At 39.1% G+C, this 65,942-nt stretch overlaps 1 protein-coding gene across 1 annotated transcript; it reads right to left on the bottom strand.

Annotated features, from left to right (window-relative positions):
- Nucleotides 1–5,530: 5,530 nt before the first annotated feature.
- Nucleotides 5,531–57,771, bottom strand: Nt5c (5' nucleotidase C). Its single transcript, XM_067154522.2, has 10 exons — nt 57,565–57,771; nt 52,831–53,006; nt 50,914–51,141; nt 39,114–39,248; nt 34,973–35,130; nt 30,275–30,461; nt 25,678–25,818; nt 20,435–20,586; nt 15,496–15,704; nt 5,531–5,708 (listed from the first exon to the last, which is right to left on the bottom strand). The coding sequence occupies exons 1-9, from the start codon at nt 57,734–57,736 to the stop codon at nt 15,500–15,502; spliced, it is 1,554 nt and encodes a 517-aa protein (XP_067010623.1). The 5' UTR covers nt 57,737–57,771; the 3' UTR covers nt 5,531–5,708; nt 15,496–15,499.
- Between the last annotated feature and the right edge of the window lie 8,171 nt (nt 57,772–65,942).

A 65,942-nucleotide genomic window follows, 5' to 3' on the forward strand; every position in this document is an offset into this window, starting at 1 on the left:
CAATACTACGGTAATAAAGTACACTGTAACAGCTTGTTAGAGTGATATCCCGTTCTAAATGAATACCACAAAAGTCTGATGGGGTAGCTACTGCTATACCGGTCAAAATGACCGCCCGGTAAAAGTAGGTACATGACCTCATAGCGCTAACTAGAAAGGAGTTACGGGATTTTGAAGCTATGTGCCGAAAACTACACTATATATCGTTAAAAGCCACCGAAGGGTTTGTATGTTCTAACCGTATAACGAGAGTGATAGAGAAAACAAAACTGAAAACGGTCATTTTGACCGCTGCGGTAAACCTAGTGTTAAACAAACTTAGCATAGTATACAGTGCCAAAAGAATTGTGCGCCAGCTGACTACATTGTTGGGGGGGAAGTGAACGGTGTTTGTAGTTCTGCAATTTTGTAGTTCTAAAATTTAGTAGTTTTTTCATTTTTAAATGTTCTTTTAAGTGATATGGATAGTTGGAGGCCAGCTTTTTAATTTTTTTTTAAGTTTTGAAGAAATATGAAAAAATAAAAAACTCTCCGATTTGGTCAGTAGATTTTGGAAAATTATATATATATTTTTTTGCAAGAATTTACTTTTTGCATTTAGTATCTCTTACAGTATGTATTTACAAATAAAACATTTTAAAAAATATTCAATTTGGACTATAAATAAGCGAAATTTTAGTAAAATTCTACAATAAAGAAAAGGGCCTGGGATTTCTTGCACATACTTTGCATGACAATGGTTTTATCCATTGTTATTCCCACCTTTCCTGTACGAATTCCTCTTGGCCTATGTCAGCATGTCTTCCTTTCTGTTAGCCAGTGAAATAACACTATTGTTTGCTAGTGCCACAAGCGAACGTCGCTGTCTGCTATGGCAGCATGCCTATTTTCATGGTTTTCTGCACACCTTCCATTTAATATGATACCCTTTGTTTTTTGTCTTCCATTTCTTCATTAACTCAAATTCATACGTCACAGTGAAGGTTCTATTATCAACAATGCCTACAACCTTACAGTATTGGCAGCAAAATAAAAGGTAATCTGAACAGATCTGAAGTACACACAGAAACAGAAAATTAAGCATAACTATCAAGTTTAAACATCAATCTAGAGCGGCATAGATTCTAACAAATACTCCGAGACTAAATTTGGCTAACATGTGTGCACATTAGATTTGAGTAAATATGGTATAATAAAAGTAATGTTACGGTATTGGTATGTCCCACTACCTACTTGTACTGTTTTGGGGGATGCTGGGGTGCCAGAAATTTTGACCTGTAGGAGTTTACATGTCAATAAACCAACCAATATGAGACTAGTGTCAGAATATCCCTGTAATAAGTCTGCTGATCAGAGCAAGAAGAATAGTTCCCCAACATGTTTCAGAAATTCCATGAAAGATTCAGTTTCTCCCCCATTTCTGACTAGGAATGTCATCCTGTCAGCCCTGAAAGGCTCTCTTTTAATTACAAAACACCATCTCTAGAGCAAAGGACATAATGAGTGTAATATACTGCATCCTTACGGGCAGCCTCTTCATGAAGGAAGCGTTCAAACATTACAGAACAAGATGTTATATATGGTACAGTAATTTACTGATGAAAGGCTACTTTATCATACAAGCCGAGATGTAACCTTTTTTTTTTTTTTTTTTTTTACAATCAGGCAAAAAAACATGTAGAAATACACCTGTACAGTAGATGTGTTGATATCTTCATAAGCAAAAATTTCCTCAGACTCTTTTTCCATTCAGTAAAATTACAAACTTCTGCCTACTATGTAATTTTGTTTACTCTTGGATTATCTTCTTTGTTTAAAAAAAAAAACAGTCTCAACACTACTACTTAGTTCACTAACATCCTTTGTTGTTTGAAAAAATTAATCAAGATTGCAAGTAGCATGACTGTTAACAGAATGAACACACAGATAAGGGCATGGCCATTTCAGATGAGTGCACAACACTTACAGACACGGTGTGGAGCGGGGTCAAAAGTAATTCATACAGTAGTTCTCTGTGACAATAAATATTTAAAATGGAAAACTTAGAAAGCACAGGGTTGGAACGTGCCAAAGGAGAGTCAGTTACAGGAAATCTCAATTTCTTTCCTATGCTGAGAAGGAATGAATTAACATTTGTGCATTACATAAGCGTATCAACATCTACATTTGATTATATCCTCAGTAAAGTCCATGGTGCTTTGGAGAAACGAACAACAAACCAAAAGAAACCTATCTGCACAGGGGAGAGGCTACCTCTCTTGTGATGATATTTGTGTTTTGACTGTCAAAGCACTTCTGTTACGAATAATTCTATGTCCATGTTGCCGTGTCCAGTCACTTCCACAAAATAAACTAGATCGTTCCAAAGCGAACCACACTGTGCAGCTGTCTGTGTGTTCATATCGTAATCTTGCCATCATAACCCACAGTTGCTATTTAACGTCTTAGTATAAGCAGTAAAAATATTTTTAACACTGCAATAAACAACAGCAGAATAAATTGGAAACAACAGGTACAGAATATGTTAAGACTAGATATGGTATTTCTGTTTGTTCCCATTATGCCAGGGTTTTTATTCGATGTCCAGCATCTAAGAGATTAGCAATCCAGCACCAACAAGCTTCATGAATTTTATTTTAAATTTTCAATCTAGAATGAAACGTTCACAGGAGCGATGCTGTCAGAACTCAAAACCTGAATCTTCCCAGTTTCTTGGACAGATGTGATGACCGAGATAGCTGTGTTGCAACTCCATCACTAGTTAGGTAAGTGAGGCACTTAAGCGGAGGAATCTTCAGGCCTCCATCATTTCAATTAATTCTTTATTCCTTTTTCTTTTTTTAAAGGAGTACTCCATCGATATGATGTGAAAGAGGGACCTGTTAGAGGTAGTAACATCATCATTTATAGCCATTGCATGACCAAAAATAGTGAAAATATAAAACTTAGAGAAAGTTATAACAACAGTTTTAAGTAATGTTAGCAGAAAAGAAGGAAAAATATATATATAAAATAAGATACAGTAAAACCTCGTTAATTTGAAGTCGTTGGGACTCAAAAATCGGACTTCGAATTACGTGATTTCGAATTAACCGCCAATTTGCAATTCAGAAGTACCAACCCTTGCTGCGTTACGAAATATTCTAAGGCCCATTACTGCATGCAGTTAACCTTGCTTCACAGTTTATACCTTTCAAATGCCATGAAAAAACTATTTCCAAAATGTATCCAAGAAGGTGCATTTACAGTATTCAAATAATGCACTCGGATATCTCACTGGTAAACATAACCTCACGAAACGAAAGAAAGAAAAAAAAGCACGATTCAAAGACAAGGAGAAACCTATGGTGGCTCCCATGTGCAAGTGCTTTACTAATTGGATTACTATAGTGTATGCATTTTAGATGCCTTGTATTTACACAGAAAGTACCCGATGCCCTTAAAATCGAACTTTCCTATGACTCTATCCTTGTACGATTTCCCGCCATGGCACTTCTCTCGTACTTCAGAAATGTAAACACTTACCGCGTCACAAAGTATTCTAAGACCCATTAATACATGCAATCACTTCGATTCACAGTTTAAACCTTTCAAATGCCATGGAAAAAACTATTTCCGAAATGTATCCAACAAGGTGCATTTACAATGTTCAAATAATGCACTTGGATAAATCACTGACAAACATAACCTCATGCAACGAAAGAAAAAAAAATCGCACAATTCAAAGACGAGGATAAATTATGCCAGTTCCCCTGTGCAAATGCATTATTTTTTTTGGATTTCTGTACTGTTTGCATTTTTAGATGCTTTGTACTGGCATGGAAAGTGCCCGACGCCCTTAAAACATTGTAGCTTATCGAACTTTCCTATGACGAGGGGATAAAGTATCTCACTTCCATGTGCATTGCAACGCACTACTATGACCCCCATCCCTCACCGTTGTACGATTTCCCAGCTGGTAATTTCTCCTTTAAAACCATAAGACCGTTTGGGCTCGCATGAAAATAAAGCAATGCAGTTTCACCGGCAATGACAATATTGTTCAGTGCCTACGAATTTATTCTATGAGCCACGTTTTTTCGTCAACTGTCAGCATCGCCAATGTTCGCGGATTCTGTTTTCCCGCACACTGCCTGTTGTGTGATATTACGGTGTTCCTTAAAAGGTTGAATACAAAAGAATTCCGAATTCATTCAACTTAGCAATCATGAAGCGCACTGTAGAACCACCCAAGTGAGTGTAAGTGCGGAAAGCTACCCCTCCACGTTCCGGAACGCGGGTTCTATTATGACGCGGAACAGATAAATTTCGAGTTGAAATTACTCTGTAACATACTATTGTTTTTAAATGTAAAGGCAATTTCGAATTAAAAGTCTGAATTTCGGTAATGGGGCCGACATTGTACTTCGAATTACGAATTATCCATATTTCGAATTAAACAACTGAAATAACATGCAAAACTATATCTCATGTTTCCAGGAACGAGAGCTTCTTCGAATTAGGCGGGATTTTGAATTAACCGATTTCGAATTATCGAGGTTCTACTGTAATATGTTTGCTTTGTCAAATCTGGATTGCATCCTAAAATCAATCCTGAATACAAATACTCCTTTCCATCAGGAAACTTTATATGTCTAAATGTATACTCCTTATTAGTTATATCAGCATTATTTATATCCCATACTTTAGGAACTGTAAGTTTTGTGATGTTGATATGTACCATTACATGAAATTATCTAAGTTGAGCTTTGTATAGGCCTAGATATTAAAATTCTACCTGAAACTAATGTTATAATTTTCTCTCTCTAATTTCTGTATTCGCACTATTTTTGTTTAAGTAATGGCCATGAATGATGATGATGACGCTGTTTGGATCATCAGTACATGAACTAGTTTGATGCAGCTGTCTATGCCACCCTATACTGTGCTAATATTTTCTTCAAAACCTAACTGAACAAGTCCTGGGTGTCTTTAGATGTGTTCTGTCATTCCCTCCCTTCTTCTGGCCAAATATTGCCTCTCACCAACACGATTCAGCATCTCTTTATTTGTGATCCATTCTGCCCATCTGACCTTCAGCCTCTTCTGCAACTCCACATTTCAAAAGCTTTCATTCTACTTCTATCTGCACTCGTTCACATTTCACTTCCATATTCAAAAGTTTTCAAAAACACCTATTTAATATGCATACCTAAATGTGTGATGTGAGCAAATTTATTTTCTTAACAAAGACCTCCCCTTGTTTGTGCTTGTCTCAATTTCATGTCAGAAATATAAACACCTGACTCCCAATCATGCGACAAAAATTTTTGCACGCCGAGTGAGTTCCTACTGGCAATAGCTGGCAATAGTAGATAGTGCCAGGAAGCCAGGAACTCGGGTAATTTCTCCAAAAACTGGAAACTGAATATTTGTGCCTGAGGTAGTCTTATCATACAGCACTATCTTGTTAGTCTGAACTGCTAATCTCATTTTTTCTTCAGTTTCACCTCTACTATGATATTAACAACAACAAACACTGAAAAAAAAGAAAAAAAAAGCTATCTACACTGGACAAGGTTAATGAGCAAGTAACAACATACACCTTGCCAATTAAATCCACAGTAAACAAACAATATGGCAAATATAAATTACTTCCTAACATCAGCATTGAATATCCTCTTCTATGAGGCATCACAGATCCACGTTTCCATCAGCAAAATCAGCACCTGCAAACGAGCAATGTAGTAACAGTAATCCAGGCATAAACAAGGATACAAATTTCAAGTTACGAACATGAACATCAAAAGGAACACACAATAGGATAAACACAATCACAATCAGTGTGGAAGGATGCAGTAGCAAAAAAAGGAGACAAGGTTAAATATGAAAATGCAAAACGACAAGCACAATCTCCACATCTTCATACACTGCTATCTTGAAGTAGATGGGCTTTCTCTTTCAGTTGCGGCGATTAGCGGCGACGAGGGGCACTTGCCCCCCCCCCACTTTCTGGAGAAAATATTACATTTTTATTTGATTTTAGCCGGCTGAAACAAGAAATTATTTTTTAAAAGGAATTTGTACAAGCCCTGTTGTCCTATCAGTTAATTCTTTTCTTTATTTTGTAACAAAATTATTAGCGGACATACGTATAAAATACCATTCGTCCCAGCTAACAAGTAGTGGAGACTTTGCATGTGTTGTGATGAATGGTAGCAGGGGTGTGTGTATATATATATAGGGTTTTTTTTTTTTTGCCAAGGTCATGGACACTGAGGTATGATTCACCTGCTCACCATGCATATTCGACAGTCTGGCAGTCTCTTTAATGTCTGTTAGTTTTCTAGTGTGTAGTCAAATCTATATATTAAATTTTTTTATGAAAACTAAAGTCAGTCAGTCCAGCCATTCTATCTGGTCAATTTCCTTCTTTTAACTGAAAGGTATTCATGCACAGATCTGTCATCAGGTTCTATAAATCACTTAACTTCCGCCTTCCTCAAATTATTTGATTTTTTCAATTTTTTGTCTCTTTGAAGCAATCATATCTTTGGTTCTGATTGAGGTACTGAGTTCATTTTGGCCTAAGAACACTCAGTGGATCAAGCTCTTTCAATTCAGCTCTTAACTATTCAAATTGGTTGATTCTGAGGAATGTTATGAGTGTGCATTCAATTTGACGTCTCATTTCTTCAACATTTTTTTCTCATTAAAGCAATCATATCTTTCGTTCTAATTGAGGTACGCAGTTCGTTTTGGTCTAAAAACACTCAGTGCATCAAGTGCTTTCTTTTGAGGTAATAACTACTTAGATTGGTAGATTCTGAGAAAAGTTATGAATAGTGTTGTTCCAAGAACATTTAATTCAATTTCTTTGTGTGATGTATTTGCAAGTGTTTTGTTGACATAATATTACATTCTATTACCACAGCAGATCATATGGTTTATTTCATTAACTCAAAACTTTGTACATACATCCGTGAGGATAGTAACGAACAACACCATACTTTGTACATTGCGGGCGGAGCCAGCGGGAAACTGCTATTACTAAATGATTTTAATTGTATAATCACGCCGTACTTCTATTTAATTGTAATACATGTGTAATATTCCTTTGATGAAAGTTTTATTGTATAGTACTGAATCAAAATCTCAAAAAACTATTATTACCACACTTAAATTGGTAAACGTCAACCTTTACCTCTCTGTTGAAATTTGCACAGAGAGCATCAAAAATCTTAACATTTTGTAGCTTTCGATTTTCAGTTTTGATTTATATAAACCCCCCCGGCCGCTATATCTCACAAACCCGGGTACTTTTGGTTGTCTGTATAATTTTTCTTTTTGCATACATTTCTTCTCAACCCCCGACAAACTAGTTTCTGCTTCCCAGCTTCATCAGGAGGGCGGGCTTCAACTGTCACTGTGGCCCATCTCGACAGATCTTGATATGAGAAGTGTAGGATGAGAAGAAACCAGATACACACAGGAAAAGAATAATGATGAATACAGGGGGTAATGTAGCAACTATAGGGGAATCACCCTCATTTCACATGTACCAAAGATCTTTGAGAGGATATCAGAGGAAAGACTGAGGATGAAAGTAGAAAAGGAAATGGAGGAAGAGCAATATGGATTTAGAAGAGAGTGTTCAACTTTTGATTTAATTTTTGCATTAAGGAACATGATGGAGAAAAGATGGGAGTTCTGTTTCTTCTTCTTGTACCATATCCTCATGGGATGTTTTCTGTCATTAGGGCGATCTAGTTCTTGTTCTCAGCAACTCAGAAAAGACTGGGGGTAATGTGCCCATACCATTCTCGTAGATTCTGTTGTATGTCCGGCGCTCCCGTCTCGCTCCACCAGCCAGCTGCACGCGCGCCTGTGTATCATTCTGCTAGCTTCGACGCGCAGCCCTCAGTGCGCGTGCCTGACCATCGAGTGTACTATAAATAGGAGCTCCCTGTCTGCTCACTTGCCCACTTGCCCTGGTGTCCAGCTCCAGAATACACCCTACGTCGAGCACGGAGGCTACTCCTCTTGAAAATGTGCTTCGACCAGGTGGACTGAATTTCTGGCAGTACGAGGTTTCACCTCTGGTCACCGCTCCCTTACCTGTTTCCGCTGCCTATGTTCCGTAATTCTTTTACAAGCCATTTTCATTCCCTAAGTTATGCAAGCTCCCTTAGTTTCGCTAGGTGGAATTTCTTCAATCAATTGAACTTGCCTTTTAGGAATTCAGGCACTTCAACAAACAAGGACTCTCAAAGACATTTATGTTAGTGTGCCAGATAGTTCTCGACTATCAACGTGTCAATTCACAAAGACTATCTTTTCAAGATAGAAGTGTATATAAAGACTGTAAACCTGTACATATTGTATAAAGACAGACTTTTCTCAAGATTCAATATTCCTTTTTGCTTCAAAATAAATTTCAGTTATTTGTGTAAATATCATAAAGTGAAGCAATAAAAGTTGTGTTTTGTAAACTTCAACCTTGGTTACAACACAACTCTATGGCGACGAGGTAAAAACGCAGCAACTCTACAATTCTTCGACCCTAGTTGCCAACTCTATGGCGACGAGGTAAAAAGCAACACCCTACAATTCTTCGACCCCAGTTGCCAACTCTATGCCGACGAGGTAAAAAAAAAAGCAACAAACTACACGTCATCGACCCCAATCGCCAACTCTATAGCAACGAGGTAAACACGACACTGCAATTCAAAAGGCCCAGTTGTCAACTCTACGGCGACGTGCTAAACAACACCGACACTCCAGCCAGTTCTGACACACAGCTTACCTTACTCATTCTTGCACGCATCTCGCAATGGCTACTGCGGAACAACTCGCTACGGTCTTCCAAGCCTTACAGCAGCAACAACAACAGTTTATGCAACAACAACAGGCAGCATTACTTCAGGCTATTCAAGCTATTTCTGTCTCTACACAGCCATCAGCTATTCCTCCGTTCTCTGCTTTTGATCCAGCTAAGGAAGAATGGTCAGTTTATTTAGCCCGTTTACAACAGCATTTCATCTGCCATTCTGTCACAGATGATCAACGCCGCCGCGCACTATTTCTTAGTTCGGTTGGCAATGCTACGTGTGAATTATTACGTAAATTAAGTCCGGAAGAACACTTATCTGAGGTGCCCTTCACGCAGCTCTTGGCCCGTCTCACGGAACACTATGCCAAAGCTCCTCACATAGTGGCTGCTCGCTATAAATTTTTTCAGAGCAGAAAGCAACCCCATCAGACCCATACTGAATGGATAACTGAATTGCGTGGTCTAGCTAAACCCTGCCAGTTCATCTGCTCCAAGGACGGTTGTGGTTCATCCTACACTGATTCTCTCATTCGGGACATGATAATTTTACATACTCCTGAAGACAAAATACGTTTTGACGCTGTCAAGCAGAGTAACCCTTCTTTAGAAGACGTCCAGCGTATTGCTACGGTTTATGAGCTTACTACCAAGACTGCCGCAGCCATAGCTTCTCCACACGAAGTTGCACAAGTCTCGCCTCAGGCCCGCAAGTCCTCTTCTACAGTGAACCGTACGGATAAGGCGCTCTCCACCAAGCATTCTCGCCAGGTTCCCTCTCGTAATGCTACACGGAAGCCCAATTCTAAAAGCACCTCGAAACTCCTGCCTTCCTGCCGAGGTTGTTTCAAGCATCATGAACGTCGTGACTGTCGTTTTTTCAAAGCTACTTGTGAACGATGTCATAAACTTGGACACATTAAGACTGTCTGTCACAGTTCGCTCCGCCCTGCTAAGACTACTGCAGCACGCCGGAAGCATATACAGCCCCGCCAAGACATGGAAGTTGATCAGATCAATCTTATTCTTCCCACAAAGGATTCTCACAAAATCATCATTCCTCTCTCATTCTCTGATCGATCTGTCGATTTTCAATTAGACACAGGATCACCTGTCTCTATTATTAACCTGACTACCTACCACGACTTAGGTTCACCTTCATGCTCTCCAGCTGACATCCAGCTCGTGACATTTAACAAGAAGAAAATTGACATCAAAGGTCACATCAAACTTCAGGCTAGTTATAAAGGAATTCAGAAGGCCATTCCTCTTCTCGTAGTTAACAACTACACTGCATCAAACATTATGGGCATGGATCTATTTAACTTATTTGGTTTCCAGATACATGACAACATTAACGTCGTATCTACATTGCATCCTACTTCTGACGTTACCGCTCTCCTAGCGCAGTTTCCTGAAGTCTTCGACTCTCAGCTCGGAACAGCCAAAGACTATACAGCTCACATACAGCTGAAATCCGGAGCTAAGCCTCGCTTCCTCAAATCACGTCCAGTACCCCTAGCACTTCAAGACCAGGTCACGAAAGAATTAGAAAGATGGATACACACTGGAATTGTTGTACCAGTTACTTCGAGTCAATGGGCTACTCCACTCGTGGTAATCAAGAAACCTGATGGTAATGTTCGACTTTGTGGCGATTTTCGATCTACAGTCAACGCACAACTCGACACAGATATCTTTCCTATTCCACGTCCAGAAGACTTATTCCGTCGTCTCTCTGGTGGACAATTCTTCTCTCGAGTTGATCTTAAAGAAGCATATCTCCAGCTACTTTTAGACGAAGAATCTAAGAAATTTCTCACACTCAACACTCCTCTCGGACTGCTCCAGCTCCAGCGGCTCCCATTCGGTGTTTCATCCTCAGCGGCTATTTTTCAGCGCTATTTGGCTCAACTCACCGCCTCCATTCCCGGTTGTGCTAACTACCTGGATGATATTATTGTTACTGGAAAAGATCATCAGGAACATCTAACCAATCTACGCCTCCTTCTCCAGAAATTGAAAGACAATGGCCTACGAGCGAATCTCGCTAAATGTACCTTCTTTCAACCTCAAGTTCACTACCTAGGACATATACTTGATAAGAATGGAATTCGTCCTAGTACACAGAATGTCTCAGCGATAGTAAACATGCCAGCACCTCAGAACCTCAAGCAGCTTCAGTCCTTCATAGGCAAAGCGAACTATTATAATAAGTTCATTCCACGCTTCGCTACAGTGGCAGCTCCATTAAACGCTCTACGTAAAAAAGGTGTTAAGTTTCAGTGGACTCCGCAATGCCAACAGGCATGGAAAACAATCAACAACGCCTTAATTCAAGCAATACAACTCACTCATTTTCAGCCCGACAAGATCATCACGCTAGCTACTGACGCTTCAGACTACGGTGTCGGTGCCGTTCTCTCCCAGAAGGATCGTCATGGACAAGAACGCCCCATCGCCTTCGCTTCGAAAACACTTAATGACCATCAACGTCGATACTCACAGATAGAGAAAGAAGCTTTAGCCATCATCTTTGGTATTCGCCGTTTCAATGAATATCTCTATGGCAACCATTTCCTGATCATTACCGATCATAAGCCTCTCGTACACTTATTCCATCCTGGTAATAAGATCCCAGAGAATTCCCTCAGAAAGCTTCAAAGATGGTCCATGTTCCTTTCTGATTATTCCTATCAGATTGTATATCGAGCCACATCCCAGCATTGTAATGCTGATGCCCTCTCCCGCTTACCCGTTGGTCCTGATACTGCCTTCGATTCTCAAGAATCTGAATGTCTTCAGTTGGACATAGAACTTGAAGATACTGTATCCAGTTTTCCTATTGATGCTACCTGCATAGCTAAAGCTACGGATAAGGACAGTACACTTGCTACTGTACGTACTTACATCCGCAACGGTTGGCCTCTTCAGAGCACACTTTCTGCCCACCTGGCACCTTATCATCGTATGCAGCATCGTCTCACGACTCGTGCCGGAGTTGTATTACTAGAAGCAGGCACCATCTTCCGAGTGGTTATCCCACTTAGCCTACAGAAACAAGTTCTCGAATTATTACACCAAAGCCATTGGGGTATCTCCAGAACAAAGCAACTCGCCCGTCAACACTGCTACTGGCCCGGTATTGATGCCGCCATCGAAAAGCTAATACGTCATTGTGAGCAATGTCAAACGAATCAGAACGCCCCGTCTTCTGATCTTGCTTCATGGCCTCCTGCTACTACTCCATGGGAACGAGTTCACATCGATTTCGCAGGTCCTTTCCTCAATTCCATGTGGTTAATAGTCATCGATTCACTGTCAAACTTTCCATATGTAGTGGATATGCATTCGACTACTACAACCGAAGCTACCATTCGTGCTCTCCAGAAAATCTTTACTACAGAAGGTTTACCGCAAGTACTCATTTCAGACAACGGACCTCAATTTACAGCTACTGCTTTTCAGAACTTTTGTACACATAATGGCATTCGTCATATCCTAGCACCACCTTTTCACCCTCAATCTAATGGTGAAGCTGAACGCTTCGTACAAACATTTAAAAGAAGTATGAAGAAAGCTGTCTCTTCAGGCTTAAATAAAGACCAAGCCTTGCTCCAACTCTTAAACAATTACAGAACCCTACCCGGCGCTGATAATATCACTCCTGCACAAAAGCTCCATGGACGACCTCACAGAACTTTACTTTCTCTGTTACAGCCTCTTCCGGCCCAGCATAAGACCTCACCAACGAAGTTCTCCCTCAACGACAAGGTCTACACCAGGACATTCAAATCCAATCCACTCTGGATACCTGGAGTCATCTGCAGATCTTTGGGTCATCGTCTATACGAGATACAGACTACGGAGAAACGTATCTGCCGCCATCAAGATCAGATACGTCTGCGCTACCGCCCCTGTCCAGCTATTGATGCTATTGCTAAACCAGATAAATCTATTGCTGAACGCGCTTTAGATCATTTAATAACAATGGGTTCCTTTCAGGACGAGACAGCGCCACTCCGCCCAGTTCCAGCTCCGGACAATACAACAGAGAAATCAGCAGCTCCGCCCCAGCATCGCAGTCGCCGCCAGCGCCGCCGCCGTTTCACGCCGTACCGGCGTATTTAGGAGGGGAGGGTGTTGTATGTCCGGCGCTCCCGTCTCGCTCCACCAGCCAGCTGCACGCGCGCCTGTGTATCATTCTGCTAGCTTCGACGCGCAGCCCTCAGTGCGCGTGCCTGACCATCGAGTGTACTATAAATAGGAGCTCCCTGTCTGCTCACTTGCCCACTTGCCCTGGTGTCCAGCTCCAGAATACACCCTACGTCGAGCACGGAGGCTACTCCTCTTGAAAATGTGCTTCGACCAGGTGGACTGAATTTCTGGCAGTACGAGGTTTCACCTCTGGTCACCGCTCCCTTACCTGTTTCCGCTGCCTATGTTCCGTAATTCTTTTACAAGCCATTTTCATTCCCTAAGTTATGCAAGCTCCCTTAGTTTCGCTAGGTGGAATTTCTTCAATCAATTGAACTTGCTTTTTAGGAATTCAGGCACTTCAACAAACAAGGACTCTCAAAGACATTTATGTTAGTGTGCCAGATAGTTCTCGACTATCAACGTGTCAATTCACAAAGACTATCTTTTCAAGATAGAAGTGTATATAAAGACTGTAAACCTGTACATATTGTATAAAGACAGACTTTTCTCAAGATTCAATATTCCTTTTTGCTTCAAAATAAATTTCAGTTATTTGTGTAAATATCATAAAGTGAAGCAATAAAAGTTGTGTTTTGTAAACTTCAACCTTGGTTACAACAGATTCCATAGCCAAAATATTCCCCTTTTCCCCCTACTTCTCTTTCCTTCAATTTTACCTTGTAAGATAAGCTGAAGGAGTCTACTGTGGATTTAGTGATGACATTTATAGGTACTGAGAAGGCATATGACAGTGTACCACAGCAACTGGTCTGGGATGCATTGAGAATAAAGAAGGTAGGCAGAGCAAAAGTACAAATGATCAAAGCCATGTATGAAAAGTGTGTAAATAGTGTGAAGATTAAGACATGACAAACAAATTGGTTCAATGTACAAACAGGACTTTGACAAGGAAGTGTATTATCCCCTCTACTCTTCATCACAGTTATGGATGAAATCCATAAGACTGTACAGCAAAAAATGGGAAGCAAAGAGATAAAAGTCTTACTCTCTGCAGACGACATAGTAATATGGGGAGAAGATGAAATGGAAGTACAAGAACAAGTTACTGTATGGAATGAATATAAGAGTGGAGAGGATTAAGACAGTAGAGATGACAAGAGGTACTAGGGAAGGAAGACTGAATACTGAAGTAAATGGGAGACCATTACAAGTTGTGAAAAGCTTCAAATATTTGGGAGCCTACTTGCAGAAGATGGGAAAATAAATAAATTTGAAAGAGAATTCTAACAAGCCGATGGGCTTTACCAATGTAGTGTAGGGTAGTGACGTCTCAGAGAAATGCAACAAAATTCTGTACTCATTGTATTACATACCAGTTTTGACATACATGGACAGCAACAAAACAGGATGAAAGCAGAATCCAAGCAGCTGAGATGAAATTCCTTAGAGGAATAATTGGGAAGGCACAAAAGGATAAAATCAGAAACATAGAAATCAGAGAGAAAATTAGTTTCCCTAAACTGCAAGACAAGATAGAGACCAGTAAGCTGAAATGGTATGGACACAAGATGAGAATGGAAGAGGATAGAGTTCCAAAGAGAGTATTTATGGGGAAAATGATAGGAGCATGATAATGGGGAAGGCCCAGAAAGAGGAAGGGAGTGGTGGAGAGAGAGAGAGAAAAAAAACTGTTGAGGTCCTTGATTCACAACCCGACCCAGAAGACTGGTAATGGGAAATAAAGAAGAAAATATAGGGTAAAATACAAGGAACACAATAAGGAGAAAATAAACCCAATGGGTCAATGAAAACCTTCCTAATGAAGCTGGTAGCAGAAACAAACTTGTTGGAGGCTCAGAAGAAATGGATGTAGTACAATGGAATTTATGAGGGAAACAACAATCCATGTGAAGACAACTGTGTTTCAAGATGTCCTTGTTCTTTTGTGTTTTCGTCTCTTCTTTCTGCCACTCCATAGTCACATTTCTATATATTGATACGATATCGATGATACCGTCCCATAATGAAGAATACTTGTAATAACCAAGAAGTACATCAGATTACCCCAAGATAAGCAGATTCACTAAAAAAGGAGGACATTTTGGGTTTTTAAAATAATCCACCCAGACCCCAGACAATGGTCTGAAAATTAGGGCATGTCCGGATAAAAGAGGACGTCTGCTCACCCCCTAATCTTTCTGTATACTGCTTCCTTGTCACATGTTGGTTTTCCTTCATTACTTACAAGAACAGGTCAGCTTGAGTAGAGGTAGTAACAAAGTTAGGACAAACATGAAAGCATGTCATATTTCTCTTTTCACACAATGTCATCTGCACAGACAGGCTTGCTTCTCATCAACACCAGTTCTCGTATACAGTAGACACCAAGTTCACTGGAAGGATAGATAATGGTTTGACGGTAGGAGTAAGTCTGGACCTAGTGGGCAGAAATTTATGGAAAAGGCACAAGTCAAAGGAACTCACTAACATGTGAAGAGCATTATGATACCAACGATAGTACTCACCGAATTAAACAAAGTATGAGGAATACTCGTGAGGCATCACACCTCTCCTGGGGTAGAACGTGTGGTTAACAGAGTAGTTGAGCAGGTTGGTGATCTTGGACGTGTAAATATCGGCAAAGCGGAACAAACGACGAGAGAAGTAGGTTGGGTTGTGGAATGTCCGGAATACACTACCAAACTGTTCGTTGAAAACTGTCTTGATCTTCTGCCTGCAAAACCATATGAGATAAAATATGCTGTTCAGGTTTTCAAACAAGATTACAAACAAATATCTTAGATTTTTTCCTAATGATCTGATGATATGGAAGGAAACTGAGGTCCAGAACAAACTACAGTAGATCAATAAGGGGACAGTCTGATATAAAATAGAACTTCTTCCATAATTTTTTATTTTATAAAATACTTCCTTGCAACAAAATGTACTCTTATATTAATTTTTAGAAGAGAAATAGATAAACTTGAGAAATTTAGATGGTAACCTAATTGTAAAAATGATTTCTTAGAATTTTTTTTTTGCCAATGCTTTACGTTTCACCGACACAGATAGGTCTTAAGGCGACGATGGGATAGAAAAGGGCTGGGAGTTGGAAGGAAGTGGCCGTGGCCTTAATTAATTAAGGTACAGCCTCAGCATTTGCCTGGTGCGAAAATGGGAAACCACGGAAAACCATCTTCAGGGCTGCTGACAAGCTCACAGCCGCGCACTCCTAACCGCATGGCCAACTTGCCTGGTGGGATTATAAATTAAACCCCTAAGGCTATGATAGCAATTTCCTGTAACGTTGTAACTGAGAGAGACCTCTGTTTCCAAAAATTGGAGGCAAAAACAGGAATTGTTCCCCTCGCTCCAGCCATCAGAACCACTATGTCAATTTCCTCTAGCTGGTATTCATCTCTGTAGTGTCCGGCTCCACGGCTAAATGGTTCGCTTGTTGGCCTTTGGTCAAAGGGGTCCCAGGTTCAATTCCTGGCATGGTCAGGAATTTTAACGATAAATGGTTAATTCCCCTGGCATGGGGACTGGGTGTATGTGCTGTCTTCATCATAATGTCATCCTCATCATGACATGTAGGTCGCCTATGGGCGTCAAATGAAAAGACCTGCACCAGGGCTCTCCGGAGGCCACATGACATTATTATTATTATTATTATTATTATTATCATCTCTGTAGTAAGGAAATGTTAGTAAGTAAATATAGTAAAACCTCGTTAATTCAAAGTCATTGGGATGTAAAAATCGGACTTCGAATTACGTGATTTCGAATTAACCGCCAACTCTTAATTCAGAAATGCCAATCCTTGCCACATCAAAAAATATTCTAAGACCTGTACTGCATGCAATTAACCTTGATTCAAAGTTTAAACCTTTGAAATGCCATGGAAGAAAACAATTTCCAAAATGTATCTAACAAGGTGCATATACAGTATTCAAATTCACAATACAGTATTCACTTGGATAACTCACTGACAAACATAACCTCACGCAACGAAAGAAAACATAAGCATGATTCAAAGACTAGGAGAAATCTAAGCTGGCTCCCCTGAACAAGTCCTTTATTCATTGGATTACTGTACTGAATGTATTTTAGATGTCCTGTACTTGCATGGAAAGTACCCGGGGCCCTTAAAACACCGTGTTTTATCAAACTTTCCTATGACGAGGAGAGAACGTCTCGCTTCCGCCTGAATTCGAACACAGTACATTGACTCACCTATCATTTAACCGTAAGCCAATTTTTGCTGCCATTTCCTCTAGTTCCACAAATAACTGCCTAATTTCTAATTAACTGCGGCCAATAAGAACAATATCATCTGCATATGCAACAACTTTATGTGGTCTCCCCAATATGATGCCAACAGTGACAAGAGCTAATTTCCTGATAATCTTCTCAAATGCAATGTTGAATAGAAGAGAAGATAGTGCATCCCCTTGTCTTGGACCAGTTTCATTCTGGAAGGAACTTGATTTTCTGCTCTTGAGCAAAACACAGCTAACATTACCATCCATACACAGTCTGCACATGTTAATTAATTTTATGGGAAAGCCAAACTTCATCATGACGTTCCACAGCCCTTCTCTATGGATTGAATCATATGCCTTGAAGAAATCTATAAAGAGTTCATGAACCGACTCGTTGTGTTTCCACACCTTATCATTAATAGTCTTAATTCAAAATATGTTTTCCGTAGTGAATCTGTTACTATGAAAACCGTTCTGATAGTCCCCAATAACATTTTCAGCAAACGGTTTTAAATGCTGTAAAAGAATAAAAGACAGAATTTTGTAGGCCGTGTTTACAAGACATATACCCCGATAAGTTTGAATTTCTTCCTTATCCCCTCCTTCATGAATTGGGACTATAAGTGATTCCTGCCATTCTTTTGGAATAGCTTCATCATGCCATATCCTTAGAATGATCTTATATATGTATTTATGTACCTTTCTCCACCGTATTTAATAAGCTCAGCGAAATGGCATCAATACCTGAAGCTTTATTGTTTTTTTAAACATATAATACTTTGTCATACCTCTTGATATTATGGCTCTGGTATTTGCTTTCCTGATGGGGAACTAGATGGTTTACCAATACAGGTTTCTGGATCATCACAATTCGGCGAGGAATCAAAGTATTGCTTACAGTAATTTAATAATTTGCCCTGACCAGCAATTAAATTCCCAGACTTATCTCTCATAATACTCAATTTTGGTTGAAATCGTTTTTTAATTGTGTTGACAGTTCCATACGTCTTGCGGATGTTCCTGTTTCTATAGTCATCTTGGATTGATTCTATTTGTCATCTCAGGTAGACTTTTTTCTTTCTACAAATTAATTTACTACATTATTTCTGTTTTTCTCTGTATAGTTCCTCAATAAGCTGTTACAGACATAAACATAGTACAAATGTTACAAAATCGTATTGTCACGGCATTCTTCTGGTACAAAAACAGAGGAATACTTAGCTTAAGTGAGAGTACGAAGACTGGAAAACAGTTAATGAACATTTAGACATTGATCTGTGATGTCCGACTCGTTGGCTGAATGGTCAGCGTACTGGCCTTCGGTTCAGAGGGTCCCAGGTTCGATTCCCGGCCGGGTCGGGGATTTTAACCATCATTGGTTAATTCCAATGGCCCGGGGGGCTGGGTGTTTGTGTTGTCCCCAACATCCCTGCAACTCACACACCACACACAACACTATCCTCCACTACAACAACACGCAGTTACCTACACATGGCAGATGCCGCCCACCCTCATCGGAGGGTCTGCCTTACAAGGGCTGCACTCGGCTAGAAATAGCCACATTAAATTAATTAATTTGAAATGTGATGAATATAGCTTTCGGACCCTACAATTCATTTTGAGAAGGGTGCTCAACAGGCTACAGAAGTTGATGACGAGAAGCAGGGGCCATCTATCTCCCATATATTCCTCACCTACGTGAGAGATATAATGCAAATGATTATACACGGGAAGTAAGAGGTCTCCTCTTTGGTGCCCGTGGGACATCGTTTCTTTGGACAAAGAAGCACAAGCTCCTTCAATGACTTGGTTTATGTGCCTAACAATATAGAGAAATCCCAATAACCCTCACAATAAATGCAAAAACAGTTGAGCAAGTATCCTCCTTTAAAATATTTAGGCACTATTCTGAACAGTCAATTTGACTCTAGGAAAGAGGTTAAATCTAAAATATCATCGCCATAAGACCTATCTGTGTTGGTGCGACGTAAAGCCACTAATAAAAAATAAAAAATAAAAAATAAATAAAAATAATAAAAAAATTCTAGAATAGAACAAGCCCAGAAACAATTAATTGATATGAGAAAATTCTTCATACGATCAGACCTCAGTTTATCACTGAGAATCAGAATGATCCGCTGTTACATATTCTCTGTCCTCCTTTACGGGTGTGAAAGTTGGACCTTGGACCCAAATACTGAGAAACGAATTGAGGCATCTGAAATGTATTTGTACAGAGGTATTCTACGTATACCAGGGATACTGAAATTTTCGAATATTGAGGTCCTTCGCTGGATGGAAAAGCAAAGAGAACTATTGTTTGTTATAAAACAACGAAAAACAAGATACTTGGGCCATATTATGAGAGGCGATAAATACCAGTTACTACAATTAACTACTGATGGGGAAATTCATGGGAAAAGGTCTATTGGAAGACGAAGAAACTTGTGGTTCAAGGATATCCAAAGATGGTATTGTTGTACATTGGAGGAGGTCTTTTGTGCTGCAATGTCAAGATTAGAGCTGGCCGTGTGGATCGTCAACCTCCGTTCGGAGACAACGTCTTAAGAAGAAAATAGAAATTTTAAATCACCATTTGTATAACAATGTATGAAATTTCCTTCTGTTGTGTTTCTTTCAATTATAATTAATTATAGTACCTTAATTTAAGTAAAACAAAAAATAATTGGTTTAAAGAAGTTCAGAATGATTTAGAAGAGCTGAATATTACAATGAAGCAAATTGAAAATAGAGAAGAAAAAAGGATTCTCAAGAACAAACAAATAAGATTGTCATTAAAAACTGTACAACACCAACAATATGTCATATCTGATGAAGAAAGGTCAGCCAGAATGAAGAGGTTTTGGGAAAGGAAGAAGATGATGCAAGCTAAATCTTCAGTTAATTCTTTGTTAACATAAATGTATTTGGGTTTGATTTAAGTGCTCCAATGTGGGCATAAACTATGCAGATAAATAATTAATGTTTGTTTTATAGTCCTGGACCTCAATGGTCACTCACTTTGTAAGGCAGATGCCGATTTCAGATTAATAAAAAAATATGCAAGGAAATGCCTAGCCAATTCAGTCTTCCTTTCTACTTCTTCTTTACCTAACTCAATTTGCTGTTAGTATCCTAGCTTCATTCCACAATAATAATTCTGTGCATTTTAAAGAGAAATGACCAAGTATCGCCAGACCTGAGTTCGTCCCTCTCTTCTATCCACTTCTGAACTACAGCCTGTGAATGAGGCTCCTCTTGTGCTTGGTGGTCCTCGATGAGCTGTGTCAACATCTGCAGCCAGTTGATGTTCTGCTTGAACTCGGGCTGGTTGAGAGTCTCAATCTCGTGCTGTGTAAAAAGCAATCAATTCAATCAGTGCCTCACACAATACTTCTTAACACTGTCTGACATAATTACTCAGATACTGTCAGTTATGGCATAAGAAGAAACATGCAAAGGTGTGGTAATATTTCAGTCACAAGTGATAGTGCTTTTCTAAAAAGAAATTATTTTTAAAGACATCCATAAAGAGGGAATGTTATAGACATGATAATAAGATTTTGCCATGTCAGAAAACAAGGTGAAATTCTTTATGTTTCACAGGCTTTGCTCCACGTCTTCAGAAGAAAAACTCTTCTATTCACGAGCAAGATTTCCTGATAATGAAGGTTTGAATTTAAGAATGCTTTACTGTTGGTCTATAGTAAGTGATACTCTCTCGTATGTCACTGGATGACTATAGTGCGTTAGCCTTCCAAGTTCTAATTAAAATGTTCTAGTTCCATTGTATGTGTGTGTGTGAATCAGGCATGAATGTGATAGAAGAAATAAATAAATAAAATGAAAAACGGCAATGAAAGACTGACAGGATAAAAGAACAGAATAGAGTTGAAAATGGAAAGAAAAGTGTGTAGGAGAAAAACAGAAAAATGAGTTTGAGTAAGGCGGGGGCGAAAGAAGACTTACTACTATGAGGTTGAAGACAAGGAAGTGAAGAGAAGTACGAATAATATCGTAACATGTGTACGCAGGTTATGAAAGTAAGACCCATAGCACATAGCCTAGAGTGATCTCTCTAGTCAGTCTTTTGTGGCCCTCTTTTATTTTTTAATTATTTCTTCTACCGCATTCGTTCCTGATTCGTCTGATGACCTTGCTGTTTACTTTGCACGCACATACAACAGAACAAGAAACATCTTAATTGGAGCTAAGACGGTGTCGTCACCTCCCACCTGCAAGGCTAACGCACAGTGAGCCAGCCATCTAGTGACGAACGAGAGTACCACTTACTATACACCAAGAATAAAGCATTCTTAAATTTAAACCTTCATTATTGGGAAGTCTTACTCGTGAACAGACAAGATTTTCTTCTGAAGATATAGAGCAAAGATCCCTGCGAAACATAAAGAATTTCACTTAACACGGCAAAAGCTTCTTATCATGTCTAGATTACGGGCCGTGAAAGCATCTATATGAATATTAGGAAAGAATGTTGATGAATAAAATATTACTGAAAGCAATGTCTAATTTAATTTCATTTTCAGACTTTCAATTGATGGTATCAATTAAATACTCCCAGGACCAAGGCAACATTTTGTACTTGTTCTCAGAAGCCAGACAATTTTAGTGATTTTTCAAAGAATTCCTCCTCTGTAACTACTCAATGGATCTTAACTTGTGATGCACCAGTGCAGACCTGTACATTTTTATTCTACTCACTGCATTCAAAGAGTTTGAACAGTGCATAAGCATTGCTACGTATTTATCATTGAAAAAATAGAAAGCATTTCAACCTATCTGTTGCTCTATTAATGTTAAATGCAGATATATCACACATTAATTGCCCAAGGGGCTCTTAACTTGGGGGCATGGGTCGACAACCACAAAGCCCTTAGCTGAGTCCTGGCACTGTATCCACTTACTTGTGCTAGGCTCCTCACTTTCATCTACCCTATCTGACCTCCCTCGGTCAAATCTTCTTCATTTACGACTGCAACGGTATTAGGTTGTGAAGCCGGACACCTGGCTGAACATGACGTACAAGTTCGTGGCGCCCTCTATCGGTAATGCTGGAATTCAATATGGTGTTGGCCCACCCTTAGCCTTGATAACAGCTTTCACTCTCGCAGGCATACATTCAATCAGGTGCTGGAAGGTTGCTTGGGGAATAGCAGCCCATTCTTCACGGAGCGCTGCACTGAGGAGAGGTAGCGATGTCGGTCAGTGAGGCCTGGCACAAAATCGGCGTTCCAAAACATCCCAAAGGTGTTCTATAGTATTCAGGTCGGGACTCTGTGCAGGCCAGTCCATGACAGGGATGTTATTGTCGTGTAACCACTTTGTCACAGGCCGTGCATTATGAATAGGTGCTCGATCGTGTTGAAAGATGCAATCACCTTCCCCAAAGTACTCTTCAACAGTGGGAAGCAAGAAGGAGATTAAAACATCAACGTAGGCCTGTGCTGTGATAGTGCCACACAAAACAACAAGGGGTGCAAGCCCCCTCCATGAACAGCACGACCACACCATAACACCACCGCCTCCGAATTTTACTGTTGGCACTACACATGCTGGCAGATAACATTCACCGGGCATTTGCCATACCCACACCCTGCCATCGGATCGCCACATTGTGTACCGTGATTCGTTACTCCACACAACGTTTTTCTACTGTTCAATCGTCCAATGTTTACGCTCCTTACAACAAGCGAGGCGTCGTTTGGCATTAACGTGCGTGATGTGTGGCTTATGGGCAGCCGTTCGACCATGAAATCCAAGTTTTCTCACCTTCCGCCGAACTGTCATAATACTTGGAGTGGATCCTGATGCAGTTTGGAATTCCTGTGTGATGGTCTGGATAGATGTCTGTCTATTACATTTTACGACCCTCTTCAACTATCGGCAGTCTCTGTCAGTCAACAGACAAGGTCGGCCTGTATGCTTTCATGCTGTACGCGTCCCTTTACGTTTCCACTTCACTATCACATAAAAAAACAGTGGACCTAGGGATGTTTAGGAATGAAGAAATCTCGCGTACAGACTTCTGACACAAGTGACACCCATCACCTGACCACGTTCGAAGTCCGTGAGTTCCGCGGAGCACCCCATCCTGCTCTCTCATGATGTCTAATGACTACTGAGGTTGCTGCTATGGAGTACCTGGCAGCAGGTGGCAGCACAATGCACCTAAGATGAAAAACGTATGTTTTTGGGGGTGTCCGGATACTTTTGATCACATAGTGTATTTCTGATTTAAAGGACAAATGCAGGCATTTATACAAGTGGAGGCACATATTTCCCCTAGTGCGCCGTCACTGCAGTGTCCTACATAGGAGTCTTGCAGTAGTGTCACAACGGCACTCTAGTGCCAGCGTCTTGAAAAGGTGTAGCAATCCAACTGATGAGCCCACTGCTACACTGGGGCGAAACGCCGTTAATTTCACAACTGAAAAAGCCTAAAGAGATTAAATGTTTTTAACATTTGCAATCGACGAAATTAAATTAGTGTTTTCTTCTAGGAAGCTTATTTCCCATAGCATTTGTGGCATCACAATCATGGAGGCATTACGCACACTCTTCTTCAATACATTGTTTGTAATAAGACTACAGCATTTATTGTGGACATCCTGCTTTATGATACTCCAAAGAGAATTCTCTGGGGAGGCGAGATCTGCGCTTTGTAGTGGACATGACAAAGGTGAAGGAAGGTTCACACGTCGCCGACCAATCCACTTTACGATAAGCTCAAAACAGAAGGACAAGGACAATATCCACATCTTTATACATTGCCATCAGCTCTTTCCTTATCTACCCAAGCTCTTCCACATCCATTTCTTTACACCTGCTTGGTCTGCTTTGGAGCTTCATCAAGACGGCAATCATCAAACACTACTTGACAGGTCATCAGTCTCGATGTATGAAGTGTGGGCGAAGAAGAAAATCTGATAAACATGGGTAAAAGGAAGTGGCACAAGGTAAAGACGAAATTAGGTGGTAAAAGACTAGGAACACTAGACAAAAGGAGAAAAGGAACTCAAACGGTCAATGTAAGTAATGAAAATGAACAAACGGGTGTAAGATCAAGTCAAATATAGAAAGGTAGAAACATGAACAGGAATGCATAATAGGATAAACACAATGACAGGTCAGCATCCAAACTGAGAGCAAGAGGAAAGGAGGCTAGGACATTCTCCATATCTTCATACCACTGCCAAACATATGGGCTCTCTCCTCATCAATTCCAGTTCATATTCTTCGTTGCAGGAGGCAGCAAAATAGTTAGTCCATCACTGGAAGATGGCTCATGGGTCTTTCAGGATTTTTTATTTTATTTTTACAACTGGCCTTCTGTCACACCGACACAAATAGGTTTTTATGGCAACGATGCAATAGGAAAGGGATAGAAGTGGGAAGGAAGCTACCAAGATTTAATTAAGGTACAGCCCCAGCATTTGCCTACTGTGAAAATGGAAAACCATCTTCAGGGCTGCCAAGCACAGCTAACTCGCCCATTCTTTGATAACTTTTCTTACCGGTACAATACTATACATTATCCAACAGTCAAATAGAGTTATATAACAATAATAATCATCATGTTATTTATTTTATGTCCCACTAACCACTTTTCTGGTTTTCGAAGGCGCCAAGGAGTTCTGTTATGTTTCAGTAAATCTACCGAAATGAGGCTGACGTATTTAAGCACCTTCAAATACCACCGGACTGAGCCAGAATCGAACCTGAAGGCCAACGCCTCAACCGTCTGAGCCACTCAGTCTTGTTCAAATAGAGTTTTCTCGCCTGCAGTGTTTTTTTGATTGCCCAACTTTCAGCTAAAACTTTAGCCTCAGAAATTACAAGGATCATATCTGAATACTTCAGTCCTAGCACAAATTCCTGTAGCTCCTTTACACTTCTGACATCTTGGTAAGTCTTCAATCTGCACACAATTGCTTCTCCTCTTCTTTTTCAAGTAGTGTGAACTTCTGAACAACAGGGGTTGAATTCCAAAGATGACAGACAGCTATTTGTAGAGTAGAGTGCATAGGAAAGTGAACTGTCCAGGTGGTTGAAGGAAATATCCAGCAGTTAATTCCCAAAACAAAGAGACTAGGAAAGAAAGAATATACAGTATTCTGACCTGTCCTTGCATCACAGACTGTCTAGAATCAAGATAGGTTTTGACACTTGCTTATTCCTTTCCAATACTACACTGTCTAGAGTCTATAGGATGGTTGAAAGATTTTTTAAAAATCCACTAGGAGTATTGGAAATTTTAAGTTTAAATGCACATTTTGGCTTCAATTTCCATATTTGACAGTTTCCACTCAATCTAGGATGATTTACGTTACATTTCACGAACAAGTCAGTGGGCTGGGATAATTTTCTGTTAAAAGAAAGTTTCTGCTTAATGGAGAAAGGTTTTACTGTATTCCAACATACCGTTAGCTCGTTGATGATGGCTCCTGTTCTCCAGCCATGTTCCAATGTAACATCAGCCAAGTCACTGTACGGATGATCACCAAAGTAGAGCACCTGTTCACCTCTCCAGCCTGTCATGTCCTCGAGCTGCTTCAGTGTTCCCTGTCTCATAAAAATCACAATGTCACAATGCAGGATATTAAACAATGGAAAAAAAAAAAAAAATGAAATCACGTATGGATTTTTTAGTGCCGGGAGTGCCCAGAGACATGTTCAGCTCACCAGGTGCAGGTCTTTTGATTTGATGCCCATAGGCGAATGCACGTTGTGATGAGGTTGAAATTATGTTGAAGACGACACATACACCCAGCCCCAGTACCAGCAGAATTAACCAATGATGGTTAAAATTCCCGATCCTGCCTGGAATCGAACCTGGGATCCCCTGACTAAATGCCAGCATGCTAGCCATTTAGCCATGGAGCCGGACATATTAAACAATACCACGTCAGTACAAGTGTGAGAAGATGACGGTTACATGTCGAAGAACTTTCTGGGAATCTTTTACTGCGTTTACCACAGCAAATGCCATTTTCTCATAACATTACATGTGGTATTTGTGTACAGTGAAACCTTTATAACATGCAGTTAGGCAGGACCAAGGTAAACAATAAAATACAGTAGAACTTGGTTAATTCCAAAGTTTTAAATTCAAATTTATGAAGATTAGAAATATTCTCATGGACCCTTGACATTCCTAAACAAGACAAAGTTAAAAATTTGTGTTTCATTCTAATAACAAATTGTGTAATTCGAAGTAAAAAGACCATACTGGAACTCTTATATTTTCAAAAAATAATGTTCGGGGGTGATGGAACACTACCTGGGTGGGAACCTTTGATTAATATCTGGTATATTAGGAGGTTTATTGAGCAAGGGGAATTATAAAAATAAATGGACAAAACCTTGAAATTGTGGAGAGCTTCAAATACTTTGGAAGTGAACTGATGCAGGATGCATTTTACTGGAGCATGAGAAACATAATGTGGAGGAGGGAAGTACCATGAAGTATAAGATGTACTTCTGCCCAATACCGGTACTGACATATGCAGCAGAGGCCTGGATACTTACAAAAAGAGAGGAGAATAAAACCCAAGCCAGTGAAAAGGAATTTTTAAGAAATATGATAGGAAAGACAAGATTGGACAGAGTAAGAAATGAGGACGTCAGGAAGGTAATTGGACTCGGAAAGCTTTATGGCAGAATGGAGAGGGATAAACTTAAGATGTTTTGGACATGTTAAGCGGATGGTAGAGGGAAGGATGCTACGTGGAGGATGGAAACCTAGCTGGAAGGAAGGAGGACAAGAGGGAGACCCAGATTATGGTGGTTGAAAATGATCAAGAATAGTATAGTAAGAAGAAATCTGGACTGGAACACAGTTAAGGAGGAACAATGGTGGTTGGACAGACGAAGATTAAAAGGTACCATAAACATCCCAACCTGGTGGGAGAAATGGATGATGATGATGATGATGATGATGATAATGAATAGCACTTATTATGCAACTAAATTCAAAGAAACAAATCCAAATTGCCAGCTTTTTTTCAAGCTGAGAAAGATTAATATTGTTTGTAGTATATTTTTAAAATCTGTAGGCCTGTGTGTCTTTTATGACAAAATGCCATCAGTTTTAAGATCTGTTACTGGTATTGCTACTCTATATTCTATTGCTATCAAGCAACCACTGAATAAGCAGAGATTATTTTCAATTCGGGATTTGGTTTAAGTATACTGCATGATATTGTTTAGTTTATTACATAAAATGAATTTAATTTTTTAACCCGTGGTCAAACTCAAATAAGTGTTATAGATCTTTTGTGGAGAAAGCTACTTTTACAATACTGGAAAATATTTATTCCTTTTTAGAATGACATCATTGGGACATGTTTTGTCTCTCTCTAAGAAATATCTTCAGCCATTCAAGGAACAAAAACAAATAGCAAAGATACATATGCATTTCTAAAAAAACACTAAATTATTTCTTGAATAACATGTCTTAGTCTCCTTGAGTTCTAGTCTATAGACTCCAGTCAATTTGCCACTGTTATAGACATACACTTCAAAAACACACGTGTCAATAAACATTTATCTAAGTAATAATAATGCCATGTGGCCTACGGAGAGACCTAGTGCAGGCCTTTATGATTTGACTTCCGTAGGCGACCTGCGCGTCGTGATGAGGATGAAATGATGGTGAAGAAGGCACACACACCCAGTCTCCATGCCACGGGAATTAACCAATCATGGTTAAAAGTCTGGACCCTGCTGGGAACCGAACCCTGGACCCCTGTGAACAAAGGCCAGCACGCTAACCATTTAGCCATGGAGCTGGACAAAATGCAAACTCGTGTCCGCATGCTGAGGCGGTGCAGCTCTTTTCAGGCACACTCCCATTGGAGATGAGCTGCATGAACCATTCATTCATCCATTCATTCATTCATTCATTTCAACCACATCCCAGCACTTCTGCCATTCTTAAATTTCTGGCAGTACCAGGAATCAAACCCGGACCCCCGAGGACGGCAGATAATAACACTAACAGTTACACTACAGAGGCGGACATTTATCTAAGTGAACACTCAATTAATTACGAAGATATGTTCTTTGGATCTTCAGAAAAGATCATAAGAAGTATTAAACGTAACAACAAGTTATAAAATTGGTTGCATTGTCTTTAAAATCACAAGCCGGCCAGGCCAAAGAAAGACAGACGAGGAAACTTCTTCATTCAACGTATAAAGTTTTCAATTACACCAAGTCCAGCAATTCAACTCTTAATCAAAATACTTTGAGAAAAGTTCCCCTGTGAATTAAGCCCAAGCTAGAACACCAAGAACCTGTCGGCCAAGTGTTGGAACTATATTTAAAAATTCAATTTAGCAACTACAATGCCTTAGAAACCTATGATTTTAAAGACAGTAGAGCTAATTTTATAACTTCTTGTTACATTTAATTTTTCATTTGATCTTTTGTTGAAGTTCCAAAAACCACGTCTTCATAATTAACTAAGTTTTCACTAAGATAAACACTTATTGACACATTTCTAAATTGCATGTATGCTTTTAAAGTGTATGTCTATAACAGTGGCAATTTGACTAGAGTCTATAACTCAAGAAGACTAATGCCTATTGCTCATGGTAAAATGTTTCGTAAAATTTGCTGTACAATTAATTTTATAAAAATTTGTTGAAAAGAAGTTGTGTTGCTCACGGTAAAAAATTATTTTATAAAATCTGTGGAAGCATCAGGATGGCCATCTATGAACTCACTTCTGAACTAAGATGTGTATGTGCTGCCATCTAAAACTTTTAAACTAAGGATCAGCTGTTCTCAACGAGCTAGCTGTTCTACTTATAGTGTTTTTGAGAGTATGGCTCCAACAAACAAAGCAAAACTTGCTGCTGCTTTAGCTGCAATTATATGTTGTACAATGGTAAAAAGGAAGAAAAGAAATGCCAGGAAATGCTGGACTAGGGACTGGATCAAAAGAAGAGAAAAAGGTAGAGGATTGCTGTCCTTGGTCGAAAATTAGTTGAGGTTAGAAGACCAGCATTCATGTAGGAATTCGGCGATTGTGTTTTCTGCCTCTCTTCTTGCATTTCTGTTGTGATAAAATGGCGTTTTAACTTCGTACAAACAAGGATATTTCTGGTATTCGTCCAGTAAAACACTAACAGTTTCCTTAATCCTCCCGGATCCTGCCATTTTATAAAGGCGTGTTTGTTTACAATCGAGCTTCGCAATCTTCTCACGACGTAGCGCCAGCATCATCGTGATGTCAGCTTCGGTGATTGGTTCGTTTCGTAAAATTAATTTTACGGAATAGAACATGTCCTATTTTATGAAAAGTTTTATCAAAGGATTTATAAAACTTGAATTTGACCGTGAGCAACAGAAATTGTATAAAATTAAATTATTGTACAATAAATTTGACAGAAAATTTTACCGTGAGCAACAGGCATAAGACATGTTATTCAAGAAATAATTCAGCTATTTCTTTCTGTTCCTTGAATGGCTGAAGTTGTCTCTTAGAGAGATGAAACATGTCCCACTGATGTTATTCTAAAAAGGAATAAATATTTTCCAGTGTTGTAAAGGTGGATTTCTCCTTTAAAAAAAAAGATCTTTAACAATTGTTTAGTTGAGCTCCTTTTCTGGATCCTTCAGGTTCAAATTAACCAAGTTCTGCCATATTATAATTTTTTTTTTTTTTTTTTTTTGTTATGCTTGAAGCCATTTTCCAGTGTCGACTTAGTGAAATGCAATAAAAACTTTTCAGTCTGTCAAACACACAGCAATTACAATATAAATTATAACACTATAAACATACCTGTAAAATACACATGATCTAGACTGCCGATGCTAAATCCTTTGTCACCAAACACTATTTCAGTGTTATAATTTATATTGTAATTGCTGTGTGTTTGACAGACTGAAAATTTTTTATTGCATATTATAAAGAGGTGATGTTTTTTCTGTATCAGCATCATTGCTCACTACCTCTTGTATCTGATCAAGCACCTTGAAATATCAGAACTCTCAAACAGAAGATTCTCACCTCATAGTAAATTTTCCCCTTCTCCAGTTTGTGAACACGGTCCCACAGCTGGGTTCCGCTCTTCTTGTTGTATTCTCGGAAAGGTCGGGATTCATCAGTGAAGAACTTGGGCTTTCTTGCCTGAACGATGATGACATCAAAGAAATCGCACCAGTCTTCTCCCACCAAAAACTTCATTCCGCGATCACTATAAATAATAATACAAGTTTCTACACAAATACTGTTCAACTCAAAATGATATAATTCATCAATTACCACCGCATGTGTTTTTCTTCTTCGGTGTTTTTTTTTTTCCCTAGGGGTTTTATGTTGCACCGACACAGATAGGTCTTATGGCGACGATGGGATAGGAAAGGCCTAGGAGTTGGAAGGAAGCGGCCGTGGCCTTAATTAAGGTACAGCCCCAGGATTTGCCTGGTATGAAAATGGGAAACCACGGAAAACCATCTTCAGGGCTGCCAATAGCGGGATTCGAACCTACTATCTCCCGGATGCAAGCTCACAGTCCCGCGCCTCTACGCGCACGGCCAACTCGCCCGGTCTTCAGTGGTTTAAGGTGGGAACACACTATTGTCACTTCACGTTGATGCTGTCACCACTGAGCAAGTGGCTGTGAAGTTTAGGTCACATAGTTATCAGCTTGCATTCAGGAGATAGTGGGTTCAAACCCCACAGTCAGCAGTCCTGAAGATGGTTTTCCGTGGTTTCCCATTTTCACACCAGGCAAATGCTAGGGCTGTACCTTAATTAAAGTCACAGGAGGAGGAGGAGGCTGCCATCTTGTTTTGTAGCCTCTAAGCTAGCTTTCTCCATATAAGCCTGTGTATGACCGCCATCTTGTGTAGTAGGCACCCTTAGCCAGCTTTCTCCATAAGAACCTATGTATAGCCGCCATCTTGCGCAATCGCCCATAGCCATCAACTTTTTCTATAAGAATCCATGTATAGCCGCCATCTTGCGCAAGCATCCCTAGGCCGACTTATAATAGCAGCTGCTATCTTGCGCAAGCGCCCATTGCCGGCATCTTTTTCCATAAGAAGCCGTGTATAGCCGGCATTTTGTGCAAGTGCCCCTAGGCCGTCTCATAAGAGCAGCCGCCATCTTGCGCAAGTGCCCCTAGGCCGTACATAAGGAGCAGTGTATAGCCGCCATCTTGTGCAACTGGCGTCGGAAAGGGCATCTTGCTGTAAAATTATGGCCCTGTGTAGTTAAGACTCCACCATATTCTTACTTATGTCAATCCTCATTGTCCTACTACTTAAAACAATGTCTGGAGAGAATCATCATTGTCCTACTACTCAAGATAGCGTCGGGAAGGGCATCTCGCCGTAAAACGACGTCCTGTAAGGTTAAGCCCCTCCAAGATAATGACTGTCCATGTCGAGAAGGGCATCTAGCCGTAGAACTAAGGTTAGGCCCCTCCATGAGGTTAGGCTTGCTCTCTTAGGCGTCGGAAAGGGCAACTAGCCGTTAAAGTAAGGTTAGGCCCCTCAAGAGGACTGGAATTTCAAATTTCGTGCCACCATAAGGTTTAGTGCCATAAAGACAGCAGCACTGAGGTTAGCGATGCTCTGTTGTTTAAAGATGGTAGCTGTCAGCTTGACAGCTATCAAAAAAGCACATGGCTTTGTTTACAAACAAAAGCATTTGGCATTCGAATTTTGTGCGTGCCGAATTCAAATTTCCCGCGCTGCTGACGTCAGCAGTCACGTGACCTACTCTACGGCCTCTGATTGGCCCACTGTGGGGTGCACTTAGCTCTACTGCTGTAAATTTCTCTGCAACATGGAAAAACAAAGAATCAGTTTTGATGATGATGATGATTATTGTGTTTTAAAGGGGCCTAACAGCTAGGTCATCGGCCCCTAATGGTATGAGGTGAAACAAAATGAAACGATAATTAAAACTTCAAAATTTATCTAGTGACTAAAATCTAAAACTAATGATGATGAAAAAATTACAATGAATCCTAAACAATCAGTGGATCCAATTCACAATGCCCCATATTATGAGATGATGCTTGTTGTCCAAAGGGGTCCAAAATCCAGATCACTCACCCCTCATAACTGTACTAATCACAGGTAACACAGACCCATGGTGTTTCTCACATAAGGTGGAAGCACTCAAAATTTTTAAAGTCACATCAAAAATGGTCCATGCAGCAATGCTGTGATGACACCATGTGTCCTTGTTAATTATGCAATAAGCCTAAACACATGTAGCCAAAGATATCTACAAAGTAGATGAAACATGTTCTACAATTTTTAATTTGCCTTAAGCAAATAAACAGTATTGATCAGGTGAAACCATTGTGTTTTTCTAAATTCTTTTTACAGATTCTTTGGTTGTTTCCCTCTTATTAGCCTCTTAGGACATGCAGGGAAATAGAGTGTCCCGATAAATCAAAAGAAATATGTAGCACCATGATCGACGTCCAGCAATATGGCAGCTGATCCAGTACACAACATTCCCATGCCATGTCACAAGATAGCCCCACCTATCAAGATCTACGTCCAACATAATGGTCGCTGATTTAGCACACAATATATAAATATTTGCAAGATATGTATTATGAGAAAAATTCTGCTGCCGTTGGTGATATTACCATGTATTAGGGGCTCTGCTGTGACCTAGATGAAACACCAGTCAAAGACAGTGGAGACTCATTTAAAACACAGCGTCATTTGTGCCTACTGCATACAAAAAGCAATGTTCTGGCACACAGTAATAACATGAGAAAGATGATGATGAAGACAGTAGAGATAGTTGACAAACATTAGTTGCCTAGTTATCATGGTGTCAGTTTTCTGTCCACACAAAATTGTCTATGCTAAATAGATTATATTATTTCCAGATACACCCCCAATCCAAAAGTCTAAGTCTATAATTTCAATGTGAGCTGTTTGATTCCTGTACAACTTCTTGATGATTTTCACACATATACTTTCAGCTGATATATGAGGATATCATGTTTAACACTGATACAAAGCTTCTCCACAATCAATGAAGGAAGACAGTTTGTTGTTGGTCAAGAAATTGTTGAGCTAAAACTCGGACAGACACCATGAGAATTTGTTTTTGGCCATTCTCACTCTGCCTTTCCTATCATTCTTCTCAAGTATTTCATTTCGCTGGCTTGAATTCTACTCTACTCTCCACCTGATGTACAGGTCTCAGCCGCTTACGTCAATACGGGTGCATAATACATTTTGTACATTATCTCTTTACACTTCCTTGGTACTTCCTTATTCCAGATAAGAATTCTTACACTCTGGTAGAATGCATTGCCCTGTTGCACCTTCTTGCTAATTTCTATGTCCAGCGTTGTATTCTGCATTAATTCACTCCCTAGGTATTTGAAACTGTCCACAATTTCAAGTCTTGCTTTTCTCTGGACTGATTTCATACCATACTTTACAATCTTCTCGTTCAGTGCTTTACGCGGTCTCGTACTTTTTTGCTGTTCGTACCCCAAAGTACAATATCATCTGCAAATAGCAATAACATAATCTTCCTATTCCCATACGGTTCCTTTGTCTCCTTTACAATTTCAACTGTAACCATTAAAAACAATAGATGTGACAGCACACTCCCCTGTCTTAGTCCAGTTTAATTTCTAAACTATTTCGTCTTCCCAATCAGTCTGTACGCTAATGACACAGTTGTTGTACATTGCTTGCACCACTTCTACAGTAACACTACACTAACTGCCAACACTCATCTTTACTAGGCAGTGTTAATGCTAATGTCATTATTCAGATACAATTTCTGAAACTGGCCAAAAATAAACCTAACCCACCACTGACAGCAAGTGGTAAATAAATTTAATTCAACAGCAAAAGCAGCATATGGAGGAAGAGAAATGAACATGTTATTTGCAGATGATATTGTGATTTGGGGAGAAGACGACAGGAAGGTTCAAGAACAGTTGAATGTGGTGAATGGGAAGATCGAAGAATGTGGATTGAAAATAAGTGTAGAAAAGAGTAAAACTCTTCTTATGACTAGAGGGGAGAAAGAAGGGAAAGGTCAGATTAGACTTGCAGACAAGCCCCTGGAAGTAGTGGAAACGTTTAAATACCTGGGGAGTGAATTAATGGAGAATGCTCGACTGGATGCTGAGATTAGTAAAAGGATTCAAGCTGGAAGTTGTTTCTATCATAGTGTAAGAAACATGTTATGGGACAAAGATGTGCCAATGGAAGCAAAGGATACTATGTACAAGATGTATTACGTACCCATAACAACTTACGGAGCAGAAACTTGGACAATGACAAAGAAGGATGAGAGTCGAATACAGGCAGCCGAAATGAAATTCTTGAGGAGTATGATACAGAAGAGTAGAAGAGACAAAATAAAGAATGAGAAAATCCGGGAAGAAATTGGAGTAGAAAAAATGAATGATAGAATAGAGAAGAGCCGACTAAGATGGTTTGGGCACATAAAGCGAATGAGCGATGAAAGAATGCCAAAAAAGGTGATGGAAATGCAAATCCAAGGAAGGAGAGGCCATGGACGACCACGATTGAGATGGAAGGATACCATCCAACGCAGCATTATAGAAAGAAACCTGGACTGGGACACAGTGTTGGAGGAGGAGTGGTGGAAAGACCGAAGAAAGTGGAGAGGAACCATATTTGCCCCTACCCGGCTACAGCTGGATAAAGGGAAATGATGATGATGAGATAGCATACTCACACAAAGTGATAAGGACTGTTGGTTACGAGGAAGAGTTTCTTGCGTGCAGCCACCAAACGGTCGAAAACCTTGCGGATGTCCTTGTTCTCCTCCAAATACTCTGCTACGTTGTTCTCCACGATGCCATGCATCACTGGATGGCACCTCTGCACAGAATTCTACAGGCAAAAATAATCTCAAATTAAAAAAGTGTAAAACCTTGTCTTTATTATTATTATTATTATTATTATTATTATTATTATTATTATTATTATAGCAGCTCCCTCTGTGGATCAATAGTAGAGTGTCATCCTCCAGATTCCAAAATAGCGGGTTCAAACCTGGCAGAGGTAGTAGGATTTTTAAAGGGTGGAAAAAAGTCCATCGCACACTCCATGTCATCCGATGTCGGCATATTTGTGGTCACCCGACAAAATTCATTAAAACTCAGCCATAGACACCCAAGAGAGGTTCCGTTTACTCTGCCTAGGCCTAGGGTAAAACGGAATGCTGAAATTGACAAGCAAGCAGCCAGATGGCGTCAAATTAAAATGCTTGCTAAAGGTAGCTGAGGCCATGTTGTTGTTTTTGTCATTGTTGTTTCCTGTTATCTGGGGTAAGTACTTCACGTGAATTAAGCCTTAAGCCTAGTTTTACGGTCAGATGCTCTTCCTGATGTCAACTCTATGTGGAGGGATGAATTCAATATTGCATATTTCTGTCGTGGTTAATAGGAAAATGTTTATTGCGATAATCATAAACACCCTGCCTCCAAGCAAAAGAAATTAACTAAACGAGGTTAAATTCCCTGACCTAGCCAGGAATTGATCACAGGGCCCTTTGATCCAAAAGCCACTACGCTGATCATTTAGCCAAGGAACCAGACAACATTATGATTATCATCATCCCCATTTTTGCCCCAGTTTTTGGAAACAGATTTCTCTGCCAATGATAATGTTAGGGGAAATTGCCATCGATCCCTTAAGGGGTTCATTAACAATTCGAAGAAATCACTGTTACAATTAGGTTACATCTAAATTTGCCAACTGTATCTATTTCTTTTCTAAAAATTAATGTAAAAGTGTGGCAGTATTAAGACAGCAGTGGAAATTGATTGAAATTTCTTAATTTATTGTTTTAAATTTTTGTTGTTGTTGTGTAAGATTTTATTTAGTTTGGACCTTTGGACTAGGAAGAATTCTGTTTTAGAAATTCTTTTTTTTATGTGTTGTATCAAAATTATCATTTATTTGTGAATTTTTAGTTTTTGTCAAAATTTGTGAAACAGTGTGTACCTAAGTGTGCAGTTCTAGAAGCGTGTTTCCTGTTGCATAAACGAAGACTTTTCTCAAATATTTGTCAGCAAGAAAGAAGAGATTTTTGATTGGAGAAAACAAGAGTTAATGTAACTGGTGAATTTTGAAGTTGAGGGTATATTCGAAATTCTTATTGGTGTCCTTTGATGGTTGCATGGATCTTATGTCGCTCCTTCGGTGGGAGCGAGGTAGGATCTCTGTCTTTGATCATCTGACCATCTTCGTGAGCTGACGTGCTCCTCCTTCGGTTCCGTCATGGGAGACCTGGTCTCAGGGTAAGCACTGTTTCTACATTTATTTCGGATTTCAACTTCATTTAAATGTAACAGTTTCTTTTTCTTACGGAGGAGTTTATCCTTGAGATTCATGTTCATTGCTAAACTTTGTCAAAATGACTTAGCTTTTTTAGCTATCATCATGTACTGTTGGATATTTTTCTTTCAATTTAAATTAAGTGATTAAGTTTCATTTACGTTATGCACATGTCTACACAGGCATGCTTAACAGTTATTTAATTTGTGTTTTATGAAGATCTTTCTGAGTTCTTAATTTTTTTTAATTTTTTTTTTTTGCTAGTTGCTTTACGTCGCACCGACACAGATAGGTCTTATGGCGACAGTTCTTAATTTGTTCCTTTCTATTATGAGTTTTGATCTGTTTCCTTTTTTTTCAAATAAATATATGTAATCCAAGGGCAATTATCCTTTACGTTTTCTTTCTTCACAAAAGGCTAAATTTCATTACCTCACAGAGTTCCATGTCGCTTTTCACATCCATTCTGTAGTTGTCATGTTTCCTAAACTGTTGTTTATATTCTGTGTTGCAAAGCTTTTGTTGAACCTTAAGTTTTCTTTTACTGTGTTTAAAATTTCAAAAATTTATTATTTTATTTGTATAATCAAGCCGCAAACGGTTACAAAAAAGTATACTTTGTCACAAGCCAGCCACTGCATAAGAGAAAGTATTTCACAAAATAAAATAAAAAGATAAATGTACAATTTTGACAACTAGTCTACAGCACTAAGAATGCGGAAGATTCCTCTCCGAAGATTGCAGTTAACACCAATGTGTTCCATGGACAACAGTCTTATACCAGCTAATTCTTCCATAAAGGTGTTACAACACAGTGACAATGAGATATACAAGAAAATAGCCTTGCGAGGATTGGACTAAGTTGGGAAGTCATTTCAGACTGATGACAGATAACGTACTACATGGAGATAAGTTTGTTACAATTGATCTCTTGCAGTTCCACTCCTTGATCACACAACAGGCAGAGAATAGGAGTTATTCCCACTTAAGAGAAATTTCTGAAGAGGCATCTGAGGTTGTAAGGCCATGTCCTCAGAGCAGCAACAGGTACTGTCACTTCCCATGCCTACAGTTTCACCATTGAAAGCAAGCACCCTCATGGAAAGCCAAGACAATGGTAGCATGGCACACTAGTCACTGATATGAAGGTCGCTAAGTCTAAACTGAACACTGCATATAATCGCGTAAAATGGTGCTCACAGATCTTAAGCGCGGATCCTGCAGTGGGCGGGCGAACGGACCGACAACAACGAGCTGCCAGAGGATGAAGGTAGTAATTTTTTGGCTACAGAACAAACCTCCAAAAATGTTAATACAGGGTCTTTATTTATGCTTGGCAAGGACTTTCTCGCTCGACCTTGGCCGCCAGTGACGGTTCAGTTGCTGGCTACCGCGCGTGCGTATGTACGGCAGAATACTGTGCTCAAAATCATTATCATGCATTTTACTCACCATGTTTAGTGTTTATGCTCAAAATCATTATCATGCATTTTATTCACCATTTTTACACTTTATGCTGAAAATGTTCTCCATGCGCTGCCAAACATAATCGGCATCTCCTAATGAAGTATTCGGTTACTCTACCTAGTTCTTCAGCAATGATGGATGCAATTGCAGCTCTTATATTGTCTTTAAGTTTAGTGTGTGAGAGATGTTCCCATAAACTACATTTTTTAACATTCCCCACAAATAAAAATCACACGCCGTTACATCTGGGCTACGAGGGGGCCACAAATTTGTACTTATGATCCTCGTACCAAACACGCTTCAGTAAGGAGATAACAACCTTTACGTCTATTTTTATTGTTTACTGAACCTGTACGTTTGAATTTCTTGGCCAGTTGTTTTATTTTCCGATTGACAGGAATGGGTCTCCCTGGAAATTTCGCTCAAAACTTTTGTCTTGTCCTAGCACACGATTTTCTGCACTTAATGTATTGTGCAGATATACATGTTCACGTAATGAATATTTCACATACATTACAGCACTATACACAATCACAATAAAACACTATACAATACAACATACAGAACACAGCAGCTTCATTGAACACCCTACTATCTCGGAGCTCAGCTGTCAGCAACTGCAGGAAGTGCTGGAAATAGCACGCGCCAGCGGCCGGTAGCGGCCTGTCATCGGCGGCCAAGGTCGAGCGAGAAAGTCCTTGCCAAGCACAAAAAAAGACCCTGTAGTTACTTAATGTGGTCTCTACTGACCTTAAATGACTTTTAAAAAATATTAATAAGGACAACAATAATGAGTGACACACACCACCTTCTCACGGGAGCAATTTTAAATTTATGCTGATAGGACTTGTAAGATTTCCTTGTGGACAACAGTTGTTTTCCTCCTGATCTATGTATGTAGCTCACACAACGTTTCTTCTAAGGCCCTTCCAGCTGCCTGCCTATACAGGTCGCTCATTTCTCTCCATGCATTATTTTAACACTTTCTGATCTTTTACCAATACAACAACTCCTAAACTACACAACTGGAAAAACATTATCCAACACCAGTAATATCTGATACAGACCTTTACATCCCTGAACAGAATCTCAGGGTGATAATCAATTCCATTTCGTATGAAGTATTCTGTCACGTTGCACAGAAGAGACATCTCGGGGACAGAGAACAAGTCTGCTAGCTGCACCATTTTGGCAGTGACATTCTGTAAAACAAGACAGTTATGTTTCATAATTTTCAATTCCAACAAGGTTCAAGTTTCTCTTCACATACCCATTTATTGTGAGTAACTTTCTCATTTTGTTACACAGATGTGCAATACAACAAACAACTACACAATATGCTTCAATTTCATTTCCTATACATAGACATGACACATAGTCAAAAACATGCAGGAACACTAGTCATACACTTTATTAACTAACAGTTCTCAGTTTTATGTTTCATACATCTAACAAAAAAAGAGGGAACAACAATGTGAATAAATTTCAAAGAGGAGAGGTTACAACGGATAACAGAAAAATGGACAAATGGTAAATGTAATGACAGTTCAATTTATGTAAAGGAATGGGACAATCAAGTCAAATAGAAGAGGGTAGCACATAAAGAGGAGGACAACGAAAATCATGTAAACACAAAAGGAAAAAAAGACAATCTCCACATATTCAAACACTGCTGTCTTCAAATATATGGGCTTTCTCCATATCAATCCGAGTTCTACATCCATTTCTTCTCTTGAGCTCATTCTGCTTTTCAACATCATCAAGAGGGCAGGTATCAACACTCACTGAGGGAGCCATTTTGACAGACCTTGAGTCTTAATATGAGAAGTGAGGGATATGAAAAAAGCAAGATAAACATACAAAAAGATACAGACAAATGCAAGAGCTAAAAATACAAGGAACGCAGAACAAATACAGAAGGAAAGAAGGAACCTAACGGGTCAATATAAGTAAAGCAAAGGAAGAAACAAGCAATAAATTAAGTCATATACAGAAAGATGATGATCTGGGGAGAAAATGAAGCAGAATTACAGGAGAAACTAAATCTTTGGAATGGCAAGTTTATCTCTGTTACAATCTGTTCCTGACTTCAAATACTTTGGACGTATCATTTCAAAAGATAACACAGTAAACCAAAAAATACTTAATAGGATTTCAAAATCTTCTCGATTTTATTTTCACGTGAGAAATCTACCCTGGAAGGATAAAATACCCAAGAAAGAAACACTAACCATGGGACTCGAAACATGTACTCTACGTAACAAGGCTAATAGTAAAATCCAGTCAACAGAAATGAAGTTCATTAGAACAAGGAACCAAAAGACCAGGAAAGACAAAATTAGAAACGAAGCAAACAGGAAGGAGACTGGCATCAAACTACCTGTTGCCGAGCTTACGCAGTCTACAATGGATTGGACATGTTACGAGGATGGACAGAACGAGAACAGCAAGGAATTGCTTTGACTAAGAAGTGAAATGGGAGAGGCAAGGAATCGATGGATAGACACAATGAAATCAGAGGTCACCAAGAGGAATGTCAACTGGGAGGACATAAGAGGAACAGAAACTATACTTTGACAGGAAGAATTGGTGAGCGCTTGTACACCACACCTGGGAAACTGGAGCTGGAAAATGATCATGATGATGACGATGATAGAAAGATGACTTGGTCTGTCATTTATTTGTTCCTTTGCTTTGCTTACAAACTATTGTGAGCAGAGGGTGAAACAAGAAAGAAATTCAAGATGTAACATGAAACACAAATGAGCTCTCTCTTCACAATACCCCTGTTAGAATGATGCAAGTTCAATCTATATAGTGTCAGCTCTGCTGAGCTTGTTTCAGCTTTATATGAGAGTGGCAGTGGTGATTATTGTTTCAAGAGGAAGTACAACTAGGCAATCATCCTCTAGTAACACTAACCAGACAGAAAAAAATGAAAGTATTATCCAAAGGAAGACAAGAGCCACAAATGGCATGAAAACGAAAGACTCCCCAGGCCTCGCAACTTATTACCGCAGGGGTCGGAAAAGAACAAAAGTTTACCCAGGGAGTTCGGAGAGGATAGACGAAAGTGAGGAGCCTGGCACAAGTAAGTGGAAGCAATGCCAGGACTGAGCTTAGCGCACCGTGATCGCCAACACATGCTCACATTGGAGCCCCTTTTAGTTGCCTCTTACGACAGGCAGAGACTATCATGCATGTTGTTCTGCTGCCCCCACCCATAGGGGGCTTTACAGAGAGGATGTATTTAAGCAAGCACACTTAATGAGGGCACAATAGAGTTCCTTTTCTTCTTCTGTGCTTGTTCTTTTTGTATGTTAATCCAGCTTCCTCTATTACTAACAACCACTCTCGGCCTCTGCGTCGCAAGACCATGGGTTCAAACTCTGGAGAACAAATTCAATTTGGCATTTCATATCGTATGATACTGGCATGTAAAAGATCTCTTGTGATACATTTCATGTTTACTCAACAAACTTTATTATTTTACTAGCTGGTACACCCCTGCTTTGCTACACAATTCTAGGTGAATATATGCTGTAAGAACACAATGGGGGGGGGTCGCCATATATAGCTTTTCGTGTGAAGTCCAGGTTGGGAAGTTTTCATTTTAATGGCAGATGCTAACTCTCCCCTGTGCCTTTTTATATCCTCAGAAAGACTGTGTCTATGATTTTCCCAAAGTCTTAAAGGATCTGCCAATTGAAAGATTACTAACATGACATTGTAACACAATTTTTTAGAAACGTATCTACTTCGGTACAAACTGAAAGGAAAAACTGTTTATGATTACTATTAATGTTTTATAATTGGTAAAGCTTTTTCTTCTCGAGAGTTATAAGATATTTGAACAAAATTCATATAAACATTTTTCTCGTAATCACTTGGTGCGTTCCATTTTTCAATAGGACTAGCCGTTTAGGCAGTATATTCAATAATTTTAAGATCCCAGGCATATGTTTTCATTTGACTTGCTACACATTTTCTTTCGCTCCGTGGCCCACTTAAAAGATAACATACATTCTTCATACTGTTAGGCTAACCGAACGTTACGGCTATAAGCTTGTGAATTTGGGCTCATCAGTCAAGTATTTTTTACGTGAAAAAAAAAACACAGATAGGCAAAGATACAAACATTCATATTTATCGTTGATGCCATTTTATCTTCAATTTTGGTTCTCATGGAAACCCTTTCATATTCTGTGATGTTGCATAGCCTAAGAATGCCCCTCTCAATGAGTATTGATGCTTCCCCCTCCCTATGAAGATGGGAAATGAGTTTGTCGGAGGCTATGAAGGTGCAAGCTTAATGACGAGAGAGCTTGTTTTTGAAAACTGCGGAGTGTGAAGATGTGGCGTACTGTTTGTTCACATCTCTTCTACCAACACTGGCAAACGTTTATCCTTCACAAATTGTAACATACATGTATTTTAAATCAAGGAGAAGATAAATGATAAAAACAGGCTTCAAAATCTGAAACACACCATGTAAAACAAGATAGTTAAAAAATGAATGAATTTTTTAATTTGAATATTTTGTTTAAATGTTAATCATTCACAGAGCATCCAACAATTTACTGCAATAATGCATGCTGCTCTACAAGCAACAAAATCAACTGCATTTCCCTAGCTACGGTGATGCTATAAACAATGGCCATAGCTTACAATCTGTCAGAAAACCACAAGCTGTCACCTCGACTAAGATATTGGTTATTACATATTGACGGTTGAACCTCTTACAAATTGTACATAATTGTGATGATTATCGCCCGAGTCAATACACAATATTGAGGTACATCCACTTAAGATGAAATTTTAAATAGACATGTTTCGACCTGGTGTAGGGTCATCCTCAGCAAAATATACATAATACACTAAAAACATTAGACACACAATATGCTTGTTGAACCTGAAAGTTTAAAATGTGAAGTGGTGGAGACAACGGGAATATAATAGCAGAAAGACCTCCAGCTCAAAAACTGTTTTCTTAATTCCTCATTGAGCTAGAAAACCAACTTAATTATGAATATCATGACTGATCATTTACTTGGCTAAGGGAACCTCAATTATTGTTTCTTACACTGAGGTTAGTTTGTGTATGGTTATGTCTCATGATTTAAATATGTAACTAGTCAAGTTGGCAGCAGTGATGAGCCATTCAAAAAAAATGATACAAAATGAAGCAATCCTGCAAAGAGTGCAGGGGGAGAGTTTTTTTTTTTTTTTTGCTAGATGCTTTACGTCGCACCGACACAGATAGGTCTTATGGCGACGATGGGACAGGGAAGGGCTGGGAGTAGGAAGGAAGCGGCCGTGGCCTTAATTAAGGTACAGCCCCAGCATTTGCCTGGTGTGAAAATGCGAAACCACGGAAAACCATCTTCAGGGCTACCGACAGTGGGGTTCGAACCTACTATCTCCCGAATACTGGATACTGGCCGCACTTAAGTGACTGCAGCTATCGAGCTCAGTAGGGGGGAGAGTAAACATGTAATGTACAGTGGTGAATAAAAATTCACACCCAAAAGCAGATATTGCTTGTCGTGATAGTCAGTCTGTAATTTTTATATATGTTTCAAAAGTAGGGTTTTATCTTTATGATGCGTGTGTTAATGTATTGAGTTTATTGTTAAGTAAATTGCTGACTTTTCAAAATAATTAACATGAAAGATGATGTATAAGTTTGTATTTGTGTTTATATTTTATTTGGTAATAAGAGCAAAATAAACAACAATTAGCAAAACGCAATACTAAGGAATGCAAAAAACCGGTGTGTATGGAGTTGTACGAGATCAATATAGGTGCAGTCTTTTCAACCACGTGGGACTTCTTGCGTAGCAAATTTAATGCAACTTCTCCCGGGTTAAACATTAGGGAGCTTGGTGTGCTTCTTTCATATGTTAGCCATCTTAGCAGAATAAGTTAACATACCAGCCCAGAGAATAAGGATTTGGATTGTTTAGAGTCCCAAAAGCAGTAATTTATTTATTCATTCATTCATTCATTCATTCATTCATTCATTTATTTTTGTCTAAGAACAGATCAGCTTTAAGTTTATAAATTACTCAGGCTACATTCATCTAATAAAATGTAGAGCAGAAAAAAAAGAGGAATAAGTGAAATGGTTGTCTGCCGAAAAGACAATAGGGTGATGATATTTGCTTTCAAGCGTATAGCCTTACGTACCGAGTAGTATGTATCACAGCAATGAACAACACAGAGCCACCAGCTGCCTTTTATAGCAGCAACAACAACATTTGTAGCACATTCAGGTTCTAGCTTGATGAAATAGTGTACATTTTTGTCCATATTCTGAGAGTTGCACATAACATTGTACTACGGCCATTGTCAACAAAATCACTTGATATAAACGTGCACTGTTCGAGTTGTCAATGCCTGAAATAATGAGCCACAAAAGACCTTCAAGATCCAATAGCAGATAATGATGGTTTAGCTATCATAACATCACACATAACAGCCATTTAAAACAAGAGAACAAAAACTGGAATTCAAAAATCCAACAACTACAATCACACAGAACAGGAAGTAATATAGCACTAAGCAAAATATGCAAAGTATTAAATTAATAGCCAAACAGTCAGGAATTTTGAGCAAACTTTGAGATTCAACACATAAATAAATGGTTTCTAGTTCTATGAAAGCCCAAGTGACCAAACAGTACTTCAGAGAAAAACTGAGTTTTGAGAAGGACTATACTAAAATATTATCAAACAGCCGAGATTCTATACAGAGTCCCTTGAAGGAATCCTGCAACAAAGAATTCATTCAGTAATTTCACCAACCACAGGGAACTATTGGAGCAAGCTAGCTCTCTCTCAACACAGTAATACAGATCGTTTCTGAGGCACACCTCCTACAGATAAGCAGTAAGGCTTAATTTACAGAAAATCCTGGATGTAGTGGCCTTGTTCTCCTACAGAAATCTCATTATATGTAAGTGCAAGGGCTATTTTTTCCCCAACCTCCGATTTGTCGCGAAATTAAAACCACAGTCAGAAGCCAATGAAGCCTTACGCAGATGTGTTGCAGAAGGTCCATCGACCGTGTCTCTTTGCACTTGTCAGTTCTGAGCGCGCATAAACATGCCTAGAGCAATGGAGTCTGCTGCCAAGTGTGAAGTGCGTGCTGTCACTCGATTTCTTCATACTGAGGGGTGGAATGCGCTAAACTTCATCGATGAATAAGTAATGCGTACGATAGAACTTTCATGAGTGACAGCAAAGTGCAGGAACTTTGAAGCACGATGTACAGACGTTCAGGATGCAGGCTGTCAGGGACGGAAGTGACTGTCAACCGATGATCTTGTTCTGAAAAACTTGGTCGACCAAGACATGAAAATTCTCAAAGTTATAGAAAAAGGCCCCCTCCTCAATATTATAGAAAACTGTTTTATCTATCTGGAACAGTTTTTCAATCCTAACTTCAATCTAAATGAAATTTCAGAGAAATCAAACATTTTATTTGGCCTTTTAATTCCTATCTTTAGTAATCATGTCTCAGATAGAAATAATTCTTCCTTTTATAACGTCTTTAAATTCCCCTCTCAGCAACAATCTTTCTTTCCCCACCTTAGACACCCCTTCTCCCCTTCCTTTCCCTTCTTTATCACCCTCCCCTCTTCTCACTATCTACTTCTTTGTTTCCATCGCCTGCTTCCTACAGCATGTCATTGTTTTGTTCTACATCAGACATATAAGTGTACTGTACATTTCACTCTAGAGGTGAGTCTCATAAATAATTTTTCTCCTTTTTAATTTATTTTCTGTTTGTTTACTCATTGCTAATTCTGGTTATCACTTCCAGATTTACTTCTTTGCCTGAGGTCGTAACTCAACTTAAAGACAACATCATATTATGACAAGATCACAACCAGAATTTTTGTTGTTATATGTATTTTAATGTTATAATTATTCCTGCAACATTATCTTTATCCTATATACAGCCATCACATGATCTGTTTAATTTTTTTTTTAAGTTGAAGATGGCCACTAAGTGCCTGAAATTAGTCCCAAGACTAATGTAATATTATTTACATGATATACTGTATTGAAAAGGTGGACCCCCCTTGTCAATTTATTTCTTATAATTGCACTTCAGTACGGAACAAAACTGAAATTTATAGCTTATAACACAGAAAGTGAATCACTGCGTGCATTCTACCCATAACCATTCTTTCAGGACCTTCATTGCTGCAGCAACGTTCTGTTCCGCTAACCAGCACAAACGTGCACCACATATGGTGAGGTCTAAGAAGTAGCGAACGTGTAAGTTATGGTTTCCGTGTTAATAAAACTGGAAAACCTACCTTCTGACACCCTCAATTTTTACTCATAATACTGCTGACTCACCAATTTATTTTAGGTTCCTTCGAAACAAAAGCCAACATAAGCTGGAACTAGTTTATTATATAAGATGGTCATATTGCAGCTGTTTCCACTTAAGACAGTCTAGACAAGTCAATACACAACACAGACATTCTCAGATGGTGAGTACATACTTACCGACGACTGGTGTCCTCGCTTAGGGGGCAACAGCAAAGGAATTCGGTAAGAGAAAGATACATATATGGTACACACACAAAATGATCACTTTCCAAATATACATTTACCACAGATAACATCACCTAAATTGTAGATACCAGAAAACACACAGACTCTTTGTCACTTGGATAGTTCTTACATTCATTATCAAAATCTAAATCACAGGGAAGAACTAACTCGAGCATAGGAGAGAAAACAGAACTTCATTAAGAAAAGTTCGTAATGTACACTTTTTTGTCTTAGCTAAAGATGCTCCAAAAATGGATCAAAACATGTACTAATATAGACGACAAGACATTAAGCTAAACATATGTAATAATTCATAGGTTAGCTAATAAATTTAAGTATTGGAAGGTGGAATCTTCTTTCAAACCTAAGCTGAGTCAACACCAATATCTACAATGATATTTATAAACTGTCATGAACTTTCATTGCTACATCTGTATGGCCGCAATGTCATCACTCCATGGGTCAACCTACATTTACAGGACTCAAGCACACACTGATATGCTGTCCAGCTACTTGCCCTTTGCTTACGTCACCTGCTTCACTGAGAAGATTCAGCTATGTTCCAGTAAATTCCGTGAACATTAGTATAAAAGCCCGATCAACCTACCGACAAAATCAGTCAAACTTATGCTTTGGTGTGGTTGGAGGGCCTAGTCCAGAGTTTGTTTCGTCTACCTTTTCCTCCCGAACATCTGGGAACTCAACTTCGGACTTGTGAATGGCGAGCAAAAGAGACATTTATAATATGTCCATGGAACTTAGTTTTCTGTCAGTGTGAGGCTTACTGTACTTCACTTCATCTATCTATCTATCTATAAATGCTTTCATTCCCCACCCTGAAGGAGTGGGGCGGGCCACCTAGACGGTAACGCCCTCTCTCTGGCCAAGAGATGCGGGCGGGTTGGGTAGGTTTGATGGATGAGGGAGGTGGGTAGGAGGTCGTGAAAAATAGAGGAGATGGTAGGGGGTTGGGCCTCTTTACTAAGCTTTATTGAATGTGCATTTCCAAAAGTTACAAAGAAGAATTTATAAACATAAACAATACTTTCATGATTAGATAATTTTAAAGAGTATCACATGATAACATAAGAAGGGTATTTTTTGTGGATTTTTTGTTTTCTCTCTTTTTCTTTTTGATTCTTTTTTTCCTTCCTACGCCAAATGATAAACAAAAATATTGTGCTATAAATACATCTAAGAATAAGGACGTCTGCAATGCAAGAATTAGGTGGTTCTAATAGCATGCCGTTCTGAAGTGATCCCGAATCTTGTGCATTACAATGCATCATTAGATATGAGGCTATTGTCCTTCACTTCAAATTTTCGTTGGAATATATAAGGTCAAGGTTCCTTTCTGTTTACGAGTGTTGTATAATCTTTACTGATGGAATTTCTGTGAAAAAAACATTTTGTGACTGGACTCTGAAAATGTAAGATTTGTGTTCATATTTTATCTACCTATTCAGGAACTGTAGAATGTCGCCAGCTTTATGTATCAGTCAGCGTTATATCACAGTAATACTTGTTTCTAAGAATGACCCCAACACTTGTATTCCCATCATTACCTCCTCCCTTCCTTCCCAATTACCCTAAGATCTTTTTTTTATTATTGTGTATATCTAGTTCTTAATCAATCGACATTACTACATCTGTGCACCTTGTTAAGGTGTTTTTTAAACTGATTATTAAACTCCAGTTTGTATTTACTGGTGGTCTAGGAACATCGCTCCGACTGACAAAATGTATAATAGGGATAGTTGATTCATTTTATCTGTACATGTCTTTGCAGTTTCTATCTGAGATAGATTAGTTATTTTTTTTAAAAAGAAGGGAAAACATACTGATCATGTATTGTCTAATGAAAAGTGATGTGATTTGTTGTTTGTTCTCCAAATAAATCATATGTGCTGTTCAAAGAATTTACTCCTCCTTTTAAATTTCCATGGATTCTCCTAATCATCCTTTTCTATGTACCATCCACACAATCCTGTAGAAACCCAGCACCTTCAAGTCACTAACAGGGTGTTGATTCTATATTTTCTGAACAGTAACAGACGGTAGCACAGTCTCTTTCCTATCATCATATATTCTGCACCAGTTACATTACCTTGGTGTCAACTTATCTTACTTTCTATGGCTGGGTCCATTACTCTCCTGGGTAACCTATCATGTACTCTTTAAGTACGGTGGTGGTGCATGTGGACAACACCCTTTCAGATATCTTCTCAACTGCTGCTAGAGTAAGGCAGGGGTGCTTTTTATCATCCCTCCTTTTCAACATCCACAGTGAGCACATCGTGAGGGAGGTCCTCGAAGACTGGAATAGCAGCATCACAGTTAGTGGTAAAAAAATTACCATTCAATGCTATGCTGATGACACACTGATAATAGTGAAAGATAAACATGAACGAGAGAACGTCGTGTGGAGAGTAGAAAATCAGAGCAAAGCTGGCTCGTATCTGGAGGAACACCTCCATCTCCGTCAAGACGAAAATGAGATTAGTGTGAACTCTCATCTTCCCTTTCGCAACATATGCATCAGAAACTTGGACTAAGAAGATGCAGGCAGGATTGATATCTGTAACTGTGGTGGTACAGACAGCTATTATGAATACCATGGATGGAACACCGCACCAGCGCATAGATCCTGGGACAAGTCAGCATGAAAATGAGACTGTCGATGCTTGTGAACCAACAGTTCTGGAAATACTTTAGGCACACTGCCAAGAGACCAGAGGCAATGAAAAAACGGATCAATGAGGGAGACACTGACAAAGACCCATGGGATATGTACTACCACGATACCAACTCAAGAGTCCGACCAGAGAGGGCAAGATGAGATTCTCCATGCATCCTGGAGGAGAACTGTCAACATGCTTTAGGGTTAGAATATGAGAGAGAACCTATCGTCTTCCATTCGCCTCACATTACATCATCACCAAAGCCAGTTTATGCGTACAGCTTCATCCAATGAGTTTATTCCTAACTTTGTCTTTATCTCCCCATTTTGGGTACTCTCCTGCCATTATTCCCACCTGTTTGTACCAGCAATCATTTTCATCACTTTCATGTCTGTTACTTCTAACTTATGAGTAAGACATCCTGAGTCCACCCAGCTTTCACTTCCATTCAGCAAAGCCGGTCTGAAAACAGATCGATGTAAAGAAATTTTCATCCGAGAACTCACTTCTTTCTTAAAGAATACATTTGATCATTATTAACACATTGGTGACTGGGTCAGGACGGAGGCTGCTACCCTCTGTAGACTGGATAGTTCAAGCCTGCAAGAATAAAATTACATTGCTGCACTGAAACTCATGTAACGCAAAAAGTGTTCTAAATAACAACCTCAAGCTTCTAAATTATGAACGGATTATCTTTTGAGAAGCCACCGACTGTATCTGCATCTACTACATACTACAAATGTTATCTATACTCGACTTGTGTATATCTGAGTCACTGCTGCACTGGTATTCCAAAACACAGGATTGTTGTCCACAATTTTACATAGAAGGAACAAAATCATTGTAAGAATCAATCCCATAATTAGAAATATCTAATTCACTGTCTCTAAGTACATCTGATAACCGGTCTGCACATAATTCATTACAAATATCCACATCTGTTAGCAACTACATGCGCCGTGCCATATTGACAGCTGCCCTGAAGTTCCAAGGAATTTCTCGACATTTCCAGTATTATTTTGTTAACTAGATGAAGGTTTAAAGAAAAGGAGGTGATGGAGAAATAGCTGCCTTATACTATTTATTCCATGACTACTCCATTTAACACTTGTAATTTTGCCACCAGATTTTAGCAGCGATCAAGGAAACATGAGGGCCATAAAAACAAGAATTCTCATAGCTCGTCATGCACGGTTGGCCGAGAAACTACGAGAATTCTTGGGGCCCGTTACCAATGTATTAATAATCAAAGAGAAAAAATTACAAACATATGCAAAAGATAACTTCAATGATAGGTCAGAACGAGAAGAAGGAACAACAGGCTTCTATTTTAAGAAAAAATTCACTGCGCACCATTTCTTCACATTGTTAAATGCTTTGTTTGTTTTGAGATACATATAACATGGAATACAATAAAAAATACAATTTGTAGCAGAAGACAGAAACAATAGAGTACTTCTGAAATCATCTTTACAAATACCAACGAATGATACACAATTATACATATTGAATCAAAAGGGAGAAAATGTGAGGGAAGAATACAGATTTGCTAAAAAAACAATGTGGACAAAAGAGTTTACATTAACAAAAGAATAAAAAATTATAATCACCTGAAAGTTTTTGCCCTGTGGTTCAAGATAGGCAATCGGAATGACTCTGTTCTTGTAGAGGTCGAGGACTTCTTCATCCGACACAGGAGAGAGACCTCTGTAGACTGCCCCCAGTTGGATTTGCATGAACGAGTCAATCTTGAGCAGGAGACCTTTCTCGATGTCATAGTGAAGACCTCGCACGGCAAACCCAGGCTTGTATTCCAGAGATGCAATTCCTGAAGGATACTATAAAAGAAACTATCATGAGTCTTTTTTATATGACAGTAAATATCAAAGATAAATTTATATCATAGTAAAAGTAAACTCGTGTCCTCATCCCGAGGTGGTGCAGCTCTTTTTAGGTACACCCCCATTGGAGGTGAGCTGCATGTACCATTTCAATCGCATACCAGCCCTCCTGCCATTCTTACATTTCTGGCAGTACCGGGAATCGAACCCGGGCCCCCGAGGACGGCAGCTAATCACACTAACCGTTACGCTACAGAAGCGGACAATTTATATCATAAAAAAATCTGTAAGGTCAGTCAATAAAGAAACAAACAGTCAGACAGTAAAGTTTTTAATCCTAGGTCAGTCTGCTGGTTTTTGAGGGAGTAGAATGGACACTGTGGGCCTTTAAAATGTAGATGTATCGCATAATGCTGAAGATCCCATGCCTCACCATGCTTCACTTCATGTGAAGTCTTCTCTCTTGGAAAACACAGCAAAACAGTCTATTTTGGTCACATCTTCTGAAAGGACAAATACAGCATGATACAACCGATCAAATAAAAGACATGAGAGAAATGTGAACATGGGAGGAGAAAATTTTCTTGGATGTACAACCTCTGACAATGTCCATGATACACCAACTCGTTTGGGGAAAATCAAACAGAAAAAATTATTCCATGATGATTGCTAACCTTCCATGAGAAGAATAAGCAATAACATGGTTTATCATCATATATTAAATAAATAAACTATTTCATTTATGTATTCTAATTTATGTATTTATTTATTTAAAACATTATTTTACCATTTGCTTTAGGTTGTACAGACAATGAGAGGTCTTGTGATGATGAAACATTATTATTTTGTTTTAAGGGGTTAATATTGAGGTCATCAGTTATGGGAATAAAATGTTTATGGCCTTGATGAAAGTACTATTTACCAGCATCTGTCAGCAAATGAAGTAGGAAACTACCTCAAACATGGCTGTTGTCATTTATGAACACAACAATCTCTAGAATCTAGCCAGAGCCTCGCTGCATGCATAAAATCCTCCTCCTCCCTGAAGCCACTACACTGCTGTGGATGCCACTGGACTCCCAACAATGTTCACGATGTGCTTCCATTCTTTGCAGTTGGTGGCTATGTTCTCAGCATCACTGATTTTTAAATAGTGGCACTTCAGATAATCCTCAATGTACTTTAGCCAGGTTTCCTCTGCGGCAGTTCGTTGAACCTTTCCATTGAGATGGCTGTTTTCGACAAAAGAGCTGGTGTAATAGTTGAGTGGTTTTCATTCCACAAACATGACCAAACTGTTGCAACCGCTGCCTTTCAATGTAAATTTTGATAGGAGCTTGGTGGTTGGTGCTGTCACAAATCACTTTGTTTCGAACACTGCTGTATACAGAAATTTCCAGCATCTAACATTTGGAATACCTCGAGCTCATCAAGGTTGGCCTTGAGGAGTGTCCACATTTTTGATCCATACATGAATATCGCAAGGATTAGTGCCCCAAAAAAAAGGCAGATTTTACTCTTAACTGCAATTTTTCCTCCTTCTTCTTTTTCTTCTTCCAGATGCACTATTTAAGAGAGGCATGGACCAAACCCTAGTTGGACCGAGAGGAAGAACTGACAAGAGAGAGGGTGATTTCAGGGTAAGGAAGGATATACATATCACAAGCAGCTAAGGCCTAGTTTTACCTTGTAAATATCGATGAGCATATCCCTGCCCAGCCTATAGAGCAGGAAGTCCATGGATGATTTGTAGAATGCCAGAGTGTAATCATAATCAAAGCCGTACACATTCACCTCCTTCAGATCCAGCTCGTTGCAGGCAAATACACCTTTGATGTTCACGTCCTGAGGCAATTTCTTAGCTGCAAGCAGTAAAATTCTACAGTTATTGCACTCTAAAAGTGTGAGGAAAAGGTTAATCAGAAAGGCACAGCTTGTGAGGGTGGGGAAAGCAAAACAGACATCATAGATGAAAACACAATTCTTTACATAAAAATGGACTTCCAATTAATATTTTTAAGGACCGAGGTATTAACTGAGACCATTACCTTCAGTTGACATAGGTTTAACTAATTATTGGGTATAAGTCCAGGATTCGTCGGCGCGGGCGAGCACAGGCTCTGCGGCTGCTGTTTTTACGTCTATATGACGTTATGTATGACGTGTTTAGCGAGTTGATGTTTGCAAACATGGCAGACGTGCTGCAACCTTCCTCAGCTAAGAGTGCTGTATGAGCCCATCCAGCCAGTCTATGTAGTATAACGTGGGTCGTTGGTTGCCAACATCTGGAGCAGATAGGCACCACCAGAAAAATAAGATAATTGTGTGGTCAATGCAATATGGCACAATCTTTTCCATTTGGTGGAATGTGGATCCTCAGGGGTCATACAAATAATTTAAGGGGTTTGTGATAACATCTACACAAAAACTCTCAACTTCAAAATGGATTCCTGTTTGCAATATTCTGTCTGAGGAGGAACAAGATGAATTTGCTGAAATGATGGTTCATTAAAGACATTTTTCAAACAGTGTACAATTGATCAGTTCTGGGTAAAGATTTTCTGATTTTAAGAAAACAGGTGAAAAAATACTCTGTTCCATTTTGCTCCATATTTGTGAGCAAATATTTGCAGTATTTTGTTACGTGAAGAACAAACCAGAGGAGCAGAGAGAAGAAAGAACAGGCTGTGTAAGACTGAAACTGACCTTGGATCAGAAGATCAAAATGCATGCTGCAGAACTCCAGCTCACCACTGAGGATTCTCAAGACAAGGTGCTATGGAATCGCTGCTGTCGTGTTGCCATCACCATGCAAGGGATAAGGCGGGGAAGAGGAAGGGGAAGGAATAAAACAGGTGTGACTGTTTAAGCACACCTTAAAGTGTTGTTCAAAAAACACAAAGATAACGTAAAGCTTATTAACAATGTGTTGGACCTTAAATCTTTTGGAAGCATAAATATAACCCTTCAACTAACAATAATCATATGGCCTCAGCTACCGTGTGCAGACATTTTTAATTTGATGCCATCTGGCTGCCTGCACTGCGAAATGTTTAGTGCGGTGAGCAGATACACTCTGCTGTATGGGACAATGTTACAGGTGTTAAAAAACTCTCCTTTACATTTGGTATGAGCACACAATTTATCTTTTCTAGCTCGTCTTTTCCTTTTTCTTTGCAATTATACCAGTAATAACTGGAACAGCAATTCTGAGAGCATTCTTTAAATTATAATCAGAAATACTCGCACACAAAATAGTTTTCGTATAAGACAAAACAGAAAAAAAAAAGTTTTCACCATGTGGAACCAAACATACAGATAATTTTAGCTACTTTTCGATGCAGCGTAGGAAAATCTTCCTTAGACAAATACTCATAGAATTCGAGCAAAGCCTTTGTATTCAAAAACAGATCTTTTTGACGATCACGTAATTATTGCCACACAGATTACGCATTCGGCTTTATCATCGCGACTGAGAAAAAATATAAAAGTTCCCAGTTCGATTTTAAATGGGTTTTTGGAAGTCTTTGCTTTCTTTGAAACAGGTTGCTCCATTATTATGTTGTTGTCTCACTCTTTTCTATTTAACTGATAGACAAACCATCCATTACCGGACGCTTCGTCGCTCTCAGCACTCTACACAATCCGAGTCAAGCTGAATCGGACCAATGCACAGTGCACGGAGCCACTGCGCCTCGGTTTGCACATGTGAGAGTTTGGGTGTTTGAGAGGTGGTGGTGGTGGTGGTGATTATTGTTTTAAGAGCAAGTACAACTAGGCAACCATCCTCTATATAACACTAATCAGAGGGAAAAATGGAAGGGAACCGACACTTCGAAAAATGAAGATATCGGTCAAAGAAAGACAAGGGCCACGAAGGGCGTGAAAATGAAAGACTCCCTAGCCCTCGCAAACCTAACAGTGTCGGGGTCGGAAAAGAACAAGAGTTGACCAAGAGAGGTCGGATAGGATAGATGAAAGTGAAGAGCCTGGCACAAGTAACTGGAAGCAATGCCAGGACTCAGCTAAGGGCCCCATGGTCGCCAACCCACGCTCCAAAGTTCAGAGCCCCTGGGGCCCCTTTTAGTCGCCACTTACGACAGGCAGGGGATACCGTGGGTGTTATTCTACCGCCCCCACCCACAGGGGGGTGTTTGAGAGGCCCTGATATAGAGGATGATTGCCTAGTGGTGCTTCCTCTTAAAACAATAACCACCACCACCACCACCTCTCAGCTAAGGTAACTGTGGTTCCAACCCACGGAGAGCACCTGGTCCCCCTTTTAGTTACCTCTTATGACAGGCAGGGGATACATGGATGTATTCTACTGCCCCACCTACAGAGGTAGTGAGAAAGAGGGTTCAGTACAACGAACAATGCCCTGATCAAACTAAGGGACAAAATGTAGACCTATATTCAAGACACTGTCGTTTCTGATGTCTATATCACTCAACTGACCCACTTCAGAGAAATTTCCAGCAGAACAGTTTGTAAATGACTGGATTAAAGTTGGTCATCACTCTGGTACAGACATATTTCATAAGCATGGAAATTCAAAGCCATCAGCTCATGCATTATCATAACTTTTAACAAATATGTCTTACGGCTGGGGCCATCTGAAATTAGCGATATAAAATGTGTGATGTGATGTTATCTGGCAACTGCTCAGGTACTGATAGATGGCCTTGACTGAGAAACATACATTTTAGTAGGCTCTTTTATCAAACAGGCCTCATCATAATCCTGAGAACTGATCATTTCAATTGTGGTAGTTTCATAGGCCCTGATTCATTTCCCCCATTTGATGCATTGGATCCTACACAGGTCAACTCCAAATTCCATACAGATATCTCTCGAAAACTATTCGTTAGATGCAAATAAATTAATTGTTAAGCCTATAAATTTGAGTTTCATTTATTGAAAGATAGGCTATCTTTATGATCATTTGTTTTCTTCCAGAGGAAAATTACACTATTTTTTCCTTTTCTTAACTTCAGAAGTGTGAAAGTTATTTTTACAATATAAGTTGATTATTTGCAATTTGTGGGTGGGGGATGTAGACCAAGAATACACCCATGGTATCCCCTGCCTGTCGTAAGAGGTGACTAAAAGGGACGACCATGGAGTGATGAAATTAGAACCATGAGAATATTTGTGATTAGTACCATTATGTGCAGAACACCATGGGTTGACATTACTTGCGACCAGTACCACCTTGCAAGGAAAACCATGGGTCTACGTTACATAGGAGCAGTACCATTATGCAAGAAACACTACAGGTCTGGAAGTTTTTTGTGATAATGGTCATCATGTGTATTCCACCGGACGGTTCCATTGTGTTCAGAATGGGTCTGCGTTACCTAGGAGCAGGGCCACTTTATAAGAAACACCAAGTCGATGTTAGCTGTGATTATTATCACTATAGTAGGAACACCATGGTTCTGTTTTACCACTGATTAATACCATTATGAGGGGCTGGTGACCTGGATTTTGGACCCCTTCACATAAGGAGTATCATCCCAGTAATGAAGGCATTGCGACTTCGATCCACTGATTGTTTTGTTTCACGATCAGTGTCAGTGGCTACATTATAAAGTTTTAATTTTCGTTTCGTTCACCTCGTACCATTCGGGGTGAATGACCTAGCTGGTAGGCCCCTTTAAACAACGAAAATCATCATCATCAAAGTGACCAGGTCTCGGGTATGTATCTGAGAACATGGTAAATTCTAGAATGCCAGTGCCGAAATTGTGTTGACAAGAGGCGAAATTGACTAGATATTCCCTACCTACAAGAAGCTTGATTCGCACTCGAATATCACCAGAGGCGGGAATTTTTTTTGAGCAGTCAATGGAAGTTAGGCAAGAAAACACAAGAAAGAGCTGTCTGGCATAAGTGAGCAGGGGAAAATCCCAGACCTGACTGGAGCTCCGTGGTTGCCATACAAGATGGGGTCTCAAATCATCTCCAAACGATTCTTCCAGTGGTTTCGTACAGAAATACTAGAATCGATCGTTATTTTAATTTCCGGAATGTAACCTCCCCGTACTCTCTAGACCAAAAATGCTTCTAACAAAGCGTCCTATCTTCAGAATAGTTCAATACTGCTCGCAAGAAGGCGAAATATAGTTCTGGGTGCACCCATACGCCGAACTTTTCGAATTATATTCATTACGAATTTAATAACATTTAATGAAACCTAACCTTTCCAATGTAATGTTTAACATACAACGTGCGTTAACTAGTTAAATAACGGATAGATTGTTAGTGATTTATCAGAGCTGCCAAGGACTTATCAATACGTCTACTTGGTCTACTTTAATAAAGTTGCTAAAAATACATCAATGAAACATCTGATATTCGCCAAATCAACGGACTTGCATGATGGCCAACTTTAACATCATTTCACACAATACTTACATTCACATTTCTGTTTCGTTCGTATATATGCTTCCTCAAGATTTATTTGCGACATACATCTCTGGAGCAATAAATTCCACAATTGCGGCGAACACTTTCGAGTCACTTCTTTCGAAATTGCAAGATTCGAAGATGCTAATCTTCGCAACACTTTACAACTGGAGTACATCATTTTATTTGCGTAAGAGTATTATAATCGTAAGTGAATGGAGATATATTCTTCACCACATTATAATATTCATCAATAGAGCACAATATAGCACACGATTTGAACGCTCACATTCTATTTACAGCTCTCAATAGCAACACCAAAAATAATATCGGTCATGGGTACTGGCGCCTACTAGTGTGGTATCATTGGCAGACTGGAAACTGGAGATGGCAAAGACGAACAAAATGATCAGGTGTCAAGTGGCTTTAATTGCGTTTAAATCCTGCTTGCAGTGACAGCAAATATAAATTGATTCACTAACGACAGCTAATGAACGTTTCGACAGTACGTATTTTTGCCATCTAGATATTATCGTAATGAGAAATAAAGATATTACACGACCATTCGACTACTATATTTACGAAAGGCGTTTAAAAGAAAGGCTATAAATATGAATGAAATATTTATTGCAGCCAATGGCTATACACTTTATAACTGTAAAGGCTATAAACATAAATTAATATATTTTGGTAAATATAAAAAGGGCAAATTCTAATTTTTAAGAGGATAAATTGTCTCGGGTGATTATCTTATAGCAGTCCGCGTGTCGACTCCCGTCATTGATTGAGATTTTAAAACTATACACTACTGTACACTATACGGTCTAACAAAGTCATGAATTTGGATATAAATAAAATTGTGACCGAAGAGTAACGCTGACGTCATCTACTTTACATGTTTACTTGATTGAAAAAATAATGGACAGTCCGTGACAAATAATTACCGATCTAAATATTTTCTCTCTTTTTCCTGTATTTATCCAGTTTTCCCCATATTCCACTCTTACCTCATCAATCAAGGCTGAAGATCTGTCAAAATCGACCCTCAATGTGTGCTTAAGCTCACCCTGTGATAAAGATGGGAAGCAGAAATGGGCTATCTGGATGATGAGGAAAAATAAAAATGGATGTTATTGATCTAAATATTTTCTCTCCTTCCTTTTCCTATATTTATCCAGCTTTCTCCATGTTCTGCTTTTACTGCTTCAGGGCTGAAGGTCTGTTGAAACAGACCCTCAATGAATGGTTAAGCTTGCCCCCCGATAAAGCTGGGAAGCAGAAACAATCTTTCCGGGAGCTGAGAGAAAAAAAATGGATGATAAAGAATTGGGATTGATGAGGGATCCCACCTGTACTGTATAAAGATGTAGAGATTGTCCTTACCTCTAAGTCCTGATGAAAAGACTAGATGCTTTCTTCACCCTGTTGAACACTTCCATCACAATGACACTATCTAGAACTATTGGTATTCGATTTCCTCTCCCTCAAATATGAAGCGGCATGTATCTTGTCTGTTTTCAATGACAATGTCTTTCTTAATTAAAAATAGGAGAGGATTTCCAACAATCAATACTTATTTATTGTATATATTAAACTACAGGACCGGTTTCGACCTCATATTCAAGGTCATCTTCAGCTGAACCATATATACATATTACGGTAATATAATGAAGCTTTGATTAAGATTGTGGTGTTGAAGGAATGCCATATGATGATGTTGTACATTTAGTTACATACAAATGGGGCACGTCTTAGCGTGAGCTGGCGTATATGTCATTCTGTGCAATATTGCAACTGTATGTCTAAAATGTTGAAGGTCTTAAAACTAGTGTATAAAACACGTCTTTTCCTAAACTAACTTATATATATGTACATGATAAAAACAATACATAAAAACACTTCATGTACATGAACATTCGTTCTTGCTTGGTGGTCAATACATCGACTAACTTCCGTATTTAAGTCTTATTCACAGTTGTACACTTCAGCTGCTATTCGTAGAGTTTGTGAAATTGCATGGATAAAAGTTTTGTCTTCCTGTGCGTATGTGAGATAAAACACTGTGAGATAAATAACTGCGAGACCAGCTATATCGGACGTACCGGTAGAAACTTCCTAACCCGATATAACGAACACATAAATGCAGTGAAACACAATCATTTTTCCTCAATAGGACAACATGTCGCAGACTATAAACACAGTTTCACAAACATCGATAACGATATGCAAATCCTAAACATAAACCCCAAAGGCCCCCTGCTCAACATAACAGAAGAATTCTACATCACTTTGGATCAGTACACCAATCCAAATTACAACATAAATGAAATCACAGAAAAAACTAACATCATCTTCAATACAGTTATCCCCGCCTTAAAAAACCCTTACCTTAAGTTAATCGATAAACAGAATGCAACAAGCAACAGAAAAACACCAAACAACACACCCAGCTCCATCCCTACCCCTACAACAACAACAACTCTCCCTACCCCTCCTTTCCTTCCCCTCACAGCAGCTAGCATAAGCCCAAGAAGAACACGAAGTAGTACATTACAAGCTCGCATGTCAAACACAACTCAGCTACACCAACAACAGTAAGTACATATTCCAATTCACACACATAACCCTTAGACATTCCTCCGCACAATATCATTTATAACTCAATCTTATCTTCCACAGATAAACATAACATCATTGCACAGCTACAAATGGGAAAGGAGCCACTACTTTGAAACCAATGTCACCCAAATTTACGGACACCAATAAGTAAACATGAACTGGTTCTTATAAAAGGGCAACACACACAGCAGAGCTGAACATATTTTACTTGAATTTCATCCATACATTTGGCACCCTTTTTAAATTGAAAGTGTTTTATCTCACATACGCACAGGAAGACAAAACTTTTATCCATGCAATTTCACAAACTCTACGAATAGCAGCTGAAGTGTACAACTGTGAATAAGACTTAAATACGGAAGTTAGTCGATGTATTGACCACCAAGCAAGAACGAATGTTCATGTACATGAAGTGTTTTTATGTATTGTTTTTATCATGTACATATATATAAGTTAGTTTAGGAAAAGACGTGTTTTATACACTAGTTTTAAGACCTTCAACATTTTAGACATACAGTTGCAATATTGCACAGAATGACATATACGCCAGCTCACGCTAAGACGTGCCCCATTTGTATGTAACTAAATGTACAACATCATCATATGGCATTCCTTCAACACCACAATCTTAATCAAAGCTTCATTATATTAATATGTATATATGGTTCAGCTGAAGATGACCTTGAATATGAGGTCGAAACCGGTCCTGTAGTTTAATATATACAATAAATAAGTATTGATTGGTGGAAATCCTCTCCTATTTTTAATTGTGCAATTGTCAATACGGAAATGAAGATTATAGATTACGAATGTCTTTCTTGTTCTCACGTGTAACTTGAATTACTGTATTTCAGCTTAGTACCCTAGGACAGCCACTGTGGCTCAGGTAGCAGCGCACTGGCCCCTCACCACTAGGTTCCGTCGTTCAGATGCCGGTCATTCCATGTGAGATTTATGTTGGACTAAGTGGAGGCAGCGGACAGGTTTTTCTCCGGGTACTCTGGTTTTCTCTGTTATCTTTCATTCCAGCAACACTCCAATATAATTAATAATTAATTATTGCCCCAGAGGAGTGCGACGGGCTTTGGCAGTCGGCACAATTCCTACCGTTGCAATGCTAAGGTAGGGGCACAAGGATACGGGCCTGCCTGCTAAAATAAAAATTTGGGCCCTCTCAAATAAAATGTAAAACCTATGAAGAACAAATGTAAATTTAATTACAGTAGATACGAGTGATTGAATATATTGTCAAATTATATAAACAAAGGGATTATTTATTCTTGTAAGATTATAAAAATAATCTTCAATAGATTTATTTTTACAGCCTCTGTGGTTTAACGGCTAAGCTGCTAAGTTGTCCATACTTAAAATTGGTTTCATTTTTCAGTAACTACAGAAGTACATATACTCTGTAACTGATACCAACATCCCAGTTATAATAATTAGCTCCCAGACTCCCAGTTTGGCTTCAGAAGAAGAAGATCAACCGTTGAAGCAAGGGAAAACGTCATGCAATCTTTATTGATTATTCTAAGGCTTTTGATACGATCAGTAGAGTTATCCGATTAGAGAAGTTGCAAAAGATCATCGCGCCTAGTTTTTTTTTTTTTTTTTTTGCTAGGGGCTTTATGTCGTACCGATACAGATAGGTCTTATGGCGACGATGGGATAGGAAAGGCCTGGGAGTTGGAAGGAAGCGGCCGTGGCCTTAATTAAGGTACAGCCCCAGCATTTGCCTGGTGTGAAAATGGGAAACCACGGAAAACCATCTTCAGGGCTGCCGATACTGGGATTCGAACCTACTATCTCCCGGATGCAAGCTCACAGCTGGACGCCTCTACGTGCACGACCAACTCGCCCGGTGTGCCTAGTTGTTATCTACTTCCAATCATTAAGAATCTCCTTACAGACAACTGGGTAAAGATTAGTGATGGCATCACCAAGTCATATCCTATACTTCAAACCATCGGCGTCCTTCAAGGCGACCCCCTAAGCCAATTGCTTTTCATTGCCGCCACAACTGACATTGTAAAAAGACTAGATTCAGAAAATGTCAATATTCTCATGTATGCAGAGACTACTTTTAATAACGTTACGAAATGGCCAGAAGAGAACCAGCTGAGGTTAAATGAAAATAAGACTGTCTCTTTGACCTTCAGAAAAGGAGGAAAATGGGCAACATTCTTAATCAATGGTCAGCAACTGAAATCAGTCACAAATTTTAAGTACCTAGGAGTCACTTTTCAAACACCGGGGAATGTGTTCTCTTTACATGTAAAAGACCGACTAAATGCTGCCATAAAATCCATTAACGACATCAGATCTTTGAGCCATCTCTCACTTTCATGTGCCATCGATTTATTTCATCTTAAGGTTAGTCCTGTAGCCACCTATGGATTAGAAAATATATGGATATATCTTGGAAAGAGGCAATTACATAGTATAGAGAAGGTGAAAGCATTCTATTTAAATAAAGTACTTTGCCTATCAAAGTACACTCCATCACGCCTCGTATACCAACTGTCGAGGGAATTATTCTTTGTGGAAGAGCTGCATTTGAAACTACTACTCCTGGCCACCCCAGCATATAAGGAACTCCTACAAGAGCTTCAACAAAAAAGGGACAGCATATGGTGGGACTTTTACCAATGTGATGCGATGATCAACCGCAACTGGACTCAGGGAGGCTATGAGTTGAGACACGTTGTGACCAGACTCTCAGTCCATGGGTTTCACCAATGCCTGTGTATTAAAGCAAGTTTCCATGTGCCAAGTCCGGACTGCAGGTGCAAAAGATGCGCCGAACTTTGTGAACGTTATCACGTACTTAAGTGTAAACTGAGAATAGAATCCTTAACAAAATTCTGTACAGACCATTGCTCATAAGAATTTTGTCCGTGCACATTTGTGCGCAATAAAATATTTATTTATTATAATAATTTATTCAATGACAACACAGAAAAATATGCAAACAAAATTAAATAAAAACTGTTCAAATAAAGTTTGAAAAATATCAAACAGCATAACTGATAAGCCTTCGCGCAGAGAGAGCTCGTTCAAAACTGAATTGTTACTACACCTACTTCTTACTGGCATTATACACTGTTGTCGAATAAATGTGTGATAAAAGTTAAATGTTCAACAAAATTTGAGCATAATACGATCTCAGATGCACTACATGTTAAATAAGTATCCTCTTCCAACTAAAATATATTTTGGTATCAATTTTCATTGCTGTGATTATTTTTAAATAATTTGGTACAGGTCTTTTTTGAGGAGCGTGTCGCGGTGTTGTTAGAGACAGCAAGGGTAAGTATTGTTTACAGTTGTGCTGTATTATACTCGGTACAATAAACTGCTGCAACCATGTGGCAATTATTCTGCTGCATACAAATTGTAAATTTGATTTGATTTATTTATTTATCATCAACAGAGGTATTAATTCTCCAATTACAGATGATTTAATACCTTCAAACAATAACAATAAAAACAGCACTTACTACTACTACTAATTATAACACTATCTAGAACTATCAGCATTTGATTACCTCTCCCTCAAATATGAAGTTAGAAGGGGCATGTATCTTGTCTGTTTTCAATGACACTGCATTTTCGTATGCAATAAACACAACAAACATTGTTCTGATGGACTGCATATCCATGTGTGGCTGGGAGGAATCACCAGTCTTAAGGAGGATGATAGATCGGAAGAGCATTGTGGGATGCGAGGTTTTGCTCATGCACCATTGATATAATAATAATAATAATAATAATAATAATAATAATAATAATAATAATAATAATAATAATAATAACTCCGCCATTGCCGGTCCCAAGCCCGGGGCCCCATCTTGCAAGTGATGGGGAAGGAGGAGGGGGAGGAGTAACAACCTCGTAAAAAAACCTGGGTCCATCTGGCTCCGGATGGTAGCACCCTGTAAGGGCCCCTGCCTAGGGTTACAGGTGAAACCTGGTCAACGGTCTCGAAGGCGGATGAGGAATTTAATGTCCCAATGGCGGAGAGAGCGGAAGAACCTAGTGGAGTAAAGCACGAATAAAAAATCATTTCGGACTAACAATCCGATCTTATCTTGGAATTAATTTCCTACCTTGTACAATGTACAATTTCAATTGCAGAATGGAAAGTCCGCTGAATGAAAGCACTACCCCAGGTGGTAGCTCGGAAGAGAAATCCACCATTGCGTTATGCAATGCATCGGGACCTAGGGTTCTGGGGAGTCCCAACATCTGCAATAAGGGTGAGTCGGAGCATCCTTGGAATCTTTTCAGACTTAAATTTAAGAGGAAATTCTTTGCAGGCACTCTTAATGTAAATTCCTTGCTAAAAACCGGCAAACAGAAAGAACTGGAAATTTTCTTAGATAGACATGAAATCCAGATCTTAGCAGCTCAAGAGACACGGTTTATGGATGAGAATGTAACAGAAACCAAAAATTATAGAATCTTTAAAGGTAAACCAGCAGTCAAAATTATGAAAGGAATGCCACTACTAGGTACCGCCTTTTATGTCCATAAAGCAATAGTTGATAATGTTATGGAATTTAAATCTAGTTCAGAAAGGTTATCTCTTCTCACACTTAAATGCAAGAACAAAAAGTATACATTTGTTAACTGTCATGCACCAATAAATGAAGATAATAGCAAGAACCCAAGTAAAACTGAAGAATTCTGGAGTCTTCTAGATGATGAAATGTCAAAAATTCCAAAATCAAATGTTATTATTCTACTCGGTGATTTTAATGCACAGGTAGGCAAAGAAAAAGTTTTCAGCAAAACAGTAGGGACATATCCGGCACACAAAAGAACAAACAAAAATGGCATGAGACTAATTAATCTCTGTAAATCCTTTCACCTAAAATTAATGTCGACCTTCTTTAAGAAACTTCCAAGAAAGGCTAAAACATGGGTGTCCCCAAATCCGATGTTAGGTGAGTTTCAGTTGGACCATGTAGCTATTTCTCAAGAAAGTATTAACGAAATTATGAATGTTAAAGTAATAAGAAGTGGGGAGTTTGACTCCGATCATTACCTCTCTAAAATTAAGCTAAAGCTTCTACCTCGCAGGAATCAAAGAAGGCCAAGAAAATTAATGAAATACAACATAGATAGGCTCAACATTACACAAGCAACTATAGAAAACTTTCAGGAAGAAATTAAAATAACTCAGCATGGCAAATGGCCAGAATTATCTAAACAGATTAATAGTGCAACGAAGAAAGTATTTGGATCAGTTAAAACTAAAAAGAAAGTATGGTGGAATAACGTATGTGAGGAAGCACTTATGGAAAGAGTGAAAAAGTGGAAAAAATGGAAATGTTCCGGAAAGAATGAACACTATGAGCTATTTAAACAACAAAGAAAGGAAACAACAAGAATAATAAGGCAGGTTAAAAGATCTTTTGAAAAATCGCAGCTATTAGAAATTGAGAATAATTTTGTAAGAAATAACTCCCGAAATTTCTATCAGACCTTTAAGAATAACCTGAAAGGTTATCAATCCCGGAGCATTTGCTTCAGAGATGCAAATGGTAATATTGGCCTTAACAATGCCGAGAATTGTGAGATTCTGGCAAAACACTTCGAACACCTGCTGAACTGCCCTGAGCCAAATCATAAATTAGAATTTTCAGAAATTCAGGAAAATCTAGAAGCTGATTCACCTCCAACAGCGGAAGAAATAAAGGAAGCAATAAAAAATCTTAAAAATAACAAAGCTAGTGGGGAAGACTCCATAACAGCTGAACTTT

Source organism: Anabrus simplex, chromosome 10 (genome assembly GCF_040414725.1).
Source record: "Anabrus simplex isolate iqAnaSimp1 chromosome 10, ASM4041472v1, whole genome shotgun sequence".
Lineage (NCBI taxonomy): Eukaryota > Metazoa > Arthropoda > Insecta > Orthoptera > Tettigoniidae > Anabrus > Anabrus simplex.

What these genes read in the sequence shown, in the direction of transcription:
- Nt5c (XM_067154522.2), bottom strand. Translation starts at nt 57,736, where the DNA reads ATGATGTACTCCAGTTGTAAAGTGTTGCGAAGATTAGCATCTTCGAAT. An exon ending in AACGAAACAGAAATGTGAAT is followed by an intron (nt 53,007 to 57,564) that starts GTAAGTATTGTG and finishes TACTGCTTGCAG; the next exon opens with CTAAGAAATTGCCTCAGGAC. An exon ending in AGGGGAAAATTTACTATGAG is followed by an intron (nt 25,819 to 30,274) that starts GTGAGAATCTTC and finishes TTTATGAGACAG; the next exon opens with GGAACACTGAAGCAGCTCGA.